Below are 56,442 nucleotides of genomic sequence, written 5' to 3' on the forward strand. Positions count from 1 at the left end.
CCACCAATGTTAATATTTACACGTGTGGACGATAATTTGAAGAGAGGAGCACCACACGGAACTAATTGTTTTGAATGGTCATACCACCCGCACCAAAAATATGGATGCTATTTTACACGCACGCGAATATGGCATAATATTACTTTCCTTTCCTGCGCACACAACACACCGTCTTCAACCATTGGACCGTTCTTTTTTTAAATCACTTAAGAGTTATTATAACGAAGCCTCATCAATTCGGGTAAGAACAATACCTGGCGAAACAATTAAACAAAGTACCATTTCGGAGTTATTGGGTAAAGCATACCCAAAATCTGTTCGTATGGACATCGCCATAAACGGCTTTAAATCTACAGAATTATGGCCATGTAATACACATATCTTTCGGGATGAAGACTTCTCTGTTTCAATAATAAATAATGAAGACTCATTAGTATGTGTTTACTAATACATTCTCTGATTTCTGAGAACGTTTGTTTAAGAGGTACGACTTCGGCAACCATACCCTAGTAGTATTGTCGTATCTAGCCCGATAGAATTCGGCATTGGTTGGTGTCTAAATTTATGGCTCCATGCATAAACTAAGGGAATTATTCATATATTTTCTCTCTTGTATCGGGGTTAATATGGAGGGTATTAGTCGCTTATCCTTCGAAGAGCCGGCCGAAGCTTTTTCCGTGACCATGCGAAATTACTCGCAAAGAGCCTTCCGGGAGGCTTTTAAGAGTAACTGGCCCATATTTAGGGCTTAGGAAAGTGGAGAAAACCCGGAAAACTGCACCAATAAACCATCACATTCCTAGGAGGAGGAAGCAATAAGGTGTCTGCCTATTGGTCTGGAAACACTGAATCGAATACGGACAAGCACTTGACCATAATTTTTCGAGGGTATACGTCAGGCCCCTTTCCTTACCACCCGTCCTTCCCGACGGGAGGACATGTGAGCGCTAATAGGGCCTTTTCTTCGAAAAATCCCCAGGAATTTTTCGGGGGGGTGGTCCGTTCGGATATGTCGGTCCCCGTCCCTCACTACCCGGTCGCCCCATTGTGGGCCTGGCCGAACCCATAATGGGCCTACTATAAGAGGCCCTCTTAGTGCCCACAGGGCGGAAAGAGTTAAAAAAAAAAAGGGGGCCTTTTCTAAGCCCTATTAGCGGCGTAACTAAAACATAGGGCGGTAGAAAAAAAATATGGCATGCGATCTCCTCTAATAGAGTACTAAAATTAATGACACTTTTTTAATATTGAATTCAAACTTTTATAAAAAATTTTTATCGATTTATGTCAATTTTTTCTTTCAAACTTCAAGTTAAGTTTTTAGCTGGCAGCAGTGAGGGAGAAGAAACTTGACGTCACATTGTAATTGAAAACAAAGACGGAAACGTCACGTTTCTGGATCGATTACAGCGCTATGGATTACACCTAACGAAAAATCTCTGTAAAAATGGATGAAGAGAATGAACCTTCGACACATGACAACAAAAAACGGAAATCTGAATTTATAGATCCATCAGACAGCGAGAGTTCGTGGAGTTGTCCATCATCATATAGTGATGACAGTGAAGATGAAGAAGATGATGATGATGATGGTGTTGATTACGATGATGATGAAGACAGCGAAGATGATTGGGTGGATACAGCAGGACCAAGAGAGCCATTTCCTGCTCATAATCAAGGCATAATACATAAAGATTTTGGCGAAAACCCTACACCCAAAGATATATTCGATCATTTCTTCCCACAAGAATTAGTAGAATTAATAGTGAATGAAACAAATAAGTACGCAAACAGACATATTAAGTTACAGCGAAAGAGAACGGAAAAAAGCTGGACGGATACAAATCCAGACGAAATAAGAGTACTACTTGCATTAATTATACTTCAGGGTATCGTCGTCAAACCGTCATTTCATATGTACTTCAGTAGGAGTAAAATTATCGAAACTCCTTTTTTCAATGAAGTAATGAATCGCAACAGATTTAATCTATTGATGGCATTTCTTCGTTTCAATAAAAAACAGCAGAGATTCCAATCAAATTCAAATTATGACCTATTTCAGATAAAACCGGTTTTAGACATTCTTTCGGAAAGGTGGCAGTCGACTTACACCCCGGAGAGGGACGTATCTATCGACGAGAGCTTGTTGCTGTGGAAAGGGCAATTTAAATGGAAGGTTTACATACCGAGAAAGAGGAATAGGCTGGGGATAAAGTTGTACAAGTTATGCGAATCGTCTACCGGATACGTATGCAATTTAATGATATATTCCGGCGATAAAACTGACATTCCCGACAAGATACACGATATCGACCTCAAATACTTCGGTAAGCCTGCTCAAATAGTGCTGACCCTGATGGATAGCTTGCTGAACCAGGGACACAGATTATATGTTGATAGTTTTTACGCATCACCTAAATTGTTCGATGTCTTGGTGGAAAAGAAAACCGATGCCATAGGAACCGTTAGATGCAACAGGAAAGGTATGCCGAAGAAATTGATGCTTCGAAAGGACGCGGTAGCTGCATATTATCGGAAAAAACTAATGGCTTTAAAATGGGTGAGTAAAAGGGAAGTATATATGCTGTCGACCGTTCACGACGACAGTATGAAAACTAGTAGTAATAATTCTAAACATCTGGTCACCAAACCGAAAGTTATTTTTGATTACAATAGTGGAATGGGAGGAGTTGATCTTTCTGATCAACAGATCGCAAACTATTCCCTTGCAAAGAAAAAAACTACAAAATGTTACATAAAGATGTTCCGCCATCTTTTAGACATCGCCATCTTGAATTCTTTCATCATTTATAAAAAATGTGGTCACAATATACGTCATCTGAAATTCAGACTAGAGTTAATCGAGGACCTAATAGATCATCATTTAAGAAGAACTTGTAAGAAAATAAAAACTGGTAAATCTGTGAAACGTGATATATCACTGAGACTAGTAGGAAAACATTTTCATTCTTACATTTCTCAATCTGCGGGTCACGTTTATCGTAGGTGTATTGTTTGTTCTGCAAATCATATTCGGAAACAATCTAAATGGTGGTGTCGGCAGTGTGGTGTTGCTCTGTGTGTAATACCATGTTTTGAGATATTTCATACAAAGGAAGATTTTTAATGCATTTTACTATATCAAAGGTCTTTTTATCCTTGTTCCCATCTGGAAAATTTTCTGTGAATTTTAAAGATCTAAGTATTTTTATATGAATTATAATTCCTTAAATTTTTGTTGTGTAGAGGATGGATACACAATTTCATCCTCTGTGCTACGAGAATACATATTTTATAAATAAGATTGTCACCTCCATAAATTTTCGTTAAATGTAGTTAATGTAGGGACAAGTAGAATTTAGACTATCTACCTTATTCTCAGGCCTGCCATAAGCAGGCGTGCAAGGCATGCACCGCACGCGGGCGGCAGATTGGTATTGCTGGCAAGCTCGGCGTAGGTAGTCGTAGTTAAACAGGGGCGGCATAATCGGTATTGCACACGGGCGCTCAAACAGCTAGCGGCGCTACTGCTTATTCTCATCACAAGTTATGCTTTCAAGCATAGATAACTTATGGCATTCATGCTCTGAGAAGTGTATAGAATAATTTTTAATGGCACACATTGGGTTATGGCCCACCACACCAAAAAAGCAAAGTAAAAAACACCAATGTAAATAACATTGCTGAATATCTTAGTCCAGTTGGTGAAAGAGTGAGATTGTTATCTGTTCTGTTCTCAATCTTACACTGTTTTAAATTCATTCACCAGTGTTAGATAAATGAGGTTTATGGTTTCATTGATGAAAGATGAACCATATAGGAAGGTAGCCCTCTACTTCTCTCAACATGTTTACCATGTATGATAAACCATAGTCACAGGTATGGGGTTAACAGTCCAGCAATAGACAAGGCACATAAAAGGCTTTATTTTTCTAAGTATTTCACCTCTACTTGCTCAAACTCTGCTTTATCGGGAAAAAGACCTACTTCATTCATCTTCATTTTGTTTTAGGCTTTAATAACTTGGGAATTATAAAAAATATATCACTGTTAATTAGGAACAATAGCATACATGCGTAGTAAGTCAAATTCTGTTTTATTTTGTCAAAGTTCCATATCATTAGTGAGGGTCAGGGAAAGTCATTGATTTTAAAACAAAAATTTGAGTAGGAACTCGGAGTATAGCTCCAAATCTTTGTAAAACTTCCTAAACAATTCTCCGGTAGCTTATTACCTCGATAAGAACTAACGTTTTCTATCCTTCGACTGGATCTTCTTTAGGTCGAACGTAAACATTGTATTTTTAAATTAGTCGTTACCAAAGTAATAAGCTACTGGAGATTTGTTTAGAAGGTTTGGAGTTATACTTTCACTCCATTATTCGTAAGTGTGAGTAGAACATTACAAGCTATGTCTTGGGGTATTTAAAAGTACAGAAGGAAGAGACCTGTTACATTTAGTTACTATATAATCAATGTGTTTAATACACATGGCAAGTCGGAGAATATTACACAGCCGGAGGAATTTCTGTAGGCTAGTCTGATGATTCTGTTGTACAGATTAGGTGCAGTAGCATGATACGATAAGTTTACAATGAATGGGTTGAAGTAGTAAATTGCATTATAGTATGGAAGGTTGGTGTAAAGTTCTCTTTTAATTAACAGTAGATACATGTCAAGAATGGTTGCATTCCAGCATGCATGAAAGCACATTGTGAACCATGATGTATTATATAGTGTAACATTTAGCAATAAGTTCATAGATGCGGCAACCAATGGACAGGCTGTGGATACGGTAATCTCTGACAAAACAATACGGCCACCTCCACAGATATATTATTAATACCATTTTTACTATTCATCTGTATTAATCCAAAGTTGTTTTCACAGAATAAGTCTATGAATCCTAGTATAGTGCTGTTTACTTCTGCCATATTGTAAGGTTGAAAGACTTTGGTATTCCTTTTATACTGCTTTTAGACCTTAATTTTAAGAGAATAAAATACCCTATGTTCTTAACTTAGTTATGAGGTGTTGGAGAGCTGAAAGTACCTAAATGAGAGTGGAGTAAGAGCTGATATATATATATATAAAATTAAAAAAGCATGTAAATTACAGTATATATTTGCACGAATCATAATAAAGTAGATAGTGTATTGTGAATAATATCTATTTTACATTCAGTAATATAGTAATCTGTTAAAGTTTTATAAGAAACACGAACAAAACGGGGATTATCTTTTTCGGTTTAAAATTAAAAGTCCATTCGTTACTTTCTTAGTGTCTCGGATTGTTTAGTGATTTAAAAAATAAAGATGGCTAATTGACATGCCATCTACACTATAATTAAGAATAAGATTTTCTCATTTCTTCATGCTATTTACACCTTACTAGAGTTGGAGGCTATTCCTGTACCGGATAAAAACCTAAAGGAATTGCAAGTCCAGTAGTGATCCTGTATGGAAAATAAACATTTAGTTGTTTCACACTTACATATTTTTGAATTATATATAACTTTAAGGAGTATGATGTCTTCCAACTTCAGAATTCTTCCATTTTATTCTACTTGTACATATTTCTTCTGTTTAAAAACATTTGTTTTAATTAAGGCTAGCTGCTAGAAAAGTGTGTGAGATGTGTTCAGTGTCTTTATATACTGTGGTAGTTCTAGATTTGACTGTTAGTGATCTATCTCTTCTATCACTCGTCGCACATCTTCCTATAAAAAGCAGCGCTGCTAGCTGTTTGAGTGCCCGTGTGGAATACCGATTATGCCGCCCCTGTTTAACTACGACTACCTATGCTGAGCTTGCCAGCAATACCAATTCGCTGCCCACGTGCGGTGCGCGCCTCGCATGCCCACTTACGGCGGGTCTGCCTATAAATGTGTACATAAAGTAAGAGACTATAAAAGTTTTTCATCGTTTTCCCTTTTCTTTAGCTGTTAGTAATTTGGACACAAATCGTTCATTGTATTCATTTCAGTACCATGTTTTAAATATTTCATACACAGGAATATATTTAATATATTTTATTGTCAATTATTTTTGTATCCTTGTCCCAATTTTAAAAAATTTTATGCAAATTTGAAAGATCTAAGTATTTTTATATGAATTATGATAACATAATGATTTGCAGTATAGAGGACAAACATACAAGTTCATCCTATAGGCCACTAGATTACATATTTTGTAAATAAAATCATAATTATCATAAAGTCTTGTAAATGTGGTTTATAATTACCTTTGCAGTTTAATAAATTAGTTAAAAACAATTCTATTCACTAAGTGCTTACAATTTAAGGACACAACCCTTCTCACTTTGATCATGAATAATATACTATAAAGCTGGGATAATAAACTGTGGCATGCATGCTCTGAAAATGGAGCTATTTTTAATGGCACACGCAGTACCGTAACTAGGGCGGTGCCCAGGCACAGGGCGCAGAAATGACCTGGACCAAGTTTTGGGGCATAGTTACAGATGCTCACACCGGGCGCATAAAAGGCTAGTTACGGCGCTGGGCACACGTCGGGTTCTAGGCTTACCACACCAAAGAAGCAAAAATTACCAATGTGAAATAATGTTATAATTTCACATTGGTAATTTGGTCATACTTTGTAATAAATTAAAACAGTTTTCAATGAGAAAAGTTTAATATTTGAGTTTTAATTGCTTTATTGTGTTATAAAAAACTATGTTAAAGTTCTAATTAAACTAGTATAGCAAAAAAATTAGCTTGAATTGTTGTACACCAGAAATAAATACATCAAAATATGTTTAGCCATTATTTAATACCACTGCTTTTGTGGGTTTGTGAATCCGGTCTGTCATGTTAGAAACAAGCTTTTAGTCCTGTCATTTGTGATATTGCATTCCTGTTGTAACATTTGACACAATTCATTTAAAGGGTTATGTTTATAACAGCATTTTTAATATATCCCACCAATTCTCTCTTGGTGACATGTCTGGGTTATTTGCTGGTCAGTCTAACACATCAGTCTACTCATCCTTAACTCTCTAAACACAAATCAGCTGACGGAAAGATTGTTTGGTTTTGCTATTCCTTTTGCTTGTTGTTAATAATGGTTTTGCATGTAAAGACCCTATCAGACTCAATTGCAAGGAAACGAACAAGAAAATGTTATGTAAAGATGTTCTGCCATCTTTTAGACCTCACCATCTTGAATTCTTTCATCATTTATAAAAATTGTGGTCTTGATAAAAGTCTCGTAGGGTCTTTACGTGCCATAAGTACTGCTTTCAAAATCTCGTAGCAACATATTTTCTTTATTTGAGATACGGGTTATCTCAAGTTTTTGCTACAATTTGTCTTAAGCACTTGAATCAGTTCTAATAATGAACCAGTTGATTTTTCCTTGTGCTATATGTTCTCTTTACAGGAATTTTGCAACAATATCTTTCAACATTGACAATGGTAACTTGAAATCCTGTGCAATTTGTTCGTGTTATACTTAATTATACTGTTTTAGCACTAGAAGTGCATGAAGGTCTGCTGAAACAGGCTTATAGGAACCACAGTTCTTTTCATTTGGGCATCTGTTTTTGCCTCGGACTTTCTTTCTCCTCTCTCTTTCAACTGCAAGACTTTCTAAGCAACATCACAACTAAAACAGTTAATTTGGATAATACAATGTATACAAGCACAACATAATTATAATTTACTGTAGCTTTTGGTATTCAGACAATGTTTTTTACATGTCCACCCACATAAATAACAGTGAACTTTCTAATAACATTTCACACATCTTAAAGAAATAGTGAAACTGTTTCACAAACAAATAACTTTATAGCCAATCACTCAGAGAAAATTATGCAGTACAGTAGACCCCCCCTATAACACGGAACGTATTTACCATGTTATAGGGGGGTCTACTGTAATGCATAGTTGCACTGTATTAGTTTAAGCTTTATTAATTAGGCCTCGGGGACTGAAGTCGGCAAAAAAATTAAGCGATATGACATTACCAAAGGCAGCACAGCAGTTAAGACTCACTGCTGATGCTAAATTAATTGATGTAACAAAGCATGCAATATACCACCTTTACACAAAATAGACAAGGAAGAGCCTATAAAGGATTGCCAACTCTACTAGTGTCGATTGTGTTTCAGTGACTGTGAAAGGATGTGCATCAAGGATTTACAATGGACATCAGTTTTGCAAAACAATTGGCTTTTAACTCAGCTAAGACCAGCCTTCAGTTATGCTGTGACAAGGCGAATGCTTGCGCATGCTAGGAAAAATGGAGTAAACAAACAAGGTGAGCTTGACTATGATATGAACAGATGGTATGAGAAATTGTGGAAAAACTACCAGAGGGAAGGATTCCTTGTTATTCTTTTCTTAAAGAAATTGTATATTTAATATATTTCCATGGTGGTGCATATTTCTGACGATTCTGGCCTCCCGACAGTCTACCTGTTTTACAAATTGAAAGAATAAAGATATAAAGTACCAGATCTTTGTGTGTGATGAGCCTTATCAAAAATAGGGTTCGTGAAATGCCAGATTTTTCATTTTTGACTGGGGATAACACAGTTGACTTCTCCATTTGTTGTCCAGGAAGGTCTGTATCATTCATTGAATAAAAGTTAGTTTGAAATGGAATGCCATGTATTTCTTATTACTGGTGATATCTCTGAAGAGAAGTTGTACAATTTGAAGTTTGTAAAAGTACAGAAGGAAGAGACCTGTTTACAGTTAATCAATATGCAATTTATGTCTACTATATACTTCTTGCCGTGTTAACAAGAAAAAATACAATTAGAGGGACGGAAGGTGAGTTTAAGATAGACCTTAGTGTGGACTTTTCTTTCTATTAACCCTTTTATACCACTTCTACAGTTACTGTTGAAGGAGAAAAAGAATCCACGGCATTAGATAAGTTAGTTGTGAGGTGCTGAAGTGTACTGGAAAGCATGCGGGATATGAAATAGTAAATATTCTATTAGGGTGCAAAGCATGGATCCAAGCAAGATCAACTACATGTTTTCCTTTTAAAGCATAATTTTAGATTGTAATAAACTGAAGTAGCCAAGGATATTTGGATATTAATACCTGATTGTGTCTGTGAGAAGGTATAAAACTAGTCTTGTTCAGTTTTTCATAAATAAAAGTTCATTTTAAATTATTTCTTTCTGAGAGATTGCAGGCTCTGTCGGGGCTCTTCAGCGATGAAAGCGAAACACTTTTAAGAACATAACTGTCAAATATTATCCCAATATTAGGAAACTAAAGAGGTTTACATCTTCCAAGAAACTCCTTTCTACCATTTTCAGGCTTGCAGATCTAATCTTGCAGAATTTATTTTATTTCAAAAATAAAAACCACCTAAATTATATTATACATACTGTATACTGAAGTTATAATAAAATATACAATATATTATGAATAATATCTATTACACATACAACAGTACATTAATCTGTTAAACTTTTATAGGAAAGGTGAGCAAAACATCATGTTCAATGGTAACACAAAGAAAGTCTCCAGGAATTTCAGCAACATGGCATGTAAATGCCGGCTTTCAATTCAGACAGAATCCTAATCCTTCCTCTATAAACACGACCTATTAGGAATTCTCAAACCAAAAATTACAATGATTGAAGTGCAGTCAACAAGGAGGCCAGGTATTCTGAAAAGCTCTGGATATTACACCATCCTCTCCAATGTTAGCCCAAAGCAATGTGTGGAGCTGCTGCTTCTTGCATTAAGACAGTGCTGTGTAAACATTCTCTGCAAGTCATTCCTATCTTACACTTTCTGTAAGGCAGGAATGACTTGTTGTTAAAGGAATTCACGGTAGCAGGGCGGCTCTAGGAATTTCATTTAGTGGTTGCGCCCCATGTCAATATCGATACGCTTTGTACAGTAGTTATACTATGGAAAACTCTTTTATGCTTAGAATTTTAGGATTGTAGGGAGTGTGTATGCACCCTCCGCATCCCTTGGATCCACCCGAGTAGTATTCACTCGCGGTATAGCATCTTTTAGGGACTTCAGGAGTGAATTTTCAAACAAAACTACTTTGAATGCAGTCTTTTTTAGTAGGTCTGCCTACTTTAAATAAGGATTTCGTGAAAAGAGCCATTTGCGGTTGTATTTTTTATTATAGAAATCTCTTCCCCAAGGTTTATATATGGTATATACCAAGTTTCATCAAAATCCGATGAGCAGAATAGGATCTAGAGTGATCTGAATAGGATAAGTTTAATTATACCAACCCTGTACAATATTAAATAAATATTGTTCAAGATAAAATAACGATTTTGCTTGTTTAGAACCTCTCGAGTTACAATCTAATTTCCACGTGACATCATTAAAAGCACGCTCAATTTTATATTCACGTATAGTCCACGCAGCTAAAGAATAGACACGAGTTAAGCTGAGTACCATAGGCCTTCGGCCAGGACTATGGCCGCAGACACTATGAGGCGCAGAAATGACCTGGACCAAGTTTTGAGGCGTAGTTACAGAAGCTTGCACCGGGCGCATAAAAGGCTAGTTACGGCGCTGGTACTAAATAAGGTGCTGTCCATAAGGGAGGGGGTTATGACAAAGGGGAGGGGTTGAACTTTAATTATTGGACGTTCGTTTTATTTCTTTAAATTTTACAGTTTATACATTTTATTATGCCTGAAGTGATAAAGATTTTGACGCGTCGAGTGTTGTTGGAGGTCCAAAGGGGTAAGGGAGTTGCGGGAACTTGGACAAACTGGGTCAATGGGGGAGGGGGAGTAAAAACTTCAAGAAACATGCGGATTTAATTTATTGGACAGCCTCTAACAATCGCAATTTCGAACATTTTCTGAATTTTTTTCGGGATATGAAGCTCGTAATATATAATTAGGTTCCCGTTCTCCATTTTGAAACGTTATCACGCTTCTACAAGAAGGATCCGGATACCCATCAGTGGATAAACCACTGACAGCACCTCAACGACCTGAACACGTGGAATTTTCTCGGGTTTTTTCACGTGTATAACACCATAATAGGGGACAGTTTTTCATAGAAAGCGCCCGCCGAATGGATAAAACCACTGAACGCCTGTACTTGTGAGTTCGTGCCTGGCCAATGCGCTAGCCGCATGGAGTTTTCCGTGTTTTTTTTCAGTTTAGTAACACCTAAATATGGGCCAGTTTCCCATAGAAAGTCTACCCAGAATGCTCTCCCCTGGCGTTGTCATATTTCATCAATGCAACGTAATCTAAAGAGAACCCGTATTCAATCGCCATAATCAGTTTTCGGAATTTTATTACAGTTTTTAAATATATAAAAAAAAATATATTTTTTTTTAAAAAATAATAACACATTTAATTATAAAATATAAAATACAGTAGAAATAATGAATGGCATTATATAAATCCGAAGATTAAAAACATTATTTAGAAATTTTTCAAATTTTTGATTCTTTTTTTTCGAATAAAATAATACATAATTATAAAAATATTTTAATTTTAATTATAAATTTAAAAATTAAACTGTGATTAATTAATAAACGCGTTTATTGCGTAATTAATTAAAAATATAATTTGCCTACTCCGTAACTAAGGGGGCGCTAGTGATATTTTTCAGACACGTGGTCGGAATGGCGGTTAGTTTGAACACGTGGTGGAGATTTCGATTTATGCAAATAATTTAACTATTATTATTATTATTATTATTATTATTATTTTAATATTCATTGAATGAATAATTAAGACGTATTATTAATTACTTAAAAATTTAACAGTTATGCATTCTAATAAATACGCGAAAGCCTTACTTTATAGGGGTGTGCCTTATTCCATCAATCCTACCTTATCACTATCTACCATGCTATTAGGCTGCGCGATTTACAGCATAACTAGCCTTCAGGCTTCACAAAATGTTCTCCATATGATGCAAATTGCATTGTATAATTTAATCACTCCATTACTGGGGATGTTTTTGCTGGTCGTGCATAAATGTAAATATAACAGATTGCATCTTGAACATAAGCGTTTATAAGTAGCCTATATAAACCGTGTATAAACATAGTGATATTGTACGTTACATAGGCCTACACTATTACATTCTTCCTGATTAAGCTTGATAGAAAACAATATTGTATTGTTTCGATCATTTGAAAAAAATTTCGCAATGTTTTCTTCCTGCTAAATAATTGTTTAGCAGAAAAAATAATATTTTCACCATGATTTAGCACTTTAAAATCGTCGCCATTAAATTGGAGGATTCTTTTGTGTTCCGTTGTCGTGTTTCTTTCAAAAATTAGTGCATTCAGAATTGCAGATTCTTTAATAATGTGGGTTCAGGTACTTGTAGGCCCAAAAGACTGATTTGAAATTGTTCAGAACAAAACACATAGGTTCGGATCTCATTTAACTCTTGTGTTGATCTAAACGCATATCTTTACATGTGTTAGACCGTTAGAGCATTTGCGTGTCAAATACCTGTGTAAGGATGTGGGCAGGGCTTCATTAACACATGGGTACATTCGTACGTGGCCGTGATCTTGCCGTTAGGGCCTCGAATGTACTTAGAACGACTGCGGATGTGTTAAAAAGTCCGATCTCACCCAGGTCTAAAACTATTGTGTTTTTAGGTTTGGGCTTTCAAGCCCACCAGTGGTCGAATGGGTGAAATTACTGAATTTTGGTAATTGGTCGCGTGTTCCGCTCACCAACCGGATAGTCACTTGATTTTCCTGGTTTTCTTCACGTATCTAACGCATAAATACAGGCAAGTTTCACATAGAAAGTCTCCTGAGAGGCGCCCCATTGGCAGATCTCTATTTGTTGCTTTACCACCAAACCAAACGAACCCATATTTCTTACGATAACGCTCCATGTTCATTACATAAAAATTTTCCTACGGAATTTTTTACTGTAGTTTTTAATTTAAATTGTCGTTTTTTTTTGTCCTTGGTCACGCAAGAAACAAAAGTAATAATTAGATAACAATTTTTCCTTCTATTGTGACGACATTCCTACCTACCATGACCCCGCAAATAGGGGTGAGCTTTGTTTCTTTCCAAGTATAGAACTATTAACAAGCCATAGAGGAAAACAAATACCTGTAAAATGTGTATATGTTTCTATTATAAGGTTAATAGAGAATTTATTTTCTTTTACAGAATCAAATGGTTTTATAAGCGAAGTTCTGTGCAAGTTTCATCGCTAATTGTGAGGTCTAGTAAAAGTTGTTAACCTGTAGTGACGTTTGATTACGTGTAGGATAATTTTGTAAAGGCTTGGTTACGTGTATGGCGTTTTTGTAAGGGTTTTGTTGCTAACAACGCGGTTCTGTAAAGGTTTAGTCGATAATATAATGCAATATCTTATTTTAAGTGTTACGTTATCACAAATAGATTTGTTTTTTATAAAAGGAAGAAGCATAACTTGATTTAGATCGAAACCGATTGCATACTTTCAACAATATAAGCATTAAAAATGAAGAGTGTACATAAAATATGTATTATGTCGCATTAAAAGTTCAATATTTTATTATGCAACAGTTTTTTTCAATTCAAGTTCTTTGAAATTTAAAATAATGTGTTCAGTGTTAGAAAATGCAATGTTTATTGTTGCAATATGTGTATGTGTCATTCACTTTTATAAATTGTAAAAGTGCATTTAAAATTCATAGATTTACCGCAAAAAATGCATTTATATTTATATTTAAATGGTAAAATTATGCCTTAAATGGTAAATAGCCTCTTAATTTGACGAGGAGTAAATCAAAATGTTCTCTAAATATGGTAGGTGAAGAGCAAAATCATCTCTAAATATAGCGAAAGGAAAACAAATATCTTAATTACGGTGTGAGATATAAGTAAAATAACCTCCACGTATGACGTCAAATGAATAAAATGGCCTCTAAATATGCTTTATGCTAAGTAAACGAACCAATGTACCATATTAAATGTATTATGCCATTGATTTGCTTACTTAGCCACGTATCACTTAGAAGTATCCATGGTGAGAATTTAACGAAATATTCTTCAAATATAGAAGTATGTAAACAAAATACCCTCTAAATATGGTAAGAATAGAGAAAAATGCCCTTAAATATGATGAGAGGTAAGGAAATGAGCTACATTACTGCACAATATTTTATTATTCCGTAAAAGATATCAATAAACACAATTAATAAACGACTGAAGAAACAAAAATTATTCGCAGGAGCTGCATAATTAATCATGTTTATTTCTTACATTTTTATGAGAGAAACATTTATTCCCTTATTATTAATAATACACGAGAAGAAGGAAGAACGTTTAAAGAGAGTAATGCTTTGTTACCACGGTAGCATCGGGTATGTAGCTGTAGCCAATGGTAAGATCGAACACGTGTGACGTTGTACACAAGGATTGCTTTGACAAACTCGATGATCTTTCTAACATTTCCTTCGGGGAGAATAAATCACGTGATGCAATCAGACTAATCAAAATCGTGCAAATACTCGAAATATTAGCCATTATTTAGATCAATTCGTGATTTTCGTGTGTCTAGTGATAAATAATAAAATAACTTTATTGCATTTTATGCAAAACTTGGCTTTCAATAGTTTGTTATTAAGCAAATTTTTGAATTCTTGCTACGAAATGATGTAACAATGGTCAGTACGAGTGACCGTTATTTCGTATAGAAGCTGACGTAATAATACTATAAATGATGTCACGATGACGCATCTTAGAGCATAATTACGTCATTTAACGTGCAGTTTTATTGTATAATTACAATATTAACATTTATAAGCCTTCTATACGGTATTACAGTGCTTATTATATGAATTTTAGGTGCGTATAACGTATAATTGCATTGAAATTTTGGATGTATTGTGTTATTAATTATTGCATATTCACTGTTAATTATGCATTTATAATCGACTTAAACACTGTATTGTTACGTAATAATATATTTTATAGTGATTAATAAACGCCATTTTATAGCGTTGATGACATACTAAGGTTTTGCAGTAAACAGTACAGTATGTTTTTAGTTATTGATCATTTGCAGGCAACAACGTACGTACAAGAGAAATAATTAGGTATGAACAATACGTTGCATTTTTATATCAATGATATGCAATGCAGAAAACGATGTTGCATTGTTTTGTACTACAAAATGCGATATTGTAATTTTTATACCGCTATACAAAATATAAAAATTTCAGTATTGAAACAGGAAAAACCATTATTTTATTTTTTTGTACTATAAAATACATTAAAAACCATTATTGCATTTTAAACAGCATTAATGAACAATATTGCATTATTATATAAAGTATATATTGCATTTTTATAAAATATAACTCGGTAATATTGCATTTTAATTAAATTTGACTCGATAATATTGCATTTTTATTAAATATTACGCGATAAAAAATGCATTTTTATAAAATATAACTCGATAATATTGCATTTTTATTAAATATGACTCGATAATATTGCATTTTATAAAATATAACTCGGTAATATTGTATTTTAATTAAATTTGACTCGTTAATACTGCATTTTTATTAAATATAAAGCGATAAAAAATGGATTTTTATAAAATATAACTCGATAATATTGCATTTTTATTAAATATGACTCGATAAAACTGCATTTTATAAAATATAAATTAATAATATTGCATTTTTATAAAATTTAAATTAATAATATTGCATTTTTACAGTGTATAATTTAACAATATTTCCTTTTAATACAGTCTAAATAAATAAGATTACATTATTAATACAAAACAAATGAACAACACGATATAACGCGCAACAGAAAAGGCAGAAATTTCTTTTTTACACTACAAAAAAAACCATAATAATAATAATAATAATAACGATAAACGATACTGCAGTGAACAATACCAGAAGCGATATCGTGCAAAAATTTTACGCACACGCGTAAACGTAATCAATAACACTACATCTTAGAAATATCAGTCACGTGTTCATTACATATTTCGCGTGTGTAACTGACACTATCTTTGCATTATATTGGCATTCATCTTGTAGTACAGTCGGAGAATAAACCTGACACACACAAAGGTTGGTGCCCAGTAAAGAGTAATGCCATCTCGAGTTGAGGGTAGATTGGGGAGTGTGATCAATACCGAGGGGCGTGAGGGCTTTGATGCATCCTGTACAGTCCAAACTCTCGTTTCACGTCTTGCCGGAAATGGTAAGCTAGCTGGAACCGGTTTCAAACTTACAATTCGTGTGTTTTCTGGGGGGACGAGGCGGGGGCAAAGGTCGAGACCATTTCAAAAATAAAAAAAGAGAGACGAATCGTTATAATGGCTACTTTTAAAGCCCGCACGTGATCGTAAATCATGTGTACTCTGGCTTCGAAAGCAGGAGTGTTGGTGTTTTCCTTATTTTCAGAAGGAAAATTACAAAAAAAATACAAAAACTGTGACGTAATTTTTGGTGGTTTTTTTTGTAGTTTTTATTCTTTTGTTCTGTGTGTGTATAATTGGGTGTAACTTAAAAAAATACAAAAATTGTGACGTAATTTGCTCTTTTTTTTGTATGTGGGGGTGTAATTGGGTGTTTGAATTTACGTGTAGATTTTTTCAGCTGAATTTTTTTTAAACTGGGAAGAAAATTCGTCGAAATTAACTTTTGTGTTCCCCTCTTGGAATTTCTGTAGACGTTTGTATTTTTGTAATTGTAGTTTTTGCATTACAATGAAATTATTCTGTTAAAATTATTTTTTTTTTCTTTTTTGTATTTGTACAAGCTTTATTTTAATAAATATTTATTTAAATGAATTTTTTTTATATTAAAACATTACAGAAAATTTGTTTAAAATCATAAAAAATCACAAAAATTACAAAATCTTTTTTATTTTTAAAAATATTACAAGAATTATTGCATTTTATGTTTAAAAAACCACAAAAATTATCACATTTTATGTTTAAAAAACCCCAAAAAATTATTGAATTTTGTTTAAAAAATCACAAAAATTATTGCATTTTATGTTTAAAACATCACAAAAAATTATTGAATTTTGTTTAAAAAATCACAAAAATTTATTGCATTTTATGTTTAAAACACCACAAAAAATTATTGAATTTTGTTTAAAAAAATCACAAAAATTCTTGCATTTTATGTTTAAAAAACCACAAAAATTATTGCATTTTATTTGATATAGCATCAAAAAATTATGTAACAAATTATAATTTTTCTAAAATTGCTATTGCATGATTGATTTTTATTGGTGATAAATTGCAGTTTAAAAAAAACCGCTTTGGACTTTTAAAAAAATGCAATTTGAATTTGAAAAATTTCATTTGGATGTTTAAAATCGATTTCCAATTCAAATTACTCAATCACTTTTGAATTCTTATCAGCTGTAAAGCACACTTTTAAATCCTTATTTTATCTACAGATTAGATAACGTAAGCATGTCTGTCCGCTGTTTATTCACTTCAAAAGTAAATAATATATATATATATTTAGAATTTAGAAAAGAAATTGGATTAAATTTATTAAAATTTATGCCTTTTTTTAGTAATCCTTCGAGTGGTTTTTTTTCCCACTGTTTCGCCGTAACGACGTGCCATATGCTATTGTTTACTTAATGAAACTGTGTTAATTTGTGACGTAAACAACTACGTCAGCATTTAAGATAGTGGGGAAGGTGAAACTGCGATTTTTCCTCATGCAGAATAGAATATTTTCGGTGCAGAAACTAGTTCAAAAGGTTAATTTATGATTGGAATCTGGAACGATCGGCTGTGCCTCTGCACAGATGAGTGTAACGGTTGTTATTGCCCGTACCGCAGAACCGGCGTCAGATACTGACTGCATGACATAACAGCTGCTGTGACGTCACAGCAGGAGGAGAAGAGAACTGGTGTGTTGAGATGCCGCGGGGAACACGCCTAAATATAACGAACGTGTTTCCTTCGTCGATATCAGATGGGCGTGCAAAACGTTAGCGTGACTCAACGTGTACAGTACGTTATTAACGTCGCATACAGCGTTTTTTAACGTCAACGTTTGTTTAAATATAAGCATCGGGACAGATTGTATACGTCACAGAGGATTGTGTTGTGTATACCGGGCGACAAATAAAACAAAGAGAAGGGGGGAGAAAACATGTTTGACGTTGAGAAATTTATTGGTGCCGTAGAGAAGAGGCCTGCCATCTACAATTGCAAGTTGAAGGAATACAGCAATCGTGACATTAAGAGGAAATATTGGGATGAAATCGGTAAAGAGATGTACGAAAAATGGGACAGATATTCGGCAGTGGAGAAGAACGAATTGGGTAAGTCACATTTACTTGTATTTCTCTTCCTTTGTTATAAACTTTCTATTTAAACAAAGCCTTCGTATGCTGACGTCATATTCTTTTATGTAAACAATTTACTAACTTCTGGCACAAATCCTTCCGCTAGATTCACGTTCATTGGCTATTAGTTTCTTCTTTTGTCGGTTACACAACTTTCTTTTGTTCTTATCCAATCTCCCATTCGCATATTAACTCAATGTGTTTTTACGCTTACGAAAGCGTAACATTCGTTACGAACTGTCGGGCCTACGTTACGCGGAATGTTACCTTCTCGTTTACAAAACGCGAACAATGAGTTTTCCAACCTTTTCGCACTTCTTTGTTTCGCATAAAAGAATGGCTGATGTAAACAAACCAGTTCACTAAGGACGTGTTCGTCCGCACGTAACGTTCGCCCATTGGTCGAAGGTGAGTCACGTGGTGGGAGCGGGTCTTAAGCACGTGCGTACACACGTGGGGGAAGTCTCGTGCGTAATTGATGACCGATAACAAAAGAAAAAAAAATGTACCTGTTTTTTATATTCGTTATCACTCTATTATGTTGAGAAATATCGCTTTTGTGTTACTTTTTTTAACGTTAAATCGTGTAACTGCGAATTTTTTTCTCGGGAATTATTTTTCCAACTTCTCCTGTCAATAATTATATTTTAAAGGACACCTTTCGGGCGTGGGCTGTGATTTTTGGCATGCGAAATACCTCTAAACAGAGGTTTCTCTGGTTAATGTAAACGTATTATTACATGCAAACTTTCTATAATGATACAAACCTCTAAACTTTAGAGATTTAGAGGTTCTGCCTCTAATCTTATATAACCAAATACACTCACTTTATGCTCCAATTATTCCTATAATTACTGTGTAAATGTTCAATAGTCATGAAGGCCTCTAGATCTCTAAACAGGTAGATTTACAGGTAAATTTGGTAGTTTTATAATGCAATATAACTAAAAATTAGAGATTTTAGAGGTAAATATTGAGGTTTTATTTCTAAACATTCATTAATTAGGAATGATTTATGACTCATCTAATTTTTAATATGTGTAAAAATCTCTGTATTAGCTATAAACTTTCAATAATCAGCTGGCATATAAAGATTAGAGGTTTATTAGTAAATGTAGGGGTTTTACCCCTATTTATATGGAACAAAATGATTAATCAGCTGGAATTTTAGTTTACTCATCTAATATCTAGTAGCCTCTGACTATTTTTTTTTTAATGTAAGGACAGGCAGAATATACAGGATATTGATGATGACTCATCTTTTATCATCTTTTTTTCTTCCATAATACATCAAAAATGATTAATAACTGTATATAAAATGCATGGATACTCATACATGAAGATGAAATATTTCTATAGTTTTAACTGAAGAAGAAAAAAAAATTTCTTTTGAACACTGGCAACCACATGACTTGTTTCTGTTGAATGTTTCCCACTCAATTCATTCATTGTTTTCAGTAAAATCGTTACTTATTCTGTGGAATGTGTTGGGATTGTTGCCTTGTTTATTACCATTTAACTAGTGAAATAAATCAATTTAATAACTCTATTTAGATATAAAACCTTTAGAGATGTATAGGGATATTTACCTGTAAAACCTATTTACAGATATATATATAAATAAGTTTACCTACAAAATCTATTTAAGGGTATAGCATTTAGGGATATACAGATATCTGTACTTCTAAAACTTATTAAAGTATATACTGGTATTTGTAAAATCTATTTAGGGATATACAGGTATTTGTAAAATCTATTTAGGGATATACAGTTATCTGTAAAATTTATTTAGGGATATACAGTTATTTGTAAAATCTATTTAGGGATATACAGTTATCTGTAAAATTTATTTAGGGATATACAGTTATCTGTAAAATCTATTTAGGGATATACAGTTATTTGTAAAATCTATTTAGGGATATACAGTTATTTGTACTTGTAAAACTTATTTAGGTATATACAGGTATGTGTACTTGTAAAACCTATTTAGGGAAAGTCTTTAGAGATATCTAGCTTTTTTGTATCTGCAAACCTTATTTAAGGCTATGTCATATATTTATTTTATGAGTAAATTCTTTAAAGCCTTTACTAATATATTGATATCTGTACTTGTAAAACATATTTAGGGATTACTATTACAGACCTGTTCAGGGATATATAGATACCTTCACTTAAAACCTATTTAAGGATATATATATATATATATAGATAAATTCACTTGCAAAACTTAAGGGAAAACACCTTTAGAGTTTTATTAACAAGGTTATTTTACCTGCTAAACCTTCTTAATATATATACATTCACTTCTGAACCTGTATGGAAACAGGTAAAACCTCTGTTTATCTCTAAGAGTTTTCTTTTGATATTTTGTAAGAGTGTCCAGCAATAAATGAAATTGTCACGGGGTGACTCGAAATTAAATTAATATTTGTGTTTATGATACAGTTAATTTCGTGGACCTTGAAAGCACGTATATTTTAAAGTGATTTAAATATTAATTATTACATTTGTAGTGGCATATGCAATAAAAAAATATGCCATGATTTATGTTTCATCCATTCTTTAACATGTAATCTCTCCTCGGATGTGTGGAGTAATTGAAGAACATTGAGAAAATTCTGCACGACAATTTCAATATTTTATTTATTCAATGATTTTTTTATGAAATTCCCCGAATTTTATTCATTTCATATATTGCTTCTACTGATTTAAGTGAGGGAGTTGACTAATCAATAAGATCTACCTCATCCTGTTATCGCGTTAACTGATTGATCCCTAGACGATGTCGGAGAGGAGAGCGAAGTACTCGAAGAAATTTGCAATTTACCATGAAATGTCTTAAAATATCTTATCTACAGCTGCTTGCAGCAACGAAATTTATCGTTTGGACTGCATTTACAATATTCTGTTAATTGAAATACGGTTCAAACCTCTGTACGACGGCCACTGACGGGAACATAAAAAATTGCCATTGTTTTGTATGCTTTTTTGTACAAGGTTTCTGAGAAAGTGGCCGTTACTGGAGGTTCGACTGTAATTACATTTTCTTCAATTTCTGAATGCCCGTTAGTGGTGGAATGACTAATACCACTGAACACCGGTGGCGGGATTCCAACGGGTGGCCACAGGTCTTCTTTACGTGTCCAACTCCTAAACAGGCCAATTTCCCATAGAAAGTCTTCCTGTGAGACCCCACTTGGCAGATTGCCCGTGTGTTGCGTTGCCTTTATTCATGAAACCAAACAAATTTTTTGGACTCCATTTATGGATCTACGATGTGTTACGATGCCGGATGATTATGCTAAAATTATGGAAAATTCATGCAGTTTTATTTTATTAAAAATATTTAAATTCTCACTGTTCTCAATTGGGTTACGTGTTACATTTATATCCAAAATCCCGACATGAATTGCATCAACTCTTCTGTTGATCTTGTTTTGGATCTGCGTATGAATGTAAATATGGTTTCGATGGAGAGTATGCATTATCACCTGCATTGAGATTAATTTATGCCAAGAATTGCCATTAGCACTACCGTGTTGCTGTTAATTGACTTAATCATCCGTCCTTCTGATGCCATGAGAGCAATCAAGATGTGGCATAATTCATGAAATCTCCTGAATTTCAGACTCATGTGCGATTTGCAATGTGGAAATTTCAGGATGTATTTTAAGTTTATACGTCAAAAAAAAATGATGCTGTAATAAATTAAATGTCATATCCGTTTTTACTTATAGGAGATTTATTAAAAAGAAAATGGAAAAATATCAGGGATTCATATGCAAGATACTTAAGGAGCGTAGAATCAACTACAGGACACATTTCAAAGAATGTAAACCGCTACAAAAGCTGGCAATGGGCAAGGCAAATGGAGGTTTTTAGGCCTTTTCTATTTTCTTCAAGGTAAGCGTTAGTGATTATGTAAAAAGTCCATCTTCTGGTCGTCTTATAACAATGTTTATCATTATAGAAACGATTCAAATGCCCACGAATCGAACACAGAACATGAGGCAATCCATCCTGAATGGGAAAGTGATGAACAACCGACACGCGAGTCTGAATATTTCGAAAACCAGAGCATGGATCCTTCGAGTAATCATTGTCAGGATGTATCATCATCCGCTGTACATATACGTGATAATGAATCATGGAATAGGAATAAACGTAGGAGAAAGGAGGAGGTAGAAAACTACTCGTCCGTTGACAAAGTACTGGATTATTTAAAAAGAAAAGGTTGCCATAGCAGCTTGGATGCAACCGAACTGATATTTTTAGGATACGCAAAGACACTGAAGACGTTCTCTCCTAGAAGACAGATTATGACCAAAATGAAAATTGCACAGATTATGATGAAACAAGAGTTAGAAGAACAAGACGATCGGGCATCTTTAATGGATATTAAACCCTCATCATTTGGTTCCTGTTACAGTCATTCTACAAATTCTGACATGGCATCCCCAGCAACGTCAACAACTACAAGATCTTCGATTGCCGAATATCAGGAGAGCCTCTTGGGTGAAAATCAGTCCCACTTATCATCGTTTCTTCACCAGATTACTGATGTATGAAAACTTTACGGATTCTTATAATCGTTGCAATTAAATATGAAAAAAAAAAATGTAAGATAATTTCTTATTGGTAAATAAATTTGTTACACGTCAGCAAATTCCTCTGTACAGTTTGACAGAGATAGGTCATTCGATAATTTGTTTATAACCAGAGGCAGAGTGGATAAAACTGCTAAACAGTCGCGGGTTCGCGCCCCGTCAACGTGTTTTCCGTGTCTAACAATTAAATAGTGGCCGGATTCCACACAGAAAGTCCTTCCGAGTGGCACCCTTCTTGGCAGATCTCCCAAGTGTTGCATTGCCGTATCCTAGTAACCCAAATCCCAAACTCTATTCTTAAAAGATAATGTGGGTTCGTATCACTAGTGTCGGAACGACATCTTGAATTTCCGAAAACCGATCTGTTCACTCCACCGCACCCAATGACTTTGATTCGGTCCATGATTGTCCGAACAATAAGGTGTTGGAATGGAATGGAGTAAGCATTAAATCTGAAGTTGGATTTTTCAAATATGGGAGATTTATTGTGATTTATTTCGACAAATTGACTGTCACATTCAAGCTGATGGCGTTTTCTCGTAAAGACAAGCGGATTGACATTACGTCATAAAACCTTTTCTCTACGTAATAAGACATCTCGGAGCTGTTAAACTTGATAAATTCCATTTAAAATCCTATTTACTAATGTTAAAAACTTTTCTTTGTTATTATTTAATATTACTTTTTCTATTTTCAGGGAAGCTTATGCTAACAAAATGGAAGTCGATACGAGACCACTTCAAGAAAGAACTTAGAGCAAACAGAGCGTCGAAGAATGGCGATCCTGCGACGAAGAAGAAGAAGTACATATACTACGATAATCTTCTATTTTTGATTCCTCTATTGGACGATAATCATCAAGCAACTACAAACTTTACTTTTGCCAACGAATCTTCGGATTGCTTGGATGTTCTGGATGAACAGGTGACAGAAACGATCGCCAGCAGCTCTACAGAATTCTTAACTAATGAAGCAGCATGCTCGACACCTACCACGTCTGCACCCAGTTTTCCATTCCCCGAGCCTCCTAGGCGTAAAAGAATGGACGGTAAGAAGAAGGCGAGCCTTGAGGAAGAGAATTCGGAGGCTATACAAAGGCTGACTAAGATACTGTCGGAGAGTGTTGCCATACAGAAGGAAGAAATGAATGACGAATCGGGAAACAAGGCATTTTTACTATCACTTTTACCATTCATGAATAAGATATCCGACGAAGAAATATTAAGTGTGAGAATTAGACTTATAGATGTGGTACGCGAGGGGTTGAAGAAATCCAAATACGACCAGCATTCTTCGTTCACAGCCAACATACAAGAACCACTATCGGGTAGCACTGCCATATCGGCAACCGCTAACGACGACACTAGCGAATCTTCGATATGTTCGTTTCTAGATTTATGATCGTCAATTGTTTAATTAAATATCATTATAAATTTTATCATTTCATTTCTTCATTTTGTAAAAAATATTTTAAAAGTAAATAAACATTTCAAACCCATCCTTAAATTGTTTTATTTCTCGTCAATAAGCTTTGTCTTGTACTGTACAAGCTTATGCTGTCTCTAAGCGGACCCTGTTGGTTCCCCACCCCATAGAAAATGTTTGCTTGGGGGTAATATGCCAAATGCTCTCTTTGCTTTCATCTTCTTTGGCCTATTACTTCAAGGATGTGGGTTCGAACCCTCGATTATCTGAATCCACGTTTTTATTGAAAGGTTTTCAGGTTATTTTGAACTCACCCCATTTTTCTCTATAATTTGCTCTCTTTTGAGTACTTAATATTGTATTTACTGTACTAACAAACGGAGCTGCACACATATTCACCTGCGCTTGCCTTGTATCATCAGTGCTCTACCTCAGGCAATAAAGAGTATTGATGATTAACGCAAAGATACCGTAGAAAAATCAATGTTAGATTGTAGAAATTAACACAAAAATCTACTAAAAGTATGGTGAGCAATATCATAATATATCACTTATTTAAATCGTCACTTAATTACACGTTGTATACAGTTGGGATTCATACCCAAATGAGTACTATAAACGTTATACTACACATTTAATTAATAAATTAAATGTATACTGTAACACATTTACAGGTTGATTAGGTCGAGTTCTGATACAATACTGAGAAATTCACCCTAAATTTTTTAATTACGAACATAAATGTAAACCGTAAAATTTACGGCATACATTTCGAAAGAATAATCAGAATAAAATGCTTAAATAACACTTGTATTGCTCGAAAATTACGTAATTTAATGCCTTATTAATTGCGTTAATTTGTCTTTAAATAGCTCTAGCTAATTTAATTTCGTTTTTTTACGCATACAAATTAAGAAAAATGCAAGAGGAAAGCATTTAGAAAGAAGAAAATAACAAGGAGAGTAAACGAAACTGTCAGAAAAGATATTGATCTCATTATTTCCCTTTGGCATTTGAGAGGTATTTTCTCCCCCTCCCCTTCTTTTTTTACTTTCGTAGAAAGGTAAAAAACACACGAGTAAAAGTAGAAATTGATGTTTCTATTTTTAAATTTTTACCAGAATATCTTAATTCTGTGCTCTTCTTTTTTGTAATAATTTAGTTCTCGGTAGGGGGGTAATTAATTTGAAGTGTTTTTGATATCCCGAATTGATCACCTGACGTGTCTCGCCTATTTAAAAGGGGGTTTCACAAAACATCTGCCGCTCTAACTAGTCGCGTAACAGATGTTTTGCGATCGAATATCGAAAGAAGCTGTGTTAAAGGTAGAAAATAAAGAAAATGCAGCAAATGGAATATCGATAAAAAAAAAAGAAGGTTAGCTAAAGAAACGGATGTGTAATTGCTACTGTCTAAGAAACACGCGAGTGTTTCAGTAGTTTCGAAGGTGACCTTTTTAAAGATATTTATTCCTGAATTTGCCGTCGTTTTCGATATTTTAACCCGTTTAAAATGTTTAATAAATGTCTACAACACCTTAAAATACGTTGGTTTCACGTCCACGAATTATATTTTCAGAATGTGGAAGAAAAAAATCAGGACGTGGGTTCGGACCATCCTGGTCCGAACCCACGTCCTGAATGGTCCGAACCCACGTCCTGAATACTGAATTAAGTATTATTCAGGTTATTTCTCAGTTTATTTCGAATTTTACGTTGTTCAACATTAAACAATTCCTTAATTTTGATGGTTTTCTGGCAAGATCGCTCCAAATTTCTACTCTTAAGATCTGTAGTTTGTATTTGTCAAGTGGTAGATCGCGAGCACGTTCTCTCCCACGACATTACACGCTCAGATCGAAGAGGTTGAGAAGTTCCTATGTAATTGCCGGAAAATGAAGCTTAAATTTTCAGAGAGTATCTAGAATTAATTCTGTATATTTTAAAAACGTTAATTTATAAAATTTTAATGGCGTAGACAGTTTATAAACGTATTTAATTGCATTTATTACGGCAGAATGAATTTGCTGTAGTGTTGTTATTGATAGAAAACTGACTGCATATCGTAAACAAAGGTGTGCTGTACTGAGTTAATGGAAGGTAGTTGTAGCAAGCAGCTTGGAGAACAAAGAACAGCGAGTGTTAAATTACTTGGGGTCCTCCATTTTCCCAGAAAATAGCGTAGTGTGAACCTTAATGACAATGAACGTTCGACCTAATTACATCCCGAAGCGAAACAATTATAAAACTTTGTTAATGATTTAACAATAATTGTTCAAATGGAAGTATCTCGGAGTTTTAACACGTATAGAATTAATTATATTATTTTTAAAATAATTAATTTGGTTAATACACTCGTAATTATGGCATTAATTAATTTATATTTTCATTATTCACACGCAATTTTTTCATCCAGAAAAATCTACAATGTGGATTCTAAACGATATGTATAACTAATTTAAATGCTTAAACATCGTGTGTTGATTCTAGATTATTATCTATAAAATCTAGAATTGTTTGTAATATATTTTAAACGATTCTAGATTTAAAATACTGTATTTCCATTTTACAGTTTTATTTACGTGTTTCTATACCTACATATACGTGAACTTGTAACTAAGAAAGATCTGTCAATTAATAATCTATAAAATTCTAGAATTGTTTTAAGTAATTCTAGAATTTCACCGTCCATGTAGAGATGTATTTTACAGTAAAAAGAAAAAAAAGTTCGCGTGTAATCAAAAACTTGGCTCGTTCTCTCCATGTTTGACTGCTACAGCAGTGACGTAAACAGCCCTCTTGTGTGTCATTCACGTGCCATCTGTTGCCTCCCTTTACAGTTTCCATAATGATCGGTTTCAGAAGCATTAACGTTAACCTGTTAGTATTTTTTAAATAGAAAATAGTTTGAAAAACTTTGACCTTTTCTACTGTAGTTTATAGTGTTTACTTTCATTCTCGTGTGATACTTTTGTGTTCAATTGTTAAGTAGACTTTACTGTATAATTGTAGTGTTTGAGATAATCGATGAGATTTCACTAAAGCTGAACATTTGATAGGTTCTATCAGGTTTCTGTGTTCAGTCACACGTGATAATAAAGTGCAACACCCTTCGTTTCGACTACTCCCTTGCTAAAATGAACTGCTCCATTCGTTACTGCTTAGTGATAACACCCGGTTCCTGCTGAAATACACTAAATTATTGTTAAGTATTTAAAGTTCTAGTTTATGTATAAAATTTTTTCTTAACTTATCACCTGAAGTAGTAATACACTTGTTTAATTATAGTTAAGTCTTTAGCATGGGTGTATCAGATAGCGAATGATACAGCAGCACGTTATTATAATAGTGAGCATGAATGGGAATTAAGTGATAGAGAATATGGACGAGACAATTTCCAATCAATGCACCACTGGGTTCAGGTGAAGCGTCAAAAGAGCTCTTCTCTGCAGGTGCTGATTCAGCACAGATGCTCTCGTTTTTTTCTTTTCTCCTGTATGTATCGTTTTGGATGTGTTTTTCACCATTTTTACCGTATTTAGTAGCTACACAAGCGAGTATTTGTGATTCTTGAGATGTCTGTAGTAGTTAGAAAGGTCAAAACTAGTCAGGAGGTGTGGGTTAAGAACGGAGCGCTGCAAAAAATAATTCAGATTATTTCTTCCAGTGTGAGAATTGTAGTGTTTTAATGATAAACAATGGGTTACAAGGCAGTGTTTTAATAAGAAAACCGGCCTATAAAGTAGTGTTTTAATAAGTAAAATAGCTACAAAGCAGTGCTTAACCTCTAGGATCATTTCAAAGTGCTCACGTGAAAGGGGTTGTGTAGACACGAAAGTAGATGGGCGTGGAAGTTAAATATCAAAAGATTAATTGTTCACAGGTTACATTTACTGTATACTACAGAAACAATGTACTGTACGTAGTAAAAGCATCGATTTAAACTTTAATAGTTTGGCACGGTGTGTCAGCCTTGTGTGGGTGGTTTGCATAAGATAAAAGTATGCACACATCTGATTTCATTATGCAATTTGCTTTTAATTTTTAAGTGAAAAGCGTTAATTCTTATAAATAACACGTGATTATTTGTGATTAATGTGTGTGCAGTGCTCTTGCATTTACGTCAATCGTAGTTATTGCTTTTGATAAGGAATGGGAGGAGTTACTCTATAAGATTAGTGCATTATTAATTATTCAATGACTGGAAACTATTTAAAGAAATGTTACAAGGTGTTCTTTGCCATCTTCATTTATGAAGATTGTATATTGTTATGCTTTGAATGATATCAAAAATTAAAGACATGCTTTATATTAAGTTTCATTGAAGCTGGCATTTTATCAATTACAGTTTACGCAGTTATGCTTTATGCGGGCTATTTTTAGCAGTCACTTGTTATGTAAGATATTTTATATGCAGCCACACTTTATAAAAGATTGAAACTACGATCTAAACTCGTAATGTATTTGTTTACGTACAGCTAAAACACTCAAGAAGATTACAAGATATTTTCATACTGTAAAATCATCTTTCAGATCAGTCATATATTGTTTCTTTGATTTCTGAACAAACTCACCATTGGATAAGCGGATTAAACCACTGAAAACTCATAGTTGGTGGCGGGTTCGCACCTAATCGACGAGCTGGCCACGTGGAGTTAAATCCCTCGATTTGAAAGGCAAAGACTTTTTAAACCCACAGTCTTTACAACACGTGATAATGTAAAACACCAAGCTCTGCAGGTTTCCTTCGCGTGTCTAACATCTAAAGAGGTCAGCTTCTCATAGAAAGGAGGCACCCCTTTGGCAAGGTCCAAAGGGGGTGCCTCCTGAGAAGACTTTGAGGGAATTGCATTGAATTGCATCGAGGGAACAGGGCACGCGAGATGTGGGCAAAAATTAAAAGATTCTTTTTCCTAATTCACGAGAAATGAATAATTTGCGACAAATGTCTTTGAGGTCCTCGTAAATGGTTCTGTTGACATCCTGATGGAAGGGCCTGCATGAGTGTCAGATATATCAGCTTGTTATATAAAATATATCTGCTAACAACGTAAATTTCTTGAAGGACGTGATATCAAGCGAGCCGCACCGACTACAGTAATTACTAGTCAATGAATGCCAAGAAGTTAATAACTGGCTGACTGACACTAATGAGTGCCAAGAAGTTAGACTAATTAACTCGAATGTTTTATTATTGCAAACGTACATTCACTCTTTACCTTGTGGTGTAGCCACTAGCTGGATGAACCAATACTAGAACAAGTACAGTATAGAAACTAGAACCTATATTCAACCCCTGTAACCTCTCGATTTAACTGTGTGGATGAAAAATTATCTAGTAAATATTGTATAAATTCTTTTGTCACACTACAATCGTTATCCTGTAGGTCTTACTTAATCGATTTTTTCTTCATTTATTTGTTTACAAGCGTAAAGGGGCACGAATTCATCAGCCCCCAACCTGGTCACCCTAGTTATTTTTCTTTTAATATCTAAACGTTTGCTTTCTAGATGACGAGGTATTGATTACTCCACATGTGATAAACGTCATCGTCGTACACCTATTAGCGAAGTATTCTGTGGCATGCTAAACAGTATGCAATGACAACGTCTTTCTCTTCTTGAAGCCATTTTTTTTTTAGGTAGCATCACTGTTATTACTCTAATGCATGCAATCAGGAAGGCGCAGCCAACTTTTTTTACAGGACACAGATATAGAACAGAAATATCAGTAATGATTAGTGAGATGAGGTCCTAAAAAGGCGAGGTCCCCGGGCATACCCGGGGGCCTCGCCTTTTTCGAACGTCGTCTGATCATCTGATCATGTAGACGTCATCCGATCATCTGACAGTATGATTGATTAGCTGACCAGGGCCATGCAAAATCCTGACACCAGGTTAGTGTCAGGTAGCCAAGTAAGCGAACCAATGATACAGTCTGTTTCGTATGAAGCAAACTACATAATTGGTTTGCTTATTGAGCTGCCCATCATGCTAGACGTTTTTATGAGGATTTTCTCTGACAATCAATTGCACGCAGATAGCAATTTAACATTTCTCCCCCTAGGCATCAGCCTACCCAGTTATTTCGGAAACCTGGCCCAGGTTGCACGCTATTCACAAAAACAGTCGAACCTGCAATAACGGACACCTTTCATTGACAGCAATCAAAAATAGCATGATTCAGTTGTTATTTGCACACAATGGAGGTTAATTAAAGAAGTTTTGGAACTGATACAACTGCATTTAAACTAGATACGTCAATCGATACCTGTACATCAATCACTGCATCACCTCTGATCGTTTAACTTGTTACAGATACGGATAGAAGGATAATAAAGAGCTAAAACGTGCTGGATTTTTTAATATTTGATTAAACTTTTCTAAAGTAGGACCCATGTTGAATCACTTGGGTACATTTTATCTACAGTACTCAAATTATAAACTGTGTACAAGTAATCTACTGCTTATTTTAGCTGCGTTGCGTGCAAGGAACTGTTGACCTCCATTTATTAATGACCTATTTACTTTACTTTTTCGCAAAATCTAAAAGAAATATTCTTAAAAATCGATGTATTTTCGTAAATATGAGTGCAAAAATAGGTTGCTGGTGTATTAGTTCCGTGATTCTAACGTTAGAATCGATAATTGCGCTATATTTTAGTGTCATATAATGCATAATTTAATGGTATGAATGATTTGAAATTATTTACGAATGTAAAATAGAAGTTATATCACAGTGGCGGAGGAAAATTTTGTCGAATAATATATTAGATGACAAGCGAAGTACAACAGAAATCATCCTCCTCTACATAGAAATGAACTGCTCCGTTGCTAAAGCTACGAGGTACGATAACCTTGTACAGTAGTATACCAGCGATCCCTGTTGTAATTGCTTTGCGTACGAGCCACTACAGAAAGTTGAAAAGTTTTGATGATTGGAAATTTCTGCATTTATTTTCAGAACAAGTGAAGCGGAAAAATGGCGTCGAAGAAATCAAAGAATCGAATAGCTGTAATTCAGACGACACCCTAAGATATCATGACACCAGAGATGACATGTGACAGTGAAACAGATGAATACAAATTAAGTGAAAGTGATAAACGTCAGTCGTGGAGTCTGTCAGGTGAAGCCAGACAACCCTTTTCTGCAGACAGCGATTTAGGAAAACTTCCCTTAAACATTTCTCTTTTCGATCCTAACCCGGAAACGATATTCGAGTACTTCCTTATGCAAGAATGAGCAGAATCCATGGCGTTACACACAAATATTTACGCATCTGCAACAATTAAGAGATTGGAAAGATCTCTGAAAAAAAGGAGCAGATGTGTAGATTGGGAAGACACTCTGATGAAGTGACGTTACTCATTTCGTTACTCAACCTACAAGGAGTAGTACAGAAACCACATATGCAATTGTAGGTTAATGTTACCTATGGTTCCAAAATGGCGGCTCGTCTCTGATTCCAGCGAATAGAAGAAAGGAAACAGTGGGGACGCACGTTCTAACCTAACCTAACCTATTCTAATAAATTACCATAATTGTTACCAACAAAATAGGTTGGTTAGGTTAGAACGAGCGTCCCCACTGTTTCCTTTCTTCTGTTTGCTGGAATCAGAGACGAGCCGCCATTTTGGAGCCATACGTAACATTAACTCAATTGTATTTTGCTAAGAAACAAATGCTGGCCACCCCAGTCTTTCGAGAGCTCATGACAGAGAACAGATTTTATCTTCTTTTAGCATTTATACATTTTATTATTGATTCATATCAAAGTATGAAAGGAAAAGATTATCGTGTCTTTCAAATCTTACCGCTTTTGAATGATGTAAAAGGACAATGGCACGCCAGAAAGAGATATAAGTATAGACGAGAGCTTGCTTGCAGTTTTAAATGGACAGCCTGCAAGCCAAGTTGGACTTAATGTCTTACCAACTCTGCGAACCTTACAGGATACGCTGATCGACACAGGAGAATCCACACTTCTGTCTGATAAAGTAAAGGATCTCGATTTAAAAAGCTTTAATCAAACGTCCAGGGTGGTGTTAACTCTGATGGAAAGTCGACTGGACAAAGGTCACATCTGGATAACTATTATTCTTCGCCAAGTTATACGGCACGTTAGCGCGTTACAAAACCGATGTAGTGGGCAGTGTTCGAATCAACAGGAAAGTTTTGCCACCAGATATGAACGATAAAGTCCTAAATCCCAGGGAAGTTTGAAATCGTGGCACTGAAATGGCTCTATAAGAAAAACGTGTAGGAATGTTGGATTATAACAAAGGAATGGGAGGTGTGTATCTGGCAGATCAATGCATTAATACTTACGCTATTAAAAAGAACGGTTTGAAAAAATTTTACATGAAGATGTCCGTTCATCTCATGGACAGCCGTAATTTATAATAACTGTAGTACTAAAGTATTAAACGTAAAGTAATTGGTAAAAAAGCTGTTTCAAATGTGTCAAGGTTAAATGAAAGGCATTTTACGACCTTTAACCCCGAGAGTTTAACTCGTGTTCGTTCCTGGAAACGATGTTTTTGTTTGTTCCGCGAAAAAGAAGAGAATCTGTGTATATGCGCATTACATTCTGTCTTATTCCTTGTTTAGAAAAGTATCGTACAATACGAAATTTCCTTAAGTAAAGAGTATTTTGTACTACTTTGTACAAAATATAAATAATATATTTCTTTAATAAAGATATATTGTTTTGAACGTATTGTAAGTGAGGCTCCACTACATAATTGGTAGCCTAAAAGTCAGTTAGCCCACTACATAGTTATAATTTAATATTGTTTTATGAGAATAATGTACGCTATTACGTCAATTTGAACGTCATTTAACACCTATCTATGTACAGGAATGACGTCAAACTGACAGTTATATCTGGAACACATATAAGAAGGCTAACTGAATTTGAATTAAGTAACTAATTAATATTAAACAGATTACTTTTGTTCTTTATAATATAAAGTATATACATGCTCTAAATAACTATTTAAAAGAAAATTAAGTTTCAGGACCACAATACCCGGATTATTCTAAGAAATAAACACTTAAATGAGCTACCAGATGTTTAACGATAATTATTTTAATGAAATTAATGGTAATTACAGGCGAAAAATGGTCGGAAACAAAGATAAAATCCACGTTTATTGTACGAGATGTTTTTAAAATTAGCTTCTAGATATATAAAGAGCACGTAAACAAGTGCGCAAAGAATGCGGCAACCGCTGAGTATGACGTCACTCGAAATGATCCCCCCTCCTTTCGTTCTACCGTAAATTGACGTTGCTGTTGGCAACAGAGGGGTGCCGTATGGGTAAAGTCACGTGTTCTTTGCACTTTCTTTGTTGTTGGTTGACGTTGTTGAATAAAATTCCAGATTTCCTTTGTTGTTGCTTGTCGTTAACGGAAAAAATTGAAGTTTTTTTTTTCGTGGTTAATTACAGTGTACAAAACTAGTAAACCTGTGTATTTTATACTGCAAACTTCACGTGACTATACCTAGCTTTAAACATACGGCACGAGATACTTCCCTTACTCCCCTCGAACTGTAGACTAATCTGTTGACCTTTCGACCTTGTGACCATAACCTTTCTCGCAGTAGTATGGAAGTAAACACGTGTTTTAATCTGTAGGAATGGATAGGAGGGGAGGAATCACGTCGTTTAATGTAGTATGGGATATAACTCCCCCCGTAAGCCGTTTCAACCCATTATTCGGAGGAACCAGTTTCTTTAAGCCCTTGCATTTACTTTCTGTTACAATTTGAAGACATTAGAATTGAATTTCGATCTTATAACGTGTAGTAAATAATGTGAACAGATGTTACTACGTCATTTGCTGCTTTAAGTTACACTGAAGTTATGCCAGGGGGTAGAAATAGACGTAGAAAAATACATATAACAAAAGTACTGGATGAAAATTCTGCTGGAGTAAAGTATTTAATTTAAATACATTAGAATCTCGCTAATCCGGCCATTTCTTGCATAGATGTGTGGCAGATTTGTCCGTCGCCCTTCGATACAAATTCTTTATTATTGGTGAAATTATGTGCAGTAATACAGTAATTGTAAGTTTTAATTCTTCACTGTTAAAATTTTACTGTATTTATCTAAAAGCAGAAATAAAGAGGAAATATATAATAGGGATTGCCGGATAATTGAGACGACGGATAATAACGTAGTGATTGTTGTATCATACATTAATTGTCATCCAGAATAAGTAGGAAAATGCAAAGAAAAAACACTAATTTGTTCAGATTTTTTAAGTGTTTTAGGGGATTTTCAGGTGTTTACTTATTCTCTCGCTGGGTGTATAAAGTCTGTATTGTTTACACTTGGATTACTGAATGTTCTGATAGTATTGTTGATAAGATGGTTATTGTGTTTAATTCAGTGCGTGGATAATTTGTTCTACTATGTCTACTTGGATAGCTGTTTTTCGGGAAGGACAGAGAAGAAGGAAAGAAAAAATAGCAGTTATTCTCAGTAGTATACATAGTGTTTCATATAGACGTAAAGAAGTGATCGAATGCACTTTGCGAGATGCAGAAAGGGAGATGAGCCTATTACCGCCATCTTTCGGGATATTTTGAGTTATTTCTTGCTTTTTACGTATTTTCCATAAAAAATATATGATAAATAAATAACAGAACGTTAAATACATCATTTAAAGTAAAACTTTATTGAAATTATCCAATTACAGGCTAACTATTATCAAGAATAAATCTCATACCTGCAATAGTTGACTGCATAAAAAATGGAGGAAAGGAGCAAAAGAAACAATTTTATAATTAAATTTTAAATTTAAAAACACTATTTTTTATTTTAATTTGAAAAATATTAAAGTATATTAAAAGATATTGTATATAAAAATATAAATATATTTAAGTATTAAAAAAATTGCATAATTAATTCCTCTATTCTGTTACAATTTGAAGACATTCGAATGACTTTTTAATTTGGAAATCTTACAATGCAAAAAAGTGAAATTTAAAAGTCGACACCAGATCAAAAAACAGCGCTACGTTCAGTATAATTATCAGAAAAGTAATTGACACCAGGTAAGGAAATCTTGAAATAATTATCATGGTGCAAGAATGGATTTCAAGTAACATCTGGTAATGGGTGTTTAGTTTTGCCGAACTAAACTCCCATTAAAACAACCTGGAATCTTTAAATAACCTGAAAATCAGATGAAACCCAATCATTTACATTTACGGGCCTAATATACAAAGCTCAATTAAGCGCTAATAAACTTGGCACTAAATCGAGTGCGAAGTTAAACTGAAGTACTGTAAGCAATAAGAAATATACGTAGTAATGAGGTACAACTTAGATGCGAGAAGATGACACGGAAAACACCACTAGGTCATCTCTGGATAAGGCACGAACCCGTGACAAGTTGATTTCTCCATTTGGACATTAATGGGCCTTTAAGAATACGGATCCTATTAGGAAGTACTTAGTAAAATACGAAGTAACTACATTCTACACACGAGATTGTGTTTTGAGTCTCCTAGTTACTTTATACTTCGATGACAATCAGTAGTTAATGAATTTGATACATGTCCTGTATGCATTTAGATTAGTTTTCATACTATATCAAAAGCTTATTTTATTTTATTTCTTAGCTCTCTCCTTTCTGTGGGTACTAGGAGGGTCTTTTACAATCATACCCATTACGGGTTTGACTAGGTCCAGAATGGGAGCAGCCGGGTGGTGTCAAATGGAGCTTCACATTTCTGAGACAGACCACCCAAAAAATTGCCCTAACAGCCTCGGCCATCCAGCTGTTTAGGGAAATTCAAATAAGATCTAAGGGCCTTTCGGGAGAATGGAATTGATTACTCCAAACGTGATAAAACACCTATCATCCAAGCATTCTGTGGTATGCTAAATGGTAAGCAAATGGTAATGTCTTGTTTTAGAGAAGGGAATTAAAAGCCAATAGATTTTGTTCTTGGATTTCAAATGTAGGCTATTAGAGAGAAAAGAGGAAATTCAAACTATTTAGACAACATATTCAACATATTTACGGGCACATGATAACTTAGAGATGATTAGAAAATGATGAGTTAGAGGTTGACAAATAAAATAGGTATTATTACATATTGACAGTGATAGTGATTAGTGATGACATGAAAACTAAAAGAAAGACATATTAGTGATATTTTAAACCTATATAAACAAAGGACAGGTGTAGTAAGCCATCAACAAATCATTTAACTTTTGATAGGGCAGAATATTATATATAAACAAACTTTTTCTCGCCTAACAGCGACTCTCGCGCCTGCTATCGAAAACCTGAGGCATTAACTGCACTTGAAAGTATAGCGCAAGGACCAGTATATCTAGTTATTTTTTAAATAAGATCTCATAATAGCCGGGAAACTTGTGTATATCGTTGCTGGATATTTTATAAAACTAATTACTACCCTCAAAATAAACCATTTTGCCATTTAAAAGTAATTAAAAATAAATAAAAAATTTATGACAAAATCTCATAACAGATGGAGCCACGCACAATTACTTGTTTTGCTTACTCTTAATATAAAAGTTAACATAAAACCTATCAACAACGGCCACTAATTACAAAAATCTCCATTAATAACAGGTTATTTTGTATGTATTTTTGTTGAAAAAAAAAAAACATTACGTTCCTAAAGATAATAATGATTGCTATTAGAGGAGGCCGTTGTTGAGAGGTGTCCGTTATCAAAGGTTCGACTGTATTAACATATTCAACTAGGGCCGGATTTCCGAAATAACTGAGACTTTTTACACCGAACCCTTTCAAAATTCAATTTGCCCCAGGGGGGTCAATATCACTGAGCTTGGTCCTTGGAAATCACTGGCTTAACGTGTTACTAATATGGATACATGGATAATAAAGAGTTAAAACGTGCTGAATATTTTAATACTTGATTAAACTTTTCTCAAATAGGACCCATACTGAATCACGTGGGTTAAGTTTTATCTACAGTACTCAAATTTTAAACTGTTTAAACGTAATCTACTGCTTATTTTAGCTGTGTTGTGTGCAAGAAACTGTTGACCTCAATTTATTAATGACTTACTTATTTTATTTTTTCGCAAAAACTACAAGAAATATTCTTAAAAATCGATGTATTTTCGTAAATATGGGTGCAAAAATAGGTTTCTGGTGTATCAGTTCCGTGATTCTAACGTTAGAATCGATAATTGCGCTATATTTTAGTGTCATATAATGCATAATTTAATGGTATGAATGATTTGAAATTATTTACGAATGTAAAATAGAAGTTATATCACAGTGTGGGAGCGAAATCCTGTCGAATAATATATTGGATGGCAAGCAAAGTACAACAGAAATCATCCCCCTCATCGCACGTAACTTCTCCTCTACACCGAAATGAACTGATCCGTTTCCATAGCTACGAGTTACGATAACCTTGTGACGTAGTATACCAGCGATCTCCTCTGTAGTTGCTTTGTGTTCAAGCCAGTACAGTGTGTTGACAAGTTTTGATGATTGGAAACTTCTGCATTTATTTTCAGAACAAGTGAAGTGGCAAAATGGCGTCGAAGAAAGCAAAGAAACGAAGAATCGAAGACGAAAGTGAATCGGATAGCTGTAGTTCAGACGACGAAGACAGATATTTATACACCAGAGATGACGTGTGTGTTGTTAGTGACAGTGAAACAGATGAAAGTGAAACAGATGAAAGTGAGTTAAGTGAAAGTGAAAGTGAAACAGATGAAAGTCAGTTAAGTGAAAGTGAAAGTGAAAATGATGAAGATCAGTCGTGGAGTGTGTCAGGAGAAGCGAGAGAACCTTTCCCAGCAGACAGCGATTTAGGAAAGGTTAATGTAAACATTCCTTTCTTGGATCGTAACCCGGAATCGATATTTGAGTACTTTTTTACGCAAGAATTAACAGAATCCATAGCGTTACACACAAATATTTACGCGTCTAAAATAATTAAGAAAAAGATACACAGAAAGTACATAGATACAAAGATACACGAAGGAATACAGAAAAAAAGAAGCAAAAGTCCACTTTGGAAAGACACTAATTGTGATGAAGTGAAGTTATTTCTTGCTTTACTCATCCTACAAGGAGTAGTAAAAAAACCAAATCTCAGACTGTATTTTACTAAGAATAAAATGCTGGCCACCCCGTTCTTTGGCGAGGTCATTGCAAGAAATAGATTTGAAGATCTTTTAAGGTTTATGCATTTTACTGTTGATTCAAAACGTAGTAAGAAAGAAAAAGACTATCATTTCTTTCAAATCTTACCTCTTTTGAATCATCTAAAAGAAAAATGGCAGGAGATTTACACGCCAGAAAGGGATATAAGTATAGACGAGAGCTTGCTTCTGTGGAAGGGTAGTCTCACCTGGAGAACCTATATGCCAAGGAAGAGGGCCCGTATGGGCGTAAAGTCTTACCTTCTCTGCGAATCGTCCACAGGATACGTCTACGACATGCTAGTCTACACAGGAGAATCCACAATTTTGTCCGATAAAGTAAAGGATCTCGACCTTAAAGGATTTAATAAAACATCAAGGGTGGTGTTAACTCTAATGGAAAGTCGTCTGGACAAAGGTCATAGGTTATTTCTGGATAATTATTTTTCTTCGCCCAAGTTATACGACACGTTAGCACGTTACAAAACTGATGTAGTGGGTACTGTTCGGATCAACAGGAAAGATTTGCCACCAGATATGAAGGATAAAGTCCTAAATTCCGGGGAAGTTTGCTCGTGGTATCGTGGGAAGCTCATGGCACTGATATGGCGCGATAAGAAAGATGTGTGTATGCTTTCCACCATACACGATGGTAGCATGAAAAGTTCTAAAAGTAAACGACGGAAAGCTAGGATGAAACCTGAAGCAGTGTTGGATTATAACAAAGGAATGGGAGGTGTCGATCTGGCAGATCAACGCATTAATACTTACGCTATAAGAAAGAAGCGTTTGAAAAAATTTTACCTGAAGATGTTCCTTCATCTTATAGAAATCACGGTGTTTAATTCTTACGTAATTTATACAAAATACGGGGCTAAAACAAGACATTTGAACTTCCTGTTAAATTTAGTGTCCAACCTCATACAGAAATATTCTCACAGCATCAGACTTGAAAGGTGTAGAAAATCGAAAACAAATCTAGCAAGGTTAAACGAAAGGCACTTTATAACCTTTAACCCTTCTACGGCAACTCTTGTTCGTCCCTATAGAAGATGTTTTGTTTGTTCGCGCAAAAATAAGAGAAAGGCATCTATGTACAGGTGTGCGAAGTGCAACGTTGCGCTATGTGCTATTCCTTGTTTCGAAAAGTATCATACAAAAGAACAATTTGTTCAGTAAAGAGTATACAACATTGGCTTATTACACCATGAGCGATGTCTATTTTTATGTCAGCGACTGAGCAATTTCTTTTTTAATCAATCACCATGCTCTGTGCAACTACACACAGCACTAAAAGTCTTCACAAATGAGGTATTTGTCTTACGGGGTTTAACCTACAATGGATTATCCACGTGGTTTAATCTCATGTAAATTATCCTAAAAGTACAGGATAACCCGGAGATTACTTACAAGGTTATAATAAAACTCCTAAATTGCAATGAATTTCATAAAAGGGGTTTATGGTATGAAATTTCATGTACGGTTTTCAATTATGACCTTACGAACACTCCATTAATTGGAAGAATTAAAATATGAAATAAATATACTGTTATTTTGTACTATTTTGAACATATATAAATGATATTTCCTTAATAAAAATATATTATTTTGATTTAAAGTGAGGGCGTTTCTTTTAATACACTTACAATGGAATCTATTGTTTATTTTAGATGTGTTACGTGGTAGTAACTGTTAGCCTGTATGCATTAATGACGTACTCATTCTGTATTTTCGTAAAAATGAGCGCGAAAATACGTTGCTGGTGTATTACTTCTGTGATTCTAACGTTACAATCGATAATTGTGCTATATTTTAGTGATACTTTGGTAGTTTCGTATTATTTACGAATGTAAACTAGAAATTATATGAGAGTAATACAACACAAATCAGCCCCTTTATCTCACGCGACTTCTCCTCCACACCGAAATGAACTGACCCGTTGCTACAGCTACGAGTTACAATGACCTTGTGAGGTATTATACCAGCGATCTCCTCTGTAGTTGCTTTGTTTTCAAGCCAGTACAGTGTGTCGAAAAGTTTCGATGATTACAAATTCCTGTATTTATTTTCAGACATGGCGTCGAAGAAACGAAGAATCGAACACGAAGGTGAATCGGATAGTTTCAGTTCAGATGATGAAGAGAGTGATGTTAGTGAAACGGATGAATACGAATTTAGTGAAAGTGAAGGTGAATGTGATCGGCAGTCGTGGAGTCTGTCAGGAGAAGCGAGAGAACCTTTCCCTGCAGACAGCGATTTAGGAAAGGTTAATGAAAACATTCCTTTCTTGGATCGTAACCCGGAATCGATATTCGAGTACTTCTTTACGCAAGAACTAGCAGAATCCATAGCGTTACACACAAATATTTATGCATCCGAAACAATTAAGAAGATGAGATTGGAAGGATCTCTGAAAAAAAGGAGCAGATTTCTATCTTGGGAAGACACTGATTGTAATGAAGTTAAGTTATTCATCGCGTTACTCATCCTACAAGGAGTAGTAAAAAAACCAACGATGCAATTGTATTTCACTAAGGATAAAATGCTGGCCACTCCGTTCTTTGGGCAGGTCATGAGAAGAGATAGATTTCTACTTCTTCTGTCATTTATTCATTTTACCATTGATTCAGATCAAAGTAGGAAAGAAAAAGATTATCATTTCCTTCAAATCTTACCTCTTTTGAATCATCTAAAAGAAAAATGGCAAGAGATTTACAGGCCAGAAAGGGATATAAGTATAGACGAGAGCTTGCTTATGTGGAAGGGTAGTCTCACGTGGAGAACCCATATGCCAAGGAAGAGGACCCGTATGGGCGTAAAGTCTTATCTTCTCTGCGAATCGTCTACAGGATACGTCTACGATATGCTGATCTACACAGGAGAATCCACAATTTTGTCCGATAAAGTAAAGGATCTCGACCTTAAAGGATTTAATAAAACATCAAGGGTGGTGTTAACTCTAATGGAAAGTCGTCTGGACAAAGGTCATAGGTTATTTCTGGATAATTATTTTTCTTCGCCCAAGTTATACGACACGTTAGCACGTTACAAAACTGATGTAGTGGGTACCGTTCGGATCAACAGGAAAGATTTGCCACCAGATATGAAGGATAAAGTCCTAAATCCCGGGGAAGTTTGCTCGTGGTATCGTGGGAAGCTCATGGCACTGATATGGCGCGATAAGAAAGATGTGTGTATGCTTTCCACCATACACGACGGTAGCATGAAAAGTTTTAAAAGTAAACGACGGAAAGCTAGGATGAAACCTGCAGCAGTGTTGGATTATAACAAAGGAATGGGAGGTGTCGATCTGGCAGATCAATGCATTAATACTTACGCTATAAAAAAGAAGCGTTTGAAAAAATTTTACACCAAGATATTCCTTCATCTGGTAGAAATCACGGTGTTTAATTCGTACGTAATTTATAATAAATACGGGGCAAATACAACCCATTTGAACTTCATACTAAATTTAGTGACCAATCTCACAGAGAAATACGCTCACAGCATCAAACCTAAAATAAATGAAATATCGAGGATACGTCTATCAAGATCAAAGGAACAGCATTTTATGACCTTTTTCCCCGAGTCGTCGAGTAGACCCGAAGGCAGGAAGCTTAGGAAGCCGTGTTATCTTTGTAAATCGGAAAACAAAAGAAGGGTTAGTAGGTTTTGGTGCGCTAAATGCAACGTTACCTTATGTCTTATTCCGTGTTTCGAAAAGTATCATAGAAAGAACAATTTAGTTGCGTGAAGAGTACGCGGGACTCCTTTATTATTCCTCATTATTTTCAGGAGAATGAACAAACAACTGAGCAATTTCCTGTGTGAATTTTATGTGTGATTTTCAAGTCATAAACGATTCTTTATTAATCGAAAGAGTTTAAATATGTAATAAATGTACTGTTACTTTGTACTAGTTTATTAATAATATAGCAGAATTTCTACAAAGATACATGCACTATTACACCAGTTTGACGTCATTTCACATCCCCCTGTTAAAATCCGCGTACAGGAATGATGTGAGAGTGACTAAAAGGTGTACGCAGACTTATAAGTAAGTGTATCTGGTGTTTATAAGTTTATAAAACTGTTTTAAACTTGCTTTTCGATAGACACGAGTGTATAGAATACACACAATAGCTTTACAAAATTCTGTATTACATCAAATGTGCTGTATAGATTATTTTAGATTAAGGAACAGTACAATATTTGTTTAGGTAATGTGTCTTATAAATGAGTACAGGAAAAACTTTAGTTCTGAAATTACAACTTGTAAAAGTAAAGCCAACGTTCAGACGTCCAAACGTCTCATTTGTTTATATAAAAGTAAGCATAGAATGAGTATGACGTCACTCGAAATGATCCCCCTGCCGTAAACTGACGTTGCTGTTGGCAACAGACGGGGTACCGTATGGGTATAGTCACGTGTTCTTTGCAATTTCTTCGTTGTTGGTTGACATTTTTGAATAAAATGGCAAAGTTTCTTTGTTCGCGGTTTAAATTATCCAACAAATTAACAAAGCCTACTGTAATTTCATCTATTAAAGTGTAATAATTAGGACATTACAGAGGAACACTTACATCTCTCGCATTGTAGACTAATCCGTTGACCTTTCGACCCTGTGACATATGCAGTAAACACGTGTTTTAATCTGTAGGAATGGATAGGAGGGGAGGAATTACGTTGTTTAATGTAGTATTTTGAATAAGTAAGCCGTTTCACCCATTATTCTCTACTTTTACATGTATTGTAAAAACACGAATAAGGCAGAAACATACAGGGATATGCCAGATAATTGAGAGGGTGGATTAGCAATAGTATACCGTAGTGAACCATACACCAGATTTATATTTGCCGATACTAGTGACATCTCGTGGTAAAATCCAGAACTACGGCAACGGAATGGTTCTGTAATTAGACGCCAGTCAGGAAATCTGCCTCTTTTCGCCATCTATAGGGATATTTTTGAGTTATACGTCGCTTAATATAAATAATTCGGATTTAAAAATTAACTTTAAAAATCAACACCAGATGAAAAAAACAGCGCTACGTTCAGTAGAATTATCAGAAAAATAATTGACTCCACGTCTAATTTTCATTTACAAACACTAACTTCCGATAATTCTGACTACAGCGCCGTTTTGTACGTAATGGTAGCATTTGGAATTAATTTCGATTGCATAATTCTTCAGACGTGATAATTTTCTTGAATTCTTCCATTTATTTTTGTCGGAATCAGCGTGGTTTTAAAGCAGATACGTGGTTGGAGTTGAACTGAAGTACTTCAAACAATCAGAATTATATGTTGTAATGGAGTCCGCATACATCTTTTAAAGTCACCTCAAGATTTGATGATAACAATATAATTTACAATACATATTATCAATTCACCAATTGAAATGGTCTTTAAAGATATTAATTGACATATTGTGATAAAGGTACTATTGACAATGATGCTATAACGGGAGATTTGATTGTATGGCTGATCATGTTGCTCTGATTGCAGAAAAAACCCGCCACTAAAGGCATCGGTTCATACGGTTTCAGGTATCAGAAAATTTATAGTTAATGTTTTTCAATTAAACCCATTGCGGGTTTGACCAGGCCCACAATGGCAGCGGGGATGGGGCTTGAAATATTTGGGACAGATCATCCAGAAAAAAATTCTTGGGGTCGTTTGATTGGATTCAATTCCGAAGTCCCCAGAGCGGTGGGCTGACGACCGTTTTTAGGGACATTAAAATAAGGTCTATGGGCGTTATTTTTCTACCATTTTCATAACTTCTCTACCCGAACTTTTATTCAAATTTTTATACAAACTACACAGTTAGGCAATATACGACGTGTAGTGAACTATGAACTACGGATCCTCTACATAGCGTATTGCGTTATACAGAAGTTTAAGTTTATTATAAATTTTAAAAATGTTTATTAATTTTTAAAAATTTACTAAATTAAATTGATTCGTCATTTACAATTTTTACCAAAAAAAAAAAAAAAAAAATTGTAATTTTTACTCACAGGTGGCACTCTCTATCAGACATGTGCTGAAGGAAAACAATATGGCGTCCTCCACGTGAAACTTGTTTTTCCATGTGTTAAAGACGGTATTTGCTCATTTAATGATTAATTCTCTAAATTTTATTAAAATTTATATTTAAACAACGTAATTAAATGTTTAAAATGTTTAAATATTTTAGATTTGATTATGAATACGCTAATGAAATTGTAAGAGATTCTATTTTTGTTTTGATTGCACGAACTTTTTAGCAATTTTATTAAATTTCCTTTAATTATAGATTCTTATAAAGAAGTTATTTTTGTTTTTGCAATAACAACTTTCGATGACACTTTTTATATTTATTAAGGGTAAGTGTTTTCATTCCTTTCCTTTCGCTAAATTATTGATGAATACAATGTAAACAGTTAAGATATTGGCAAGTGTCTAATGCAAATACAATTTCACGCTTGAAAAGTTTCGCTTCTAATTAAGTTTAAGGTTAGAATTAATTAAAAAAAAAAAAAAAAACAGGTTCTTCAAACAGAGCTAGGAGCGAAGTTGCTTTTTTCCTTAATTTCCAGAGCACTTTAATGATACAAGCACAGTTAACTATGTCTTTTGTGCTTTTTATATTTATATATAATGCATGATATGATGAACTATTAACTTTAATTATTATCTGATATAAAATTGTCTATGAGATTAACAAAAAAATTTATTGAAATGTCTTTAAAACTGCTGTATCGGGCAATAGACGTGTTCGGCATCATGAAATTAATCACTGTAAATTGATAAGAAATTCATAATAGCATCAAATATCAATAAAATTATTTTTGATTATGTAATATTTGTTAGCTAATCTCTCTGTATACTATTTAATAGTTATTCTATAAAAATCAAATTGACAATGAACAATCTACATAAGAGGTTGTTCAAGGAACGAAGGAATAATTTTTAAATTTTTGTATAGTTTAAAATTTTATGTGATCCTATTTAATTATGCGGTAATTAAATTTATTTAACTGAATATTAATTTTAATATTTGTTATATTTATAATGTTTATCTGGTCTTTAGATCAGTGGCTAAATTATTATTTCTAGTATTTATTATTATTTATTTCAAATAATTATGCTACAAGAACACGAGACTGCTGAAAGAGTATGTTTATTTCTCTTCTAGTTTCTAATAATCAAGCAATTAATATTTTAATAAATACCTCATTCCTCTTCCTAGTGCTAGTAGTTATTATTACTATAAATAAACTTAATTGATTTTTCCAATTGATATGGAGACAGTTTACTGTAGGAGTTAGATTTTTCTAATGTAGCGGCTTACTATGCTAATACTGATGAAGTGTTCCATATTTAAATATATTTCTAATTTATTTTTTCTAAAATACAAATATATTTTATGATTAATGACACAGACAGGTTAAATATGATGGGTCGCAATACCGTAAACTTATTAGTTTGTATGTAATTATTATTCACTGACTTATGCTTGTAAGGCTTATTAGTCAACTAATAATGCATTGAATAAATTTATCATACCTTCTGATAAATTTGTATAATTCTCTGTATAATATTGTTTATGCAAATTGATAATATAATCATATCGTTACATTACTTATCAATATACAGTCAAACCCCATTGATACAAAGTTCAAGAGACTCAAAACTTGGCCCGTTGGGTTAATGAAATTTGTATTAACTAAACTTCTTAACATTGAAATGCCTATCGTTCCTCACCCACAGAACCTTGAGTGTACTTTGCATTAATGCAGGCTTCGTGTAAATTAATAACATAATAATGTGCTTCGACTGTTATTTTAAAGCATTTTACTATAAAGTAAATTTTTATATAAATTATTATTTGGTCTGACCAACTATAACAGTAAGATGTCAGCCTGCCACTGATGGATCCAAAGTTCAAACTTGCTTCGGACTACCATAATTTATCATGGTTGATATGGATTGGTGTATTGTCGTACATCTTATGGCCAATCCCCTAATTATGGCATTAATGAATTGGCTTGTAGTGTTAATCAATCAGTTTATTTGTGTAATATAAACTGTTTGTGTTAAAATAATTATTAAATTCTGATTTATATCCTGAAATCTTATCTAAAAGATAGAATTTCAGCATTATTTATCGAATGTTGCTACCATTAATTAGTATTATATGCAATTTTTTTATAATAATCAAATTAAATTATTAAAGAAATGTTTTTCTGAGATAAATTTTGTGAATTTTATAAAGGAAATTTACTAGAAAATATTTTTTCCTTGTTTTCTTTGGGCCTGTCATCTGAGTTCATCTGGGCCCTATCCAACAGCTGGATCTTCCCTCATTTAGGTCTGTATATTCAGCTGGATCTCCCATCATCCAAGCGCTCTATCCATCCAGCTGGATCTCCCCTCATCCAGGCGCTGGAAGGATGGGGTTCAACATATTCAGATCAAACCATTCTAGAATATTTTGTGGATGTGATTTAGATTTGAAGCTGTCTTGGAGCAGCCGGTTGATACCTTTACTTCAGCCATTTTAAAATAAACCGAAAATACAATATTTAGTTGTATTTATTGCAATAAAAAATTAAATGAATATTGCTAAAAGTGTACAGTATATTAAAGCTTAACGACAAAATCATTTGGCCTGCAACATATAATAATACTTTAGTGTATTGATTTTTCATTTAACAATGTACCTGAAGGTATATACAAGTCATTAATCTAATGCAGATTTCTGATGAATTATCAAGTCATTTTAATTAGCTTCGACTTAGTAAAAATATCAAAAAATTATTAATTATATTATATTATAATTAAACACAGTAAATAATTGAGGAAAATTAAAAAAATAATACTTTTTATAATGTAACTACTAGATGGCAGCACTTGTTAAAATTTTTAAGAAGTGCTTCCATCTAGTGGTTAAAGAAAAAAACAAACTTCATTAATAATGACTTTTTTTTTATTGGTATTTATTAGGTTAAACGTTGCTGAAAGGTAAAACTTTTAACAGTTCTATATCAATTTAACATCAGTAATTTTTTAAAAGAATTAATAAAGTTAACAAAGACAGTCTATGATACTGTATTAGCATACCCTATATTAGTATATTAATTAAAACAGCTCATTATAAAAAGAAAAATTTATGTCTACTTGTTATCTGTATAATTTATCAATAATGACTTCCTCAATTTTAATAAGAGTGATAAATTAAAATCAGATTTTTGTTCAGGAACAACTACTACTGCCTCAATAGACCTTAACATCAGTTCCAAATATTCCATTAGCACACTGTTTACTTTCAAAAGAAGTGATAAAGTAGATAAAAGAGCAGCAAAAAAAAAAAATTTATAAAATGGAGCCAAAGATCATTTTTCTGCTGAAAACATTTTTTTCTTTATTATCAGATTAAATTGTTAATTTGATTATAAAAAAAAATTCCAATGATAAATGCCTGATCTTATGATATTCAAAGTGGGTTTTAAGCATTCATTCCCTGTTTTTAATGTGTTTTAAGTTATTTTGTTTCAGGTTTACTTTCCTTATATCTATTTTTATAACTGAAAACAAGTAATAAGAGCTGCTGATATTAGTTTTCATGTACACAAACCTAAGTACAGAGCTTACTAAATTATAGAATGTATTCTGCATTTTTTTAAATAAATTAACACTTTTTTAGGGCCTATTCCAGAAATATTGGGCCTTTATTCCTCTTAATTTAATTAATTTTTATAAAATAAATTATAGTAGAGCATTGCCTGTGTTTTATGTTATATACGTATGGGTAGAAAGATAACTTTTTCATCACTTTTTTGTATTTTGTATGTAATTTCAGAAGCGACCGTCTGTGTGTCGCGTGTTGCGCTTTTTTTTTCAGTTCCTAGAACATCGCAGAAAAGTTAATTTCATCCAGTTTCTTGAAAACAAAAATGGTGAAGACACTCTTAAAGCAGCGCCGATTTCATTAATTTTCTGTAGATTACAGAGGCCAGTACTGTTTGTCTGTTCGACGGAAATCTCGTAAAAGTAACGAACATCAACTCCTACACTAATAGAGGAGGAAAACTATGATTAAATATTTGTTGGAATTGTTACTTCTTGGAACCAAAAAAGAATAAAAAAAAATGTAAAATAAAAGAGGACAAACGTAATAAAAACGAATGGAGTTCAATATCGGGAGTTTATTCTAGGTAATACTATAGCCAGTCACGTGAGCCGTGCTGTTTTCTTATTGTAGAGTTAACAGTTTTGTTGAAAAATCTCTCAAAATGTTATAAGTCTATCAGGACGTCCCTTCTTTGTCAAACGATATCGAGGGGTTAAAGTTCGGTCATTACTCTACTGATGGGGTTAAGCGATCTCATCCTTTCAACAATATCCGGGAAACAGAGGACCCTATCTAATAAAAACCAGAACTGACTATCGGCGATTGTTATCTTTAACACAGGGCAATTTATATATTTGAGTTATGGCGTCACCGATTGATAATACCAACGATAGCGATCTCTCGAACAAAAAAAGAAAGAAAAAAAACTTTAATTTATTTCTCGCTCGAATTGGCTTAAAAATTAATTTTAATCACTTTTAAATTGTGTTCAGGGTTGTTATTTATTTAATTTTCGTGACGTGTAAAGTGTGCAGGGATTTTAAAATGGCGGACGGGCAACTTCGTTACTGATTGCTATTAATTACTATAACTCGTTATTCGTGTATTTTAACGCGTTCGTTCTAAGTAAACATTTGTATTGTCGGTACTTATACATCCACGCTGAAGTTGGTATTAATACGTGATATAGGTTTTGATTAAATCGGGTAAATTATATAGGAGCACGCTGAATTTACTGTTTTTGCTTCGTGTCAATGCTGGTTATTTGACCTTGTTTACATTATTAATGAGGATGGGTGACAAGGTTAGTAAACTTAATTAGTCATGACACACCGAAGGTTATCTCCCTTTCACGTCTTAGATTGTCAATAGACCTTAAACTTAACTATATGAGAAAATCTTCACTGTCATTATTCTGTTATGAATGAGAATTGTAAATATTCTGAATAACAAAGCACTGGTGAAAGCGTATAAGAGAATTCATGTTTTTTAACGATGGCTCTTTTTAGTTATGTGCGGTTGTTATGAGAACAACTCTGTTTTGTGATTTAGACATCCAAGAAATCAATGGTGGAGGAGTTCACTGACCGCCTCCCCTGCGATCGATACAATATATAGGTCACGGACAGAATAGACTCTCCCAATTTCAGAAAACAGGTGAAAATCCATCCATCACGTTAGCGATGCTTTTCACGTATTTTGACAGCTGTTATAAGAACAGAAAGTATCAATCGCTAGAAATTTCTCTAAGGAGTTATAACAATCAAAGAAACATTTTATATTAGGGTCAGAAAAAAATTTATATGCTGCAACAAGATTTAGAAAAAAAAGTTATAACAGGAATCTTGTAATTTAGTTCATAATCAACAACAATTTATGGGTAAAAATGCAATTCAATCGATTCGTTAAATTTGATTTCAAATGAGCCAATAAGATCACGGGGGGGAAAAATTCAAATTTGAATTATCCAATTAAGTGCAATAACCGATTCGAACGTTCCAATAGGATTAATTTTTTTTATTGCAAAGAGCCAATGACCTTTAAGGAATTTTTATCAATCAATTTAAAAGAAAAACGTTATCAAAAATAACCGTCACGAAGCTTTATGCTTCGTGTTTTTAAATAATTTGCTAATAAAAGTAAAATTTAAGAAACATTTTACTTAAAAATAACTGCCAGCTGCTTAAATTGCCATGCCATCTTTCAATTTTAAACCATAAAAACGATTTTTAATACCTTTAACCCGTAAACCTCGATACATTATACGAATAAGTTACGCTCTTTAAATCGTTAACGATGTTAATCTACATTTTGGTAGCAATGTTAAGGTTACGTTCCTTAAAATATCAAATATTTAACCTTCATAATGCAGTTAGACAATGTTTATGCAGAGCAATTCAGAAAAATAATTAACTATGCCAGTCTAAATTTCAACTGGGATCCGATAACCTGAATATAATGTCTAATTTATTATTACGCTGCAGTGAATTTAAATTTCGCACAGGATTACCCCATTTTGCCAAGCTTCAAAATTAGCTCAATATGCTTACGAAATTCGCTTCTTCTAATTTGCGTATTTCGCTTCGATTTGTTCGCCGCTTTTCCTCGACCACGTGATGGCGGATAAAAATAGAAACACGTGCTCGCCTGGTGTTCTAAATATAGAAGAAAGTATCGACTTAAACTTTCGAGTGGAGGTTGGCCATCAATCGCAATTAACTAATTTGAATTGCAAAATTCGGTTATTTTTTTCTTTTATTCCTTTTCTAAAAATAAATTGGAATCAGTTTAAACGTTAAAACGCAATACCGAGACTTTAAAAAACCCGGTTAATCGAAATTAATTCGTTAATGTGTTTAGCCAATAAATTTAAATTGCTACTTTTTTAAAAATATCCAATAAGCGCTCGAAATTATCAAACTAGCCAATTAATTTGAAATCTTTGATTTGAAATTGACTAATGAGCTGATAGAAGGGCGTGTAAGCCAATAAATTTGAAATCAGTTTTTCAAAAATAACCAATCAGTTTGAAATTTGCTCATTTTAACGGACTAATCAACTATTTCGAACCACGTTTGAATTAAATAACCGATTTAAAAGGAACCAATTAAATTTTTTCTATATATATATATATATATTTTACTTTTATGGTATTTAATTCAAAACTTATTTAGGTCGAGATTCCTTATATATATTATCCGGAGGGTGAAATTAAGTTTCGGTCCACGGATCATCTTTATAAAATTATATAAAAAAAGAGGTTTATGTGGAGAGAAATAAGTCATTCAACCGAATTACTATAGAAAAATTATCGTTTTGATAACAAACAGCATAAAAAATGGAGGAGCAAATGTTCAAGTGGAGTTCATCCACACATACACAAATACACCCTTCTATTCTTTAAAAAATGCCCTATTTTGGGTGATAAATTTGCGTTTTTACACCCTGAATTTTTATTAAATTATCTGCTTTTTTACATGAGGTATGCCTAATTGTATCTTACAAGGCTCAGTTAGTGATAATTTATGTCATGTTATCGCTGATAACAGTAGATTCTTCTGTCAGATCTCCATCTTACATACGTTACAACTAATAACATCACCCTTAGATAAGTTATAACAGATAAGCCGTGTTGTTGTTCCCAGTTATAATTACTGTCTACAAGAGAATGCTTCACAGATAACTTATACAAAACCATAATTACTCATACGGAATTCCCTGTTCTCAAACAATACTTGTGTACAATTATATATTCTTTATACATATGCCAAATAGAAGGTCGAGGATGCCTACAAAATTGTCCCAATTCTTTATATGCAAGTTTTCCCGTGAGAAGAAGAAGAAAAATTTAAGGATCGACGAGTGAAATACCTTGTTGCAATCTATTTTAAAGGTTTATTTTTACAGGAAAACCTCAAGTTCTAGGACCCTGACTATAAAATTTATTAGGATCTTCAGGTGAATTTGTGTAGGTTCCTCCAATAAAAACTGGCGTGTACTTGGCCATTATGGCTCTTGTTACGGACTTTCTTTAAAGGGTTCATTCACATTTCTGCCCTCAAAAAATTTAAATAATGTTACTCGAAAACAAATGATTATCGTGAACAACAAATTATGAAACTGAAATCTGGACATTTATAGGACTGGCGTAGGTGTGGGTGACTTTCAAATCCCCCCTTTTAATTTCCTCATAAGGTCTGTGGGTAGAGTTAAACTGTGATAAGCTTCAGAGAAACGTGAACTTTTCCTCTTTGCATGCTGTAAAATCGGTTAGATACGTAAGATTTTTACGTGTCAGAAAATTAATTAGGCTATTGTCATTCGGTTCCACTTGGTTTACATTTATGGATTTAAACATAAATACAGTTTTTTTTTTTCCTGGTGTTTTGAGAAATACAATCCGTTGTGGTCAAGGGCTCTGGTGAGTCATACATCTCTATAAGATTTTGAAACACAATCTTGCGTATTTTTTATATCATTTTAGGACGATTTAAATCATTTTCCTGTCATCCTGAGCTCACACTCTTATGATGGACCCTACTGACCCCATTTTGAAGGTGATCAAGATTAACCGGTTGGCTTTAATGTAAGGTGCCCAACAGATATGTTTAAGATTAAATTTTTTTAGAAACCAGCCCGCACGACGAAATCAAATTAATCTTTGGACCCAATTTTTCTGGCGGGATAATTGGTTGCCATTTGTAATTTTCGGTAAAACTTGTTAAAATATATCAAACGTGTTCGTATTGTTGAATCAAGGCCCAGTTTTCGGTTCAAAACATGACTTGGCTCTTCTAAAAAATTATAGTGTAAATTCGTACTGACCCAACTAGTCCAATTATGTTAGAACAGAAAACGTATTGTACATTCAAGTTAAATGGTTCAAACTTAACCCCTACTTAACATGCGTTAAAAAGGAAAAACGAAAAAAAAAAATTGTAATTATATGAAACAAATGAAGAACTTGAACACCCTTTTGTAAATTTTAAATAGTGTAATTGATAAAATACTAAGATTAAAGAGTGATGAGTGCACAGGTGCACAAATGACCTAGAGCACTCGAGTTCTATCCCCTCAAGGTCGACCTTTTCTGAACGCTTAGAAAATTTATCCTTGAATTTTTCATCCTAAAACATCGACTAAAAAATGCTTTTCTCATGCTCGTAAACAATATTTTATGTAAATTTTAATTGTTAAAGCTTATATCCTATTCACAAATGGGGCGTTTTTGTCGTTTATAGTTGGATTTTTCTTCCTTTTCACTCCATTACTTTCGTTTGTAAATTCATGTCCTGCATCCTAATGGCGATTGAAACTGTTCATGCAGAAAAATTAAAATGTCTTACAAGCTTTTGGATTAAAATTTTGGCACTTATCAAGCTAATAAATTGTATATTTTAAAGTTTAATTTCCTGTTTACGTTTAGATTTTCAGAGAGGTTTCGTTTTTTTTTTTTTTTGGTTGTAAACAGGACATCTTGGAGCCTCACGCTGCAGTTTAAAGCCTCACATTTTAAATTTATTGTTAGGATATGGAGGAGGAAGGGCCTCTTACATGATACAGTTTAGTGCCGCAAGTTGTAAAACAAGGCCAATCAGGGATCTCATTTCTCAAAATGAACACGTATATTTTTGAAATTTCAAAGTTTTTCTTAGCTTCGTGTGTCATTGTTTAAATTGCAAAAATGAATCACATATTGCTTCATCACTAAATATATTCACTAAGTAACCCGTAGAGGGTGATGATCCTACTACATCATCGTCCTGATGGTGCTAAATCATTCACAGCATCATCCTACTTGGTAAGATTTGTATTGCACATCCATCGATTCTAAGAAATTTTGGGTATGTTTCAGTACTTGGCACGTTTACAATTGAGTAAAACTGGTTGAGCGAGAGATTTCCTTACTTTGACGTTTTATAAACCTTTTACGTCAATTGTTATAACGCGTGACCTTGTTGTCTTGCATTCCTTAACAGTATCTAGCCTAATGTTAATTTCTTTCGAATTCGTTCTAAATTTTGGATCCAATTTCGCAAATTCCATGCTTCAAGATTATATTTCACTCGTTTTTTTTTAATGAATATGAATTAGACGAAAGCCGCCATTTTCTAATGGTACACACCTCTTGTAATTGAAGAAATCATCAATAAATTGCTTGCAATTAGGCGTTGTTGTGCCCGAATTTTCTGGGCGTATTTTTAAGGATACGAGATGCCAAAAAATTAACACACATTTTTCCTTAAATTACAATTCTAGACAATAGTTTCTAACGGTTTTTACGCAGTTATGCAAATAAAAATTACAAAAATCTCATTAGTTTAGACGAGGTGGAGCGCGTAACGTAGACAACTTACTCCTCCTTTTTGGCGCCGTTACTCAGGTGTGCCATGGTGTTACAAGATCGGAACAGTAACTCCTTTAGCGGTGAAAAAATTAAAAGAGGAGGGAAAAAAAAGAATAGCTTAGAAAAATTTTACTATATTACTCTTCACCCAAATGGGACCTCTTAACGTGTGTTTATATTGCCTCCACTTTAGGCAGAAGTGTAGTCGTTCCTCAACTTTAATAACAATGTTCATCTTTGACGAAAGGTGTGATTAGTTACGAGACAAAATGGATCGTTTATCCTAAGCAAATAATACACGTTTGGTTCATTGTAAATAGTGCTTTTTAGTCTTCTTTTTCCCACACCGTTTGATACAGTGCAGGCCTGTTTATTTTAGTAAAGAGGTTGAGAAAATCGCGTTAATTCCGGTTTGAAACCACATGCGAAGATGTGTTCATCCCGAGTTCTTGTGATCATCTATCAACTCTTAACATTTTCCGTATTGTTTTCTTTTTATTTTTGTAATTTATCCAAGTAATTCACTCTCACACACAACGCACGAGAGCGACACTTTTGAGAGCATTCTCCTCGTCTAGATTAAATAGTATCTTTATAAAACGTAAAAATCGCTTAATTTGTAAATAATTAATAAGCGAATAATCTAATTTACACGAAAATACATTAAATCGCATCATTTATTTGGCATTATGTGCAAAAAACAAAACTTTACTACAATGTACGAAAACGTCGCGCGACAAATCGCTGCGATGTTTGCGACTTTTCATTTTTACGCCTTTAAAAAATTAATTACAAGATTGTAATTTACAGGAAAATGTGTTTATTTCCATCTCGTATTTTGTATGATTAAACAAAGTAAATTTTTAAAAAGCAATTTACAAAATGTCGCGCGATAAATCGCATCATCGCAGCGACTTGTTTCTGCGATATTGCGATTTATCGCGCGACGTAATTTTAGTTTTGTTTTTTTACCTTTAAGCTTAAAAAATTCGGTTTTTTAAGTTTGAGCGATTTAAATTATGCACAAAATCATAAACTTCTTTGGTTTCTCGTTAACGAGATAAATTTACTTTAAAAAAAATTGGGCCATGTTAATGCCATTTCTCTCTCATCTATAGATAACATCGGTGGGGGCGAAGTTGTGGTTACGATAGGAGGAAATCTCCAAACTTCAATGTGCCCTGAATGCTGATAAGATTTACCTGTTATAAAAGTTTTACGTATTAAAATATTAATTGTGACGCACAGGTCACACTTTTCAAGCAGCCAAACTCCTTTTCTACGGAATTTTCTTCCTGTTTTCGATGAAAAGTAGCATATCGAGATGTATCTTAGATAACGTAACTTCTATATTGATGTGCTGTAATACGAGTCATTCATTCTGTAAGAATGTCTAGCTTCACTGATGCAAAATAGCCTGAAAAAAACATATCAAAAAGTAGCCTGAAAGGAGCTGAATAAAAAAGAATGCCTGAAAATAATGAAGCCTGAAAGGAGTGAATAAAAAATGGCTGAAAACAATAAAGAAGCCTGAAAGGAGCTGAATAAAAAATGCCTGAAAACAATGAAGAAGCCTGAAAGGAGTTGAATAAAAAATGCCTGAAAACAATGAAGCCTGAAAGGAGTTGAATAAAAAATGCCTGAAAACAATAAAGCCTGAAAGGAGCTGAATAAAAAAGAATGCCTGAAAATAATGAAGCCTGAAAGGAGTGAATAAAAAATGCCTGAAAACAATGAAGCCTGAAAGGAGCTGAATAAAAAATGCCTGAAAACAATGAAGAAGCCTGAAACAATGTGATGAAAAGTAACCTAAATCACATAAGTGAGAGTGATTCGAATGGTCTGAAACAACGAATGAAAGGCTATTTTTCAGTGGTGTGAACCTCTCGCTCCTTCTTTATCTCATCTTAATGCTCCTCTAAGCAAATCGTATTTATTATATCTATTATTTTAATGCTGTTTTCT

General features: G+C 33.9%; 4 protein-coding genes across 6 annotated transcripts; all 4 read left to right on the forward strand.

The window, feature by feature from the left end:
* The first annotated feature begins 1,444 nt into the window (after positions 1-1,444).
* LOC136970760 (piggyBac transposable element-derived protein 4-like) lies at positions 1,445-3,124 on the forward strand. Its single transcript, XM_067265210.1, has one exon. It carries the CDS (start codon positions 1,445-1,447, stop codon positions 3,122-3,124), a length of 1,680 nt encoding a protein of 559 aa, XP_067121311.1.
* Positions 3,125-17,594: 14,470 nt separating this feature from the next.
* On the forward strand, positions 17,595-24,405 carry LOC136970769 (uncharacterized). Of its 3 annotated transcripts, XM_067265219.1 has the most exons (4): positions 17,595-18,274; positions 22,036-22,201; positions 22,269-22,860; positions 23,603-23,765. In XM_067265219.1, exons 1-4 carry the CDS (start codon positions 18,103-18,105, stop codon positions 23,615-23,617), a joined length of 945 nt encoding a protein of 314 aa, XP_067121320.1. In that variant the 5' UTR covers positions 17,595-18,102; the 3' UTR covers positions 23,618-23,765. The 3 variants fall into 3 exon arrangements, with proteins under 3 accessions (XP_067121320.1, XP_067121321.1, XP_067121322.1); XM_067265220.1 differs by lacking the exons at positions 22,036-22,201; positions 22,269-22,860 and having other exon boundaries at positions 23,603-24,405; XM_067265221.1 differs by lacking the exons at positions 17,595-18,274; positions 22,036-22,201 and having other exon boundaries at positions 22,727-22,917; positions 23,603-24,405.
* Positions 24,406-37,892: 13,487 nt separating this feature from the next.
* Positions 37,893-39,686, forward strand: LOC136970761 (piggyBac transposable element-derived protein 4-like). The gene has a single exon (XM_067265211.1). The coding sequence runs from the start codon at positions 37,893-37,895 to the stop codon at positions 39,684-39,686; it is 1,794 nt and encodes a 597-aa protein (XP_067121312.1).
* Positions 39,687-40,581: 895 nt separating this feature from the next.
* Positions 40,582-42,261, forward strand: LOC136970763 (piggyBac transposable element-derived protein 4-like). Its single transcript, XM_067265212.1, has one exon. It carries the CDS (start codon positions 40,582-40,584, stop codon positions 42,259-42,261), a length of 1,680 nt encoding a protein of 559 aa, XP_067121313.1.
* Positions 42,262-56,442: the final 14,181 nt, after the last annotated feature.

The sequence above is a fragment of the Centruroides vittatus genome, unplaced genomic scaffold (genome assembly GCF_030686945.1).
Source record: "Centruroides vittatus isolate TY-2023 unplaced genomic scaffold, ASM3068694v2 contig_216, whole genome shotgun sequence".
NCBI lineage: Eukaryota > Metazoa > Arthropoda > Arachnida > Scorpiones > Buthidae > Centruroides > Centruroides vittatus.

Excerpts from the sequence above, each read along its gene's own strand:
- LOC136970760 (XM_067265210.1), top strand. The coding sequence starts at position 1,445 with ATGGATGAAGAGAATGAACCTTCGACACATGACAACAAAAAACGGAAA.
- LOC136970769 (XM_067265219.1), top strand. The coding sequence starts at position 18,103 with ATGTTTGACGTTGAGAAATTTATTGGTGCCGTAGAGAAGAGGCCTGCC. Across the intron at positions 18,275-22,035 it reads AGTGGAGAAGAACGAATTGG|GAGATTTATTAAAAAGAAAA; the intron begins GTAAGTCACATT and ends TTTTACTTATAG. Across the intron at positions 22,202-22,268 it reads CCTTTTCTATTTTCTTCAAG|AAACGATTCAAATGCCCACG; the intron begins GTAAGCGTTAGT and ends TTATCATTATAG.
- LOC136970761 (XM_067265211.1), top strand. The coding sequence starts at position 37,893 with ATGGCGTCGAAGAAAGCAAAGAAACGAAGAATCGAAGACGAAAGTGAA.
- LOC136970763 (XM_067265212.1), top strand. The coding sequence starts at position 40,582 with ATGGCGTCGAAGAAACGAAGAATCGAACACGAAGGTGAATCGGATAGT.